The sequence below is a fragment of the Syngnathus typhle genome, linkage group LG16, assembly GCF_033458585.1.
Source record: "Syngnathus typhle isolate RoL2023-S1 ecotype Sweden linkage group LG16, RoL_Styp_1.0, whole genome shotgun sequence".
Taxonomy (NCBI): Eukaryota; Metazoa; Chordata; class Actinopteri; order Syngnathiformes; family Syngnathidae; genus Syngnathus; species Syngnathus typhle.
The window spans coordinates 10424074-10485021 of record NC_083753.1 but is presented as its reverse complement, the minus strand read 5'-3'; the positions used below and the strand labels follow the sequence as shown (position 1 = coordinate 10485021).

General features: G+C 40.4%; 3 protein-coding genes across 4 annotated transcripts; 2 read left to right on the top strand and 1 right to left on the bottom strand.

Moving 5' to 3' along the window:
• Positions 1 to 5682: 5682 nt before the first annotated feature.
• impg1b (interphotoreceptor matrix proteoglycan 1b) lies at positions 5683 to 24752 on the top strand. Its single transcript, XM_061301614.1, has 18 exons — positions 5683 to 6115; positions 9536 to 9748; positions 10995 to 11161; positions 11310 to 11338; positions 11539 to 11588; positions 11674 to 11720; positions 11795 to 11944; positions 12874 to 12932; positions 13082 to 13266; positions 13345 to 13725; positions 13796 to 15102; positions 15933 to 16022; positions 19582 to 19801; positions 20622 to 20832; positions 21800 to 21985; positions 22062 to 22245; positions 23078 to 23161; positions 24326 to 24752. Exons 1-18 carry the CDS (start codon positions 6046 to 6048, stop codon positions 24407 to 24409), a joined length of 3717 nt encoding a protein of 1238 aa, XP_061157598.1. The 5' UTR covers positions 5683 to 6045; the 3' UTR covers positions 24410 to 24752.
• Positions 24753 to 25706: 954 nt separating this feature from the next.
• On the bottom strand, positions 25707 to 52415 carry myo6b (myosin VIb). 2 transcript variants are annotated; one of them, XM_061302069.1, is made up of 32 exons: positions 52342 to 52415; positions 49987 to 50127; positions 48080 to 48149; positions 47923 to 47996; positions 47426 to 47555; positions 47061 to 47166; positions 46922 to 46977; positions 46748 to 46845; positions 46511 to 46675; positions 45686 to 45766; positions 44780 to 44960; positions 44526 to 44670; positions 43299 to 43456; positions 42828 to 42919; positions 42453 to 42525; positions 41236 to 41363; positions 39125 to 39220; positions 38621 to 38791; positions 37684 to 37722; positions 37500 to 37593; positions 36957 to 37087; positions 36789 to 36866; positions 36583 to 36712; positions 35961 to 36051; positions 35302 to 35452; positions 33578 to 33786; positions 33436 to 33514; positions 30839 to 30999; positions 28485 to 28588; positions 27325 to 27459; positions 26518 to 26736; positions 25707 to 26300 (listed from the first exon to the last, which is right to left on the bottom strand). In XM_061302069.1, exons 2-32 carry the CDS (start codon positions 50095 to 50097, stop codon positions 26101 to 26103), a joined length of 3756 nt encoding a protein of 1251 aa, XP_061158053.1. In that variant the 5' UTR covers positions 50098 to 50127; positions 52342 to 52415; the 3' UTR covers positions 25707 to 26100. The 2 variants fall into 2 exon arrangements, with proteins under 2 accessions (XP_061158053.1, XP_061158052.1); XM_061302068.1 differs by having other exon boundaries at positions 52229 to 52409.
• A 1414-nt stretch (positions 52416 to 53829) lies between these two features.
• On the top strand, positions 53830 to 56542 carry colec11 (collectin sub-family member 11). Its single transcript, XM_061302070.1, has 7 exons — positions 53830 to 53945; positions 54273 to 54430; positions 54493 to 54564; positions 55034 to 55105; positions 55310 to 55363; positions 55440 to 55535; positions 55716 to 56542. Exons 2-7 carry the CDS (start codon positions 54298 to 54300, stop codon positions 56105 to 56107), a joined length of 819 nt encoding a protein of 272 aa, XP_061158054.1. The 5' UTR covers positions 53830 to 53945; positions 54273 to 54297; the 3' UTR covers positions 56108 to 56542.
• The last annotated feature ends 4406 nt before the right edge of the window (positions 56543 to 60948 follow it).

Here is a 60948-nt window from a genome sequence, read left to right as displayed (position 1 = left end):
GGGACACAAACCATTTTTTACTCTCAGTAGAGCTGACCAAGGTCAAATACAACCTGTTGACGTTATTCTCATTTTAAAATAATTTCTTTTCATTGGAAATGATGCAGCAAGAAATAATCAATTCCAGGGTGAAATCGTCATAAATGAACAAAATGATTGCTGCATTCCGGTACCTGTGCACATTTTTATTTAAATCCAATTATCGGTTAGTATTTTTTATTGGCTCTTTTTGGGTCATGATCTGTATTTTTGTCAATCTTGTTTTTTATTGGATTTATTCTTTATCATGTTTTCCCATGTGTCCCTTTATTATGATGCCTTGTTAAATTTGTGTGCCCACCTGTTCTCATCAGCCGGGTCCCTTATGTTTACCAATCAGCTCCCTTGATTGTGTCTCGTCAATTTGCTTGTATTTAATCCTCCGCTTTCTTTCTGGAATTGATCCAAAGATCCGATCATTGCGTCTGTTGTGTTGGTTGTCAGTCAGCAACTTCCCGCTCATCAAAATTGTCTCCAGCTTACCTGTGACCCCGAAAAGGATACATGGCATAAAAAAATAGACGAACAGACAAAATCTATACATTTAGATTTGGATGCATGCTTTTTTTGTATTACCCTCAGCAAAATCGTACATCACAGCTCATCGTCACTCCATAATCATCTTCCAATCTTATGGGCTGCCACTCACTTTGACCTCTTTGTCAGCGTCCCGTACTCACTCCACTCAATTACTTTCCACATCCTCCCCTTTACGTTTATGAGACTGTCTCCGTTTCAAAACGTCCTGCTCCTCCACTTTTCCTTCCTCAGTCGGCTCATTGTCCTTCACTTGTTTCTTATCATCGCTGCACACGTCAGCTTTGCTCTACCCCCCGATCTTGCTTGATGAAATGAACTCTGCCCACTGGGGATATTACATACCGGATAGCACGATTCACGGCTCCATTTTGTCACTACCTGCACCCCACCGCCTCCTCCTCCTCTTTGTAGAGAGGACTGGAATCCCTCCAGGGCCGAGACGTGAACATTTCATCCACCTGTGGTCTGTGTTATAAGCGGCGCTGGATATGATTCCCCACGTGAGCCCAATTTCAAGCTCCCATGCGACGCCTCGGGACCACTTATTTCCTCATCATAAAACATCTCGTCACCGTAGCATCTTAATCAGAGCTTCTTCAGGTGAAATTTCCCCCACGTGTTGCAGTTAATGCCATCTCCACAATGACAGCTTCAATCTTTCATCTCATCTATCTGCTTGTATTTGATCAAGTTATCTTGACGTGTGCTTGCATGTTGCTTCTCATTGGTCCAGGAAGCTTGACATACATTACAATGAGCATCTCTCAGATTGATGCCATTTTGATTCGATTTGGTTTTAGAAGCTTGCTGTGTTTCTCTACGCTCGCGGTACGCGCTGTTGACATCATTGTCCATCTGTTTTAATAGTAGTTGCCAGGCAAACAGATCAGTGCCAGCATGCAATCCACCCCAACTGCATGCGTCATCTCATACTCGCTCCTTGTCAGAGGTCGAGTTCTGTCAACGTGCTCGCATAATGATAATTAGGCCAAATTTGAATATTCTTTTATCTCTTCCAATCAAAGTTAGCAAAGACAGGACTGTCAGATGTCTTTCATCATTATTGGAATCTTCATATCTTTTGTGACAGTTTTTGCTTGGTGCAAAGGATGATCTATTTTTATGTAAGTTTTTCCTATTTTATTATCTAAGTCAATTTATTACATTAAGCATTTTTTAGTTAAAGATTTTTTTTGTTTTTATAATTGGATTTGATTGGGTTACTACTATGTAAAGGAGCAGAGAAATCTGATCCATGTAGCCCTGAAACAAGAAACGTATGGTATGTGGTTGCCAGGGGCACGAGGCCATTGGGAATATTGTGAAAATGTCAGATCTCTATGCGAGCAGATTGAACCATGTGTTCTGAAATATTAATGAAAATATTAGATGGAATCCACTTAAATACAAGTATATTATAGGGCTACCCAATTCTTTTAAAGATAGAATATTGTAGCTACCATAAAACATCTCATATGTGCATGTCCACTAGTTTTTCTTAAACCAAATGTTTAGAAATAAATAAAGGTCGATTTAAGGGGATCCTATTTGGAAAGATGGCCAAAAAATATATATATATCATGAGCCACCAATCATGCTGCCACTCAATTGGAGTTTTGTAAACGGAAAAACTCTGGTTTGATATTTGCATAATAGTTTCTTTTCAAACCAAATGGATCGACAGCATGCTGGAACACAACCTTAAGCAAGTCACTCAATCTACTTTGCGTCCTTGTGGCCTTCCAGAAAAGAAGCAGAAGCACACATTTAATTGCCTCCCACTTCCTGATGGTTATCCATTGATACATTCTGCCACTTTTGATGCTTATCATCCACTTAACAGGCTACCGGGCCGGGCCAGGCCGAGCCTTACCACTTGGGGGTCGATTAATCAAACGGCTACTACTCTTATGAGTAGATCTTCATCACAGATTACGGCAGATTAAGACAATCCTCACGTGCAAAGTAAAGCAGCCAAGGTGTCAATGTTGACACGCTGACGCTTCACCTCAAATCATCTGAGATCGACTCCAACACACCTCTGACATATAAAATGGAACACAATTGATCATAAAAATTAATAATCCCAAATGTGCTAGCTGTTCTAGTGCAAGGACAGGAACAGTCTGAGAATAGTCTTGAACCCTGAACCTCAGAACGATGAGGCAGGCCTGATTCCATCATGCATGTAAGATAAATGAAATCAGATTCAATTAACTACACCCGGGTTTAATGTTTCAACATTGTGACTGCAGCAACAAATAAATGAAAGGAAATCAATCACACAAACTACCCCCAAAATGCCCAAAGGCTCCCCGCCATCACTCTTCTTGGCCCGCCATGTGTCTCACTTGTTCTCAGAGTAGAGAAATGCACGCAATAAGTATCGTCTGTTGGGATAAATGAAGTACACCAAATGGAATACAATCCAAATGCAAAGCTACAGATGAGGGATGTAAGCACTTAGAGGACAATAGCTCGCGGAGGCATTTGCAGCAGTGAAATAAGTCCTCTAAACAGATGGCAAGTGCTCCTTTACTCCCTGCTGCATAATTTAAAATGACCTCTGTAATTGCACGATGATTCAAGCCATCATCTGCATGAGAAGGTCAGGCTTGTTGCCATCACATTGTGGTTAAGCATCACACTTGGAACAGTTGATGCTGGTGTTGATATTTTTTCAAATCCGCGCGAATACACGCCAATTAGATTCCGTTTATCCACAGTTGATTTAATCACAAACAGCGATGCAGACCGTCACTGTCACTTTTGCACGTAAAGCCCATGGGCCGGGTCGATTTCGTTAATCCTCATTTTTGACTTCATCTTGACTCGGACCCTAATCCTGATGGATGAGGGGCACTTTATTCCACTAACAGGATGATGCATGCTGAGCCGGGAATGATGCGACATTTGACTTCTAGGGAATAAATATATAGCAAAGCTGGCTCTGCAAGAATTTGGACATCAACACAGTGGATCTGAACTACACAATTAACATTTAAAATTTTAGATTTTCCCCCCAAAATTTACCTCCCTCCAAAAACACATCTTATTTATGAATTTGAATAATTTTATTCAGAAATATTAAATTCTAAGGCATCCAAAGTATGAAAAGTATATATTTTTTTCAGACTGATACAAGCACTCAACAAGGCACTAATACCAAGAATCGATACCACAAGTACTTTTGATCCACAAACATTCCTCCAAAACAAAAAAGAAAAACCTATATATCCCAATTTAGCTATTTCACTTCAAATCGGCTGAACGTATGGCAATTTTCTACTCTTATTTCAAATTATTAGGTCCTGATTGCAAAGAGGCGGCCAATTTGCCTATACCTTGAAAAAAAGCTTGAATCGGTATCATTTCTGATACCAGGTATCAGGGGCTAGTGAATAATCAACACCCTCCAAAACTGATTATACGGTCATTTATATTCCAGTCCAAACTAGCGGCCCTCAATATGCAGCCGATTTGTGTCCCCTGAACTACTATGTCCTTTTCCGAGATGGGTACTCTCAAAGTGGTAATATGTTAGCAAGCCCCACTTCAGTCAATGTCTATGTGGTGGGCACCTGTCACGTGGTAGACGCATTTAAATTGAAAAATGTTTTCCTTCACTATGTGCCTTGTTTGGGTCGACACGTGTATATCGAGACCCGACAGACGCACGCAGACAGCCTGTTACCGGGTCACTGAGTTCACCGCCACTTTCGCTGACATTTTGCCAGGTGGAGGAGTGTAGATTGCACTAAAATGGCACGCTCAGACTTCACTGAATAAAAAGCGGACGGTGAAATTCGACAATTCAAAGCAGAATGGACTGAAAGATTTGCATTCATTCTCCCTCCAACTAGCTGAAGATCAATGTTCTTAATATTCCGGGAGTTTACAGCTGTAAAGATTTCCAATTTGGAATGATATTACGACCTAAAGCATATAATATTTGAAGACGCAGTTATTCAAAATTTAGAGGTAAGAAAGAGAGAAGTGAATGCGTCAAATGTTATTGTCACACAAGACAGTAAGTAGAATCCTTGTCCGATCTATGACACAAGAGCAAAAAGCAGCTGAGTGCTCACTCGGAGTGGCTTTGAAATTTCCCTGATGCAGAAGCAATAGAACAAAGCATGAGTGATGTGATGTGCACAATGGTTGAGGGCAAACAAAAAGAAAAAATGACAGCTACAATTAAGCAAATCTCCCACACGTATTCCACAACAAGCAGACGCACTGAAGTCTTGACTCCTGAGCATCTGCGTGATGCAATAAAAATCCATTTTAGTCCTTTTCTCTCGCACTTTTCTCTCCCGATCGAGAAAATCTTTCAAAAATCTCATTTTTTCCTTCTTACGTTCAAATCCACTCACACCACCAATTAAATATTGCTACACCAAATAACGTGCTGCACCGGAACCCTCGATTCTTCCAAATTGAGATTAGTGTGTCAGAAAAGTGCCAGGAGGGATTAGGCTGCTCCTGAAGAGGCTTATTTACAGCAGCAATTTGTTAGCAACTAACATGAACGGCTAATCCTCTTCACAGGAGGAGATGAGGGCGGAGACTTGCCACGCGGAGACTTCCCGCCCTGATACGTTCCGACGGCAACCGTCGAGGCCGCACGCCAACACGTTTGCGTCACACATTCACGACCGGTGAGTTTATTTGTGATATTCAAAAGAGAACACAAAAAGCAATACAATATGAAACCAATGGTGATACTTGAGAGTGGAGATACGAGAGGTTGCAAAAAGCAGTAATAGACAACAATATGAAGAACTGACTCTTGACCTGTTCCTGTCAGGGGTCGCCACAGCATTGAATGATTTGTTTATATCTGTCTGAAATTGATCTCATCCCGTAGAGGTTGCAGAATTCATTACTTTCGGGCACACACACAGCTTTCCAATCCACACGTTTGCTTGGATAAGGATTGAGACTAAAGCTCATTGTGCACATGCACAAATAGAAGTCTTGTGTGCCATTTTTTCCCATCAGAATCAAGCCGGACCAAAGCAGAGAGGGCGGCGCCATCCAGCAGGTTGTTTGGAAACGGCCCAAATGTGTGCTCAGCTGACAGAGTCCGTTCGTGTCCAGAAGGCGGCTAACGAGATGAAGCCGGGCGTCCACGTGGCGGATTACGAGCCGCGAGAAGAAGGTAAAGGGATTAGACCCTAAACAGAATCCGCTGTCGTAACCTCATCACTGTTGCCGCTCTGACGGGAAGAGACCCGAGGTCCAGCCGGGATTCCGGGAGTGTCCCACCCTCCTCTTTCTCACCCGCTTCGCTCCCTCTGCTCGTCCATCCATGCAGCCGTTTCTACCGGCCACTGGGATCCCACCGAGGCACCCAGGAACTTAGACAACAACTCGGACGGCATTCATTAGGATATTTCTACACACTCTGCAAGAAGAGGCATCCTGGACATCTTGTATCAACACCTTGGAATTTAACGCATCATGCTTTTTAAATTAATACTATTCCTCTTCATTTGGTGTCCGCTGGGCCTCCAAGCAAGTCAAGTTAAAGGTAGGAAAACATCAGAGAGAGCTTGTTTTGGCAGATGGGCAGTAAGTACCTTACACAATCTAATGAGATCCAACACGAGAGCTTTCCACAATTATCATGTTTTGATTGTGGACAGTCACAAACGAGATGGAATTGACGATCGTAATTTTCCAGCAAAGAGCGTCTTAAATTTTGCAGTTTTATCACCATTGGTAACTGCAAGTTGAATGTGAGGCACCAGAACTCGTAAATCAACAAAGAAATCTTATGATTCAGCTCTTATGGTTTATCAAATCAGAAAAATAGTCCTGATATACAGTTGAATAAATTCTAAATTTCTTTCTTTCTTACCATGTATTGTGCTTCTTATTGAGGTTGTAACTTGCAACAGTGTAGAACTTGACTGCATCAAATCAAAAGCTCTTTTTCTTAGTATAAAGCTCTGTTTCAATATCATTAAAAAAAAAGTGCCTTTGGTGTCCTCATCAGAATCATTCAGTCATCCCGAAAATGTAGAGGAATAATAAAACTCGGCCAATCATACAGTACAATCTTAAAATGTTTCCCTTCATTTAATTCATTTTTTTTTTTGTCATTGCGTGATTTTAGCTTGTCTTACACACTGCTTTGCTAACTGAAGTATTTTTGCAATAAAGTGGTTGAGTAGTCATAATATGCTTTTATTTTTCACAACAACATTCTTGAGGGAAACGTCCTTTTATCATGTATTTTCATAATCATATTGAGCATTTTTTTTATGTGTCCACCCTCTCGTTAAGAGTTAACCGCCTCTTTAACACACACTGTGACCTCAGTGACATTAGGGCCAGTTTTTTGTCTTTCTTCAGCTGAGGCTGAAACAGTTGTTTGCATCTCCTGTGCTTGCTTTTGTTTTGTTTCTTCTTCTTTGTCTTCTTCAAAGCTGCGCATAAGGCAGAACAATTGATGATCTGCTTTGTTTGAAGAAAGCGTGCAGATGTACCTATACTACCTAATATTATGATATTCCCAAGGACGTTAAAAGCCCTCCACTGTGGGATGTAATGAGGAACTTTTTATTAGATCCACAAATGCTAGTTGAAACACACAACTTAGTGTTAGCTATGAACAAAACAGGTGGCTGTGTGTGCGTGGATAGTATAATGTGATAACGTCTGGTGTCTTGATCGGTGTGATGTGCCCGCTTGAGCTCATTACGCTGAAGGAAACAAAAGCCATTCTGTTCCCGGCGTCACAGGACGCTAATCTTTTCTGGCTCGTAACTCCGCCGGGCGACCTCCTGCGCCTGCGTCGGCCATCAGGGCCTCCCGTCCCTCCTCCCTGCTCTCATCCCCGTGGCTGTGCATGTGCACAGTAAAACAACACCCCCAAAAAGACCCTCATTTGGAGTTTTTCTTTATCAAAAATGATGTGAAATGAATTTCCGCTTGGAAGTGCGGTCGTCATAAAACGTCCATCCAACCAACTGTTCGATCATCTGTTCGTCCATCCATCAGTCCATCCAAAATTAGAGAAAAATTGGAAGGACAAAAAATATCATAATGTTATGAAAAAATATATATTTTGAAATTGTTTTAATTGAAGGCTGTTGTTTTGAATGTACTTGATTATTTTTTTGTTTTCGTCACATTTTTGATTTTGGGCCACAAAAGATTCCGCCCCACAAATACTGTAAAAATGTGACTAGTTGTCTCTCCTGGCAATGATTTTTCTTTCTTTCACATTCTCAGTCCAAGGCTATTTTACATTTGGATTTCTGAGTGCATATTTGTGCAGGGAAAAGTAATCATATTTCTCTATTCCCTTTCACAAAAGTGTCTTATAATGCAGTACAAAACACTGTGCTCGTGTAATGCTAAGCATGAAAAAAAGCAAGGTTGAGTGAAGAGACATAATGGTTGTCTTAAAAGTTTTGTTCATTGGCCGCTGTTCCCTGGCACGACATGTCAAAGGTGTACTATTCGCTCTCTCAGTGTTGTGCCGCTGCTCTTTAACGTGGAACTCTGACGGACGTGCTTTGGAGTGTCAATGCTCAAGGCTAACGGAGGAGGAAAACACACCTACGCTGCATCCTTTCTCTTAAAGTCACATACTGAACATTTAACATTTTTATCAGCTTCCCTTTTCACTGTTGGAATAGGCAGTACGGTGTGTCGCACTGCGACCTCGACTCCGTCAACGCGTCACATCCGTGCACAAACCTTAAGCAGAATAATTATTTGCTATTGCAGCAATGATGTGAACATGGAATTTTCCTATCATTCAAAAACAAGTTAATCATTAAAGCATAAAATATTTTTCAAACCTAAAAACAACAGTCTATCTGGATTTTAAATACACCTGACAATACCTATGGCTGTATTTGTTAAACCAGATAGTATCATTTAATTTCCTAGAGGTGTGTACAATATATAGTCAAAGCAAGTTTTGTGAGGGATTAAAAAAAAGTCAAACAACAACGTTAGTGTTCATCTCAGATGTTTGCACAAACTGAGGGCTCTGTACCGCACGTTGTTTATCCAGTGTTTGCACAAGAGTTCATCTCGCTTGCCAGAATTGCAAGAGGGTCACGTTGCAGAATTGATCTCTCATGTTGTTTCTCTCCCAAAAAACAACCCCCCCCAAAAATCTTTAGTTTTCTTCAATCTTGTTGATAATCCAGAGGAAGGCCGTTTGTTATTTGGGTCTGACGACTTCCCGTCTGTGTTTGGGGGCTCATAAAACCTGGCTTATTTTCTTAAGAAGCCCTCTGAGGGTTGCCACCTGGCATCACAATGCCGGCTTTTCTTTTCAAACAGCTCTGATGCAATACTGACGAGTGGCGCAATGGTGTGTGCAACAGCCCCGAATTAGTTTCTCCTGCACTGTGTCGCAACTTGTGCCCCACATGGCCGAACGTGTTATTTGTCAAGTTTTCAAATCTTTCTTAGGCGCTAATCCTGCACAAACTAAGCTCTATGCTGTCGAAAGGGTGACATTTGACATTCAACATTATGTGGACTGGCCAGTGAAGAATGAGTGACTTATGTAGTGATTGACATTTAGATTAGCCAATGACGATATATACACATATATATATACCGTATTTTCCGCACTATAAAACGCACCGGATTATAAGGCGCACCTTCAATGAACGGCCCATTTTAGAACTTTGTCCATATATAAGGCGCACCGAATTATAAAGCGCACCTTCAATGAATGGCCCATTTTAAAACTTTATCCATATATAAGATATATACATTTGGCCCGCGGGCCGGACTTTGGACACGCCTTCTGTAGTGGCTCAATATTGGTCCATATATAAGGCGCACCTGATTATAAGGCGCACTGTCGGCTTTTGAGAAAATTGGAGGTTTTTAGGTGCGCCTTATAGTGCGGAAAATACGATACATATAGACGTATATATGAGAAAATATATAAATGTTGTCCTCCTCCTTGCAGACATCCAGCACCACGGTATTTCCGGGCTCCGGGATGTTAAGTATCGGCACTTTCTAGAAGCTTCTAGATTGACAAAATACAACAGTAACAAAGCGAGCGAGGAAGGACATCGGAGGAAGAGGTCGACCATTTTCACCACTGGTGTCAAAGTATGTCCCCAGGAGACCATAAAAGCTGTCATCGGCAGCCATCGAGCATACTATAAACTCCGAGGTAAATGTGCTAATGCATTTTTTTTAACTTGATGTGAATCTAAGTCACACACTGAAATATGTATTTTTTAAAATATATTTTAATAGTATATACGTCATAAGAATAAACTATCTCTAAAAAAATGATGGCCATCTATTCACTGGTGGCTCTTTGGAAAACTTTTAGCAACTAATCATTTTGCAAATTGCTCTCCTCAGCTGTGTCCTTGCCCTGAGAACTTGATTAGTTCCAAGATTGGTGTTCTTACAAGTCAGCCTTGTCTTTTACTTCAATCATTTTGTCTGGATGGGCTTGTACCTTTCACCGAACACTTCTAAAACTTTTCCATTTCAGAAAAATACAGATGCCAGCTGAATCCGTTTATTCCCTCTATCACAGTTCTCATACTTGCTAAATATGATTTGAAAATAAAAAAAGATAAAATATCTAAAGAATTAACATGTCAATAATGATAATAGCAAACGGATATATCATTTTTGGTGAAGACACAAAGAAGCCTTGATAGCCAGTATTTATATGCAAATGTTCTCTGTCCAGAAAATAGATTGCGTTTGATTCAAGCAGTGCATTAAAATGGCCACCTCACTCTTACAATACAGCAGTTGATAAAGTGCATGACTCCAATGTGTCATTTAAAAAATAAAAAGGGCGCAGGATGACTTTGCTGTTGTGGACGTAATCGCTGCATGCAGAAATTAATTTGTCAGAGAATAAAGATGATGTTGGACACGTTGGACCTTGCAGGCACAAGAAGACTCCATTGTGTTTGGGAAATTTATATTCATAAAGATATGCAAATGTGGCAGATTGAAAAACATGAATAAGTTGACCTTTATTGAAGTGGACCAACTAAATTTAGTATTTTATTTATTTATGTTATTGTACTTTATTTGGAATTATGCTCAAACATTATTAGGAAGCGATCCGGTTTACGCTGTGGATTTACATAATTACATTGATACATATATGAATATTTATGAAAACGGAAATATTAATTTAAAGTAATTAATTCCAACGCACTAAAAATAATGTATGCATTTTTGCACATTTTCCATGCTCCAATTTCCCTATGAAGAAAACTGTAAGCTATGAGAGAATTTCATCAGCACATATTTACAGTTGATATTAAATGTAAATAAAGATCAGAAAACAGACCTGTGCAATTAAAAACCAAATATGAATGATAAGGTGCACCGCTTCGTGTCTACTTTATTTAGCAGACTATAATTTGCTTCTTCTTTTCTAGTTTGTCAGGAAGCCATTTGGGAGGCTTTTCGCATTTTCCTGGACCGGGTGCCAAGCACTGAGGAGTACGGATCTTGGGTTTACACCTGTCAACATGAAAACCTCTGTATGGACGATCTGGCTCAGAACTTCAGCAGTTCTCAGGAGCATCTGGACATGGTGGCCCGAGTGAGTCCTAATTTGCTTGTATTTGTCATCTTAATAAAAAACAGTCAAATTGGACTATTTTTCGTAAACATCAACATTATTCCAAAATGCAGCAAGAATAATAAAAATATATTTTTTAAAATTAACTAAAATTTCAACTGCCTTTCAGAGAGTGGCCGAGCAAGCTGAACTTAAAGGGTAGGTACAAGCTCAATAGCTTTCTTTGTATGTGTACGTTTCCTTTTTTGTTATCCAAACTGTTGTAGTACATAACAGTCAAAGATAAATGAATAAAAATTGAACAAATCTTTTCCACTTTGATTGAAATTTGTTACCAAACGTGATTCTTTGCCTAATATACGAAGTCACGTTCTAATGACGACTGTCTCAATTACCAGTGTTGTCGTGGAAACAGCGGCACCAAGGGTGGAATGTGACTTAAAAACAAGTGAGCTGATGATCTACCAATATCATATGTGTTTAACATCGGAAAACAAACAGTATGCTAACGTGCATATTTCATTTGGTCTCAGGCACCAGGACCCCCCCAGTGATTCTCATTCCAACAGAAGCTGAAGAGGTACTAAAACACAATTTCAGCATCTTATTTTACAGGAAAATCATTGCACTGAATAACGCATTTGTATTTGCCAGATGAAAGAAAAGCCGAATATGATAAAAGAAAGCTATGGGGAGTACATTGTAGAATTCAACGCGACCATTGTGGAGCCATCGTACATCGAGTTGCTGCATAACCCCCAGGCAGCTGATGCTGATGACATCACCGGAGAAATAACAGACAAGGTACGATCTCACAATCATATTTGAAGAAGTTTAGTCTATATGTAAAAGTATTTGGATGAGTTGGGTTCTTGAAAGAAGCATCAAAATATCCAAACAGTTGGAGTCTATCCGATATAAACGTCACCTATTCTTTAAGGCTGTGTTGGCCTTTCTTTGTAGACTGTAGCTACTCTATGACCTGGACTGAATCCAAGTGGTTCTTTTCCCTTACAGCCACATTGGGACGGACGGTGGAGTGTGTCCACTTTACTCCTGGCCCAAACACAGTCATGAATCAATGTCCATAGGGGGTCCTATAGCGCGCAACCCAGAAGGTTAGGCGTCGAGCTAATTAGGTGAATAAGTACTCCAGTGTCACCTCATACTCTCAATGGTTAGGGAAGGCTACCATATCTGACGTGATTTATTCCCCTATCAACTCAAATGTTCAGCTTTGGCAGTGCAGCAACTTCTACTGGACTGTAAATTTATTGATGTATTTAGGCCACACATCTCTTGGCAAGCCCAGCATTGCTATGGAAATGGAAGTAATCAATTTGAAGCACTGACACGGTAGTGATAGTTCCACGCTGGGAGTTCGGATTTGGGAAGGCAGGAGAGATTATCGGCATTTCTAAACAGATGTGTTTCTAATTGGGTTTTAAATCAGTTGAGTGGCTGAGAGTTGCAGATGTTGTCTGGGATGGAGTTCGAGAGCGTTGGAGGCGAAATGGCAAAGGTGTCGGGGTGTAACATAGGAGGAAGTCTCTTTGGCTATTAGAGAGGAGAATATATTGTGATGCTGACTGGAATTTGAGGAAAGCTAGGAGAATTTTAGGGCTGTGAGGATAACTTCTTCTACCGCTGCTCACTTTCAAGAAATTATGGTTGTGATGGAAATGAAGTTAACTTTTGTACTTGAGTTTATGCCTCTTTTTTTTTTTCGGTAGATACTTCATGCACTTAAAAAAATTGCAGGATTCAAAGAAATTCGCATGTTGGAATTCAGGTGAGTTACTGTTATTGTTGAAAATTCCACAATTGCACACATTTGTTACCTGAATACTTTTGTGGATTTGTTGTGTTGCTGAGTCGTCAATGTAGTCCATAAACATTACCTTCATGCAGCTTTATGACTTGAATTGTTATGTGAATCAGGTCACAGGATGCCATTCTCCATTATGCTGTGGTCTTTAATGGAGACACGGAACAGAGTGATGAACCGGGACCTCCAGACGGACAGACACATGTGGATGCTCTGAAACTGAGACAAATGATAGTGAAAGCTTTACAAAAGGAGCCATCACTTCCGCTGGACATACAGTATCTCACCTTTGAAGTTGGTAAGCGCAATTTCCATGCTGCAGGAGCAGAGCTGCTGAGGAGAAAGTCAGATTGATTTTTCTTGTGTTTCTTGTCAGTAACTACTGCTTACCCAGATGCCGCTCTCAGCATGTACACCACTGGGAGCGGGGATGCCATCAAGGTCACTGAAGAGAACATCACACCAAAGTTCTTCCCCACAGTGGCAGCGACAGAAAATGCATTTGAAAGTACCACAATTCAACCTCAAATACACATCTCGGTGCCTTCCTTACTGACCATCCTCCCAGAATCCACCTCTGAACCTACAACCACTGATGAGGTGCCAGTGGCAGCAGCAGTGGAGGATGTCTCCGGAGGTGATCCTTCGGGGGAGATGACTGACCTCATCATGGCAGATACAACACCGGAGGCCATCCTAGAACAAGGACAAGAGGCGAGGGTCATTGACACAAGTACAATGGAAGGTAACAGTGGAGGTGAGGCGATGAAGTTATAATTTCTTTTCGGGTAAACATGTCTGAAAGTATTTTTTCTTTCTTTTGCAAGAACCTGAAGGGGCAGACACAAGGGAGAATGATTCGTCATCACCAGACTCCAATCCTGAAATGCTGATCATTGATGAAGCTCACCTCTCTGGCACAGAATCCGAGTTGTTGTCACCTGAGGATGTTAACATAGGCATGGAACCAGAGCCTGACCTGCAGCCTATACCGTCACTTGAGGGCAAAGATGACGCCCCTATCGAGTTTACCAATGAAGTGACAAGCGTTGCCGCCACCAAAGCCTCCATTGATGTTTCCAGTGTAGCAAACTCTTTCAATGAAGTAGTCAGGAATATAGTTAATGAAGTTCCCAGTGAAGCCTCTATCAAAATACCTAATGTTGTCGCCAGTGAAATTCCCAGTGAGGCCTCTATCAAAATTTCTAATGATGTCGCCAGTGAAATTCCCAGTGAGGTTCCAACCAACTTCATACAAGACCCTAGTGACACTTCTAGTGATACCTCCAGTGAAGCTCCAATGGAAGTCCCCAATGATGTGTCCACCAATGTCCCCAGTGAAGCTTCCAGGGAGCTTCCCAACGAAATCTCTACTGAAGCCACCGCTGAAGTATTCAGTTTCCACAATATCCTCATTGAATCCACCACTGAAGCTCCCATGTATGTTCCTAGTGCACCCACCATTGAAGTCATCAGTGAACTCCCAAGTGAAGCCCAAAGTGGGCTCCAAGTCGAAGTCTCCAGCGATGTCTCAACTGAAGCTGCCAGCATGACCCACAATGAAGCTCCGAGTGAAGTCTTCAGTGAAGCACCCAGTGAGACCCACAGTGAAACTGCCAGCATTGCTCCCACTGAAGTCCCCAATGAAGTCTCCAGTGAAGGTTCTGTGGAGGTCCCCAGTGAAGCTCCTAAACCAGTCCCCACGGAACCACTTAGTGTCTCCAGTGAAATACCAAGTGAGACCCCTGGGGAATCTCCAAGCGAACCCCCTACCCCAGTCCCAAGCGAAATACACGAAGTCGAGTCAAGTGGAATGATCCCAGCTTTGGTGGAGCTTCCTTCAGAAAACTCTAACGTCCAGGACGATGTAGAGTCAAACCAGGGTGGGACAGAAATGACCGAGCCACTGGAAGAGGACATCAGTAGTGTTAGATACCCTTCCGAGACTGACCAGCGGTCCACAGCCGCTCCAGCCTCAAGACAAGCCAGCACTCCTGTGCTGGCCGCGATACGGCAGAGCAGAGAGTTAGTAGTTTTCTTTAGCTTGAGAGTGACGAACATGATGTTTTCTGACGACCTGTTCAACAAGACCTCCCCAGAATATAAATCACTGGAGAACACCTTTCTGGAGCTGGTAGGTACACAAGCTTTTATGCTGGATGTAATGTTGATGCATTCTATTTTGGGGTATTTTCTTTTATGACTTCATCAGTGTGATGAAAATGTTTGACAAGGTGATTGGCGCGTAATATGGACTTTGTGAGGCTGCACTTTGTAGCTAGCCTTATTCTCACAACTGCCAATTGAGCCAAACATAACGGATTTCAATTTTTTTCCTTGACTTATATATATATTTTATATTTGTTCAGAAGTTTAATGTGGTGATAAACAAAAGCCAACTTTCAATTTAAGCGTGCTCTTGCCAGCAAATAGTAACTATTGAGCACTGTACCATATTAGGTTAGGAGTAGAAACTACACAATAATCAGAAAGTAACTTTTCAATTTTATTTTTTTACTTGGTGGCTGCCCCAGGAGTTGTTAAATTTATTTATTTTTTCTGCTGTGTTGAAATGCAAAATGACTAAGTGACAATCATTCATTTGCTAACTGACAAAGACCCGAGCCAAAGTTAAAAAAACATAAAGAAGCCAAGCCAATGAATGTATGTGCTAAACACTAACAAAACTTACATGGAAATTTTCTGATCATGTCATCATACATATTAAAGTTTATACATGTACACAGTGACTTTGGCACTGACACTAGCTCTGAATAGCAGCTGTGTCCTGGATGGTCTTGAATATGTTCGCTTGGTAATTTTGGGTCACTTTTGTTTTGTCTTCTTATTACAAACTGACATTCCAGCACATTGACTTTTCATTTTAAGGTCAAACGATTACTTATAGTCAAGTGTCAAAAAAGGGGAATGAAAAAGTTCTACCAATAATTGTGTTTCACTCAGACTCAACACTCTGGGCCCAGAAAGCCGCCAAATCCTGGAGCATCCAGTAAATCTGGGCCTAGGAGACAGACGACTTTAGCCTCCATACCGGTATTTTTTTCCATATTGGAACTCACTTGTGTGACATCTCAGAGAGAGCGCAAACTTTTCTTACCTAACTACTTTTGAATGCATCTTTCCTAACTCAGTATGACAAACTGAAGCCAGACTAACACACTTTTCACTTTTAGACGTCACTATAACTGCCTTTATATTTAGCTTTGGTTGTTTTTGCCTTAAACTGTGTGTTACATATAGTTGGCTGTGAGGGAAACATTACTAAAATGTTTTTAAATTTAAATCACCGCTATTGCTCATTGATTTGCATGCTGTATTGTGAATTTCTTTTAACCACTGTAAAAATGACAAACAAGGACATTTAATTCACGTTTCAGATTTATAGGGGGCAGCACACGTTATTGTACGACAAAATATTAAGAAGTAAATGCGGAATTGGTTTCGAAATCAAAACAATTATTTGGGGTGAGACTACCTAAAGAACATGTAGGCCACTTTTTACATGATATATAAAAATAATATGTTTAGGCTAAACATAGATAACCTGGTTTTCATTTAACTGTGAGCTCGAATAAACGGATTTTGGACTTTGTTGATATTCTTAAGCCACAATCTTTTGCGTGGAATAAAGCTAAATTTTATAAATGTGGTGCAGTGCATTGTAGTTTGTCTTTTTTTGTGAGGGAAACATAACATGGATGTGTTGGGGCTTTATGTTCCTGCAACAATTTAGTAAAATCTCATACAAATTGTAATTAGTAGACAACTAATGGTGTTGCAATAATTCTTAACCACGTAACCATTTTCAAATGATTAAATATTATAGCTCATCCGAAATTTGGAATTGCATATTGCTACTCACATAAAGAGTGATTGTCCCTCCAAGACAGCGATGGGCAATTGGAGTCCTCCTCCACCTATCTTAATATCTGACCATTTGAACCAAATGTGTTGCAACAGGGAAACTCCATAATATTCTTTTTTTTTTTTTTAAATCCATAGATGCATAAACATGGAAAAACAGTATTTATAATGAATAGGTGGTTTTAAAAAAAAGGAGCTTGAGTATTAAATTCTCGTAAAAAACAATGTTAGCATATGATTATTAGAATAATCCTTAGGAGTGAGGTGGCCCATTTTTCATTTGTTTTGGGGTGCTACAGGTGTGTTGTTTGTTGCTGTTTGGGGTTGCTAACCCGGCCCACGCATTGTAGTCTGAATCATGAGACCTTGGTCCGCCTTAGTCATTGTGGAGGTTTGTCATTTGTGTATGCTAAGAAGCTTTCTGTTATTCAGGTCAGTTCCTGCCCTACACACACACACACTCACACACATACACACACATGCTATTAAGGGTTTCAAGCTGCTTTGCGCCCTGTGTGGGCATCTGCAAGCATCTACCTTGCGTGTACTTGTTCAGATATGAAAACAACTGAAATGTACGTTCTAATGTGAATAAAAGTGAACAATTGCTACTGGTTGAGGTTTTGTTAAATCCCTCTCGTGGGTGAACGTATCTACCGTAGTTACTATAACTAGCACTACCGCCAAGCTTAAACCACAAAGGGCTTCCATTGTAATCTGGTTGGGAAAAGCGGGACGATTGTGTACAATAATTGAAGACGATTGGGAAATGTGGCAACTTCTGGCTGGAAGGAAATCAGCGGGCTCAGGGACAAGATGGATTTTCGTGTTTTTGTGAATTCACAAATACTGTGGGAGTTCAGCTTGCAGGCAAGGTTACTCAAAATTCAGCTAATACTCAAATGGTACGTCTTCAGGCGCTTTGGACTATTGAGATTGCACTGTTTGTAGGGTTCAACATTTTGTCATGTGCGAATGCAAAGGAGCAGACCTAACATGTAACTGAAGTAGTTTTTTTAGCCCGAGGCGAGCCCGCAGGCCAGGGAGCTGATTACTTCCCAATACACTGTCAGTTCACGTATCATTGGAATGAACTGTTCCTGCTGACGATGCTGATTTATTTCCCCACAGAGAAGTTCTCCTGTCTGTCTGATATCACATTATCAAATGAAAATGTATTAATTAACAAATGTGGATTAAAAAAAAAAAAACAAAGCCTCTCCATCTCCAATCTTTAATGGTTGCCCAAACAAAGGTTTGCGCAGTTCTCATCATTCCTTGTTTATAACTTTCTGGAAGCACAAACAATAATGTGGTCAGACGTTTGAGATGGTAAGTATTTACTTACTACCTTTAATCAATGATAGTCTGCTAGAATAGTCCTTTAAATGGGCTATTTGAAAAAAAAAGAATGTGACGTAAAAGAGCCCATTTAAATGGTTTTGCCAGACCCCCATTAGTGATGCTGCACACCCAGTCTGACATGTATACATGAAACTTGCCCTTGTTGAACTCCTCCTTTAATGTACCTACTGGTTTGTGAAGCAACCACTAAAAACTGGACATGGAGGTTGGAATTACTCACAATGATGCAATTTTTGAAAATCGGGTTTCTATTCGCTGTGACGTTTGGCCTTGTGACACCAGAGAAAGAATGTTTCACTGGGAACCAGTAGATACAACTAGCAGTAGTTTCTCCTGCCTAGATGGGATGCGACTGTTGTGCGGTTTTGCGATAAAACCACCACTCTGACCTTCCGCGTGCGAGGTAGCCGAGGCACTGATTGGTCTCGAATCGATTGTTTACGGATAATTTGCCATCGACACTTGGAGAAGAACGGTCAGGAATGGTGGATAACAACCTGCCAGAGACTATTAGCCTAAGGGAAGTAGCTGTCACTAACGCGTCGGTGGACGAGATGTGAAGTAACCCCATCAGAGGCGAGCTCCTTAAGGCCTTCTTATCTCCCGCTTCTCAGCCCCGTCCAGCTAAGGCCTAATCTCCTTCGCTTGGTGTTTACCTTCGTTTGCAGCACATCATGAAGCGGCTGTGGGTTGGGAGTGCAATCGATGCCCATTGATGCGGGGCCATTACTTGAACCGGTTGAATTCTTGCTCCGTCTCTATAGTCTTTTTTTCCCGTCTTCCTCGTCTGAAATAAAAAGCAGCGTTTATGGTCTGCAGTGTTGGCTTGTTGTTGCTTTTGCATGCAAGGCCTCGCTTGTTACGCTTGTCTTTTGCTAAGCGGCTGATCCCTCTCACTCTATTTCGTGACTACAATTACCACGTTCTCTGACATACGGAAACCCTAATTTCTCTTCTTGATCTCATTATGGCATGTGCCGTCATGGCGGGATTTCATGCTCGCATTAAAAATTAAACGGCAAACTATTCATAGTGATCGCACAGTAAAATATGACCCGAATAGCTTCTGGATTGGACGATGCCATGCCAACCTCACCAGCGAAACGATTCAAAGTAGATCCTGTGGTCTTCTTCTCAGGGGGATGTAGATGTTGAATGCGTCTTATCTCCCCAGGATCAAGACACGATTCCTGCTTGCTCTGATCTTACCTTCAAACCCTGATTTAAAAGCCCCTTTTTCCACCTTCTCTTGAATACTAACCAAGCTTGTAACCACACATAGAGCTAAGAAAATCAAATCACGCTTCTACTTTTGTCAGGACAAACTTATCAAAAATGAATATGCTTCTCTCTTACTTTTTAGCTTTTACCCTACCTTGAGTCCAATCTGACCGGATTCAAGCAACTGGAAATCCTCAACTTCCGCAATGGCAGCGTGGTGGTGAACAGCAGACTGAAGCTGGAGAAAGAAGTGCCGTACAACGTGACTGAGGCGGTGCATTGTGTTCTGGAAGACTTCTGTAGCGCCGCAGCCAAACGTCTTGACATTGAGATCGATAGCCGCTCGCTGGAGATAGAACAAGGTGAGATGTCCTTGCTGATAGAATCTCGACTACACTCCTTGAAAAGAAGTTGTTTTTTTTATTATTTCTCTGTTTTTTCAATTGTTCAACCACAAAAGGTAGTCTCTAAGTAAAAGAAAAAGTCTGACAACCCTCAGTGGGATCACAATGCTGAAATGTGAGGAATTAGTTGTTTTGATGTCATATAATAGTCTCGCATGGTGCACAAGTCCACCCAATTGTGTAAAACTGTAAAACTGATGTGTGAGGCTAATTTATTCTGTCTCCAAAGGACCCGACTGGGCAAAAATGGCAATTCATGTGGCTGAAGAATTAGTTAAGAATTAATTAATTTTAATGTTATTTTCACAAGTTTGATTAATGCTTAATTGGATGCTTAGTAGACACATCATGGTAAAAGATGTGCTAACAATTAGGTGATGGGTGTTTCAACTGAGAAAAGTTACAGCTCTCAGTACATTCTTCCATTGACTTCACATTCGATGACGTGGTCATGAATAGTAATATAAAACTTATAGAGCTTGACTCGTTCTTCTCTCATGAAGTTTATTGACTTCTGGACTCAAGTCGTATGCTTATTCATGCCCCAAGGTCAAAGTCCCCAGTTGTCCCTCCTTCTCGCACCGCAGCATACACGCGATGCATCTTGTTAGCACCCACGAGTTCCCGACTGTATATCTTATTAAAAGTCGACGCTTCACTTCTCATCAATCAAAGTGCCCTTTCATTCATCCTCTGATCCTGGAGATGGCGGTCGGTCGGTCGGCCGACTATGCACGCCGCGTCCACGATAATGTCACACGGCTGCTTTTTTCTGCAGACGACGAAGCGGACCCGTGCAAGTTCCTGACCTGTAATGAGTTTTCACGCTGCGTGGCGGACATTTGGAACAACGAGGCCGAGTGTCTGTGCGACCCGGGCTACAGCTCTGTGAATGGCCTTCCGTGTCAGAGCGCATGCGACCTGCAGCCAGACTACTGCCTCAATGGAGGCTCGTGTGAAATTATCCCCGGCCATGGAGCCACATGCAGGTATAGTACAAGGAAAACAGCACGAAACAATTATATGAAAGACAATAGACAAACTTTTTTAACTGCAGGTTCAAACCAAACTGAGATAGGGTTTTTACTTTTTGGACCTGGATTTTGCAGTAAAAAAAATGTCTGAGCTTCATCTTTGTATAAGGGTTGCAAAAATGGAAAGAAAAGGCATAATGATTGTTTTCGTAATTGCTGAAACTCATTATTGGGAAAACAGTAATCGGGGAGGTGGCAGACAGTGCCCCACCACATAAGATAAGGTTTTGACCCACACGGGGAAATTCTAGGACAGGGCCCTTTTCCTTTTTTTCCCCGAGATATATTTTATACAGTAAATATTACAGACCAGTGATTAGTTGAAAAATCAATTTCCCTTGGCTGTCTTTCTGACTTTCAGTTCCTGCTGACGCTCTGTTCCTTTTTCTGCACAGCATCGACAGCCATTAGTTTGCAACTCAAACAACACAATTCAAACAGCCAATAACCAAAACAAGATTCCGAGCCATTTTGTTGACTGTTTCTGCGTTTGTAAAAACATGTATCGTATTTTCCGGTCTATAAGGCGCACCGGACTATAAGGCGCACCTTCAACGAATGGCCCATTTTAAAACTTTGTCCTTATATAAGGCGCACCGGACTATAAGGCGCACTGTCGGCTTTTAAGAAAATTTCAGGTTTTAAGGTGCACCTTATAGTCTGGAAGATATGGTACCCATTTGTTTAGTTTATTGACTTTGAAGATAAATTTGTATTGAATACATATATAATATCATACATAATTTCTTCCTAGATTTTAGCACACAAGCTAGTATGTAGATATTCATTAACATGGCAACCTCTGCATTTACTACATGGCAGTGGGGTGACATATTCACTAAAATGACTGCAAAATATTCACAAAGTAGTTAGTTTTATTTACGCCTGGGTCTAGCTAACCTAGATAATTTCCATGTTCTAGATGCCCTGTAGGCAAATACTGGCACTACCATGGGGAGCGCTGCAAAGAGCTGGTTTCGGTACCATTCGACCCGTCGCTAATTGTAACCTGCCTCGTTGGGAGCCTCTGCCTCATTTGCGCCATCATCGGTATCCTGGTGTTCGTTAACAAGAAGTACACAGCAACGAGGAAGGCGGTGACTTTGGTGTAAGTTGGAAACGCTTTGGCGTTATTTTGGTCATGTGAGGCTTTTTCAAAATGTCTTCCCTCCTTCCCCCACTAGGCACAGCCTTGCTCCCTATCCTTTTGAAAATACTTTGAGGGTCAACCCAGTATTTGAGAATGACGATGGCATCTTAAGCCAAGTGTCCACACTGCCGTATCCCACCAGTTTGGCCTCGTCTGGCTCTCATCATTCTGAGCAGGAAGTGTATGCCTCAGTTGAAAACATACATCTCAGTATCGAGGTACATAGTGCTGAGCGGTACAAGCACTTGGACTAACAATCACGCTACTAACCGCTCAAGTAGATGACTCACTGCTCTAACACACTCTTCAGTCATTTGTGGCATCAGAAACTCTAACCTTCCACGCAATTGATTTGGAAATAGATTTACCCGTAGGATGGAACGGAAATAGGAATAATGCGTTTTGGGTGGGGTTTTTTTCCCCTTGGAGCGGTGGGGCCATGGAGGGGCCAGAAATATCTCAGGTGGTCAGCAAAACGCTAGATAAATAAATGAATGAATAAACAAATAAGTAAATAAATTGATTGAACATTTCTTATTGATAAATAAATACATAAATAAATAAAGATTTTATGAGTCAAGGATTCCAGCAACAAGTGGAACTGTCATAGCATTAAATTCCAATGCATGGTGAGATCTTTAATTCACAAGCTTTTATAAAAAAAAAAAAAAGAAAGTTCCAAATATGTTTAAGGGCTCTGATTAAAATTTGATGTTAACCTGAGTATTTTGGAAAAACAGTAATACTGGTTCTACTGTGCTTGCATCAACTGTGTATGGATCTTCTCTGCGGGCACGAAACACAGATGAGGCTCCCTACAACGTCGCAAAACTTCCAAAGCTGCTGTTCAAAACCCTCCATAGATGACATCTGCTGTGTAGTTATAGCTTCAGGTCAAAATGCTTGTTGCACTGTAGCGCCCGTCACTTTTTATTTACTCTCCATCTGCTTACGTGCTCTCTAGGCGCCACTGCAGGCATAAGAAATTAATGAAGCGTGCTGTAAACACAGTGGGTGTCCACCTTTTGGGCGTGTGTGTCTTTCCCGCAGATCCCCAGACAACTCTACACCACAAGATCCGAAAAGTTAATATCGGAGTTGGTGGACTTCCATCAATGCATTCCGCACAATGAGGTGAGAAAAGTACACTCTGTCAAATGACACTCGTGGCTAGTAGGATAGAGTAGGAGTGAGAATGAGATGGATTCATGATTAAAAAATGCTTTGCTCCCTTCAGGTTAAATATGCACTTCATCTTCAAGTATGCTGTGAATATTTTATCACGTTTGCGTGAAATATTGTATAGCTCTGAGACACAGGAAAAGGAAAATGTGTTTATGAACCAGACCCAATCATTCAACAACAACATTGCTAAATGTGCATTAGCAATATGCTAGATTAAGCTCTGATTTTGATGAACCACTTTATGGATGTTTTGAGCAATTTTAGTCTGACTTGGACATCATTCCACCCCATGAACCGGACTTATAAAAATATAGGCGATTGTTGTCACGTGTAGGACTCAGCCAGTACTTGACAGAAATTCCTGCTTTATGATACTGTTGAACTTTTTGTAGGCTTTTTAACCAAGTTTCTATAATCCACAATTAGAATATTTCGTCTAAAAAAAAAAAAAAAGCTGAACCAGAAAGAAAATTGAATGATACTTCATAAACCAAAACAAAGTTGGCTGAAAATCTTATTGGCAAACCAAGGTTCAACTTTACCCTCCAATCATGCATATAAATAGTCAAGTGTTGCAGATAAAGATACAAATGATGGTTTCAGCAGATAAGTTTTATCAGAGTTCTGCAAAAAGCCATAAAAATGATCAAAAATGATTCTTTTGATTCTGTTAGTAGAAGACAGGTAATACCTCCCAGAAATTCTCGCTGCTCCTTCAGCTGTCAGCCTCCTCGAAGCCTCCCCGTTGAGTTTTTTTCACCCCTTTTAATCAATTCTGTGGAAAAGTCAAGTTCTTAGTAAAGCCGCCACAGTGTTCCATGGTATATTTAATACCTTAGAAATTCCTTGGTACCTGTCTGCTGATTCATATCTTTTTAAAAATACAATCTCTCTGATGCTTTGGAAACTCTCCGTGGACCCGATGGCTTTTGGAAATGAAAATGTCAGGAAAATCCCACGCCAACAGCGGAACTTTGTCTCGGGTTAATCAGAGGCTATGCATCGTGCACAGTTACATAAAACGTGAAAACACTTTTAAAATGATGACATTTCAAGAAGAGTGTGTGGACTTTTTTTTTTTGTATCTATTGTATCTCCTCTTACATCTCTCAGACGTGGAGGCTGCCAAATGAATACAGATCGTGTTTTCTTCTGTGGACATCAGACGGCGAAGGCAGTGAGGCCACCATGGTGTGATGGCGCGTCCCTGGGTCACCGTTGCTACGGCAACATAGCGAGCAAAGGATCTCCCCAAAGTCCCCGTAAAGTATTAGATGATGAATTGTTCATAGTGATGAATGTGTCTTGTTAGACAGCGCTATGGATATTCCAATGTGTGCGGATTGCCGTTGTTTTCACGTGGAATCGAATATTTATTACATAAAATGAATGGTAGGAAAATTGCCTGTATGGCTATTCTTCCCTCACAATGAGGTATTTATTATTTATAGTGACACACTTGGTGGTATTTTATTTTAGACGTTCTTTTTATGCGCAATTGTTCCGCCTCCAAAATTACAGAAAAAATTATATCTTAAAAAAGAAAGGTTTAGGTGTTTTACAAGTTCTCTGTCTGATCATCTTTTTTTTTGTACACATTTTACTATTAAAATAAATAACCAATAAAATGTTTTTTGTTCAATAAGAGCTTTTTTTTTTGTGGCAGCTAAATATTTTCCCCATTCATTTTTTTGTTTTCCTTATCGAAAAAATCTTTTCTGTTAATTGAGGCCATACATAAATTTCAGGATGTGTTGTCCACAGAAATAAACGCTTCAACTCAAATAAAACTTTTTTTTTCCTATGAGGGGATGTGCTGAAAGATGCCTTGCCTCAAATAATCAAAAAACACAATTTTGTCTCCCAATGAGGGAAAAATATCCACTCAAAAATGTCATACCGCAAATAATTGTTGGGTATCCTCCAATAGGTAAATATTTATACTCATATAATTGTCTTCTTTTTTAATTTCAAGACAAAAAATATTTCTGTAACCACAGCCATGCCTCAATTAATTGTCATCCACTGAAACAAACGCATAAAAAAAGACATCAGGATTTGATTCCCGCAATTTTAGCTGCCTTTCTTCATATAACGGCAGGAAAATAACAATTCCCCTTTGATAAATAACCAGACGGCACACATTTGGCAATTCGTTAATTGAGACGAATGACTGTTTTGATGAGATAATTTACCGTGTTTATCTCGTTCGAGCACGCTTAAACGTGCAAGCTGAAGAACCAATTCCTTCGGTGAACGTTTAATCTGCTTTAACTGATCACTTTGTGAGCGTGCGAGCCTCGGATGAACATGGGCCACTCATTTCCCTCCGTTTAAAATTATCTGTACGTTAATCTCGTTTGCCGCAATGCCAATTAGGACGTCAAGTCCAGTTAAGATTTAGTCGTGCGTAACTGCTGCGCGACTCACAATTCTTTGACCTTGATGAGTGCGGGCGCTACAGGACGAAGAATAAAACGTACGATCAAAAATATCGGGATAATATATTTTATTCTCTAAAGTGTTGAAGGGCAAATACAAACAGAACGCAAAGATGAAAGACGATGTGTGAGCGTTTTGAAGAAGCAAACAAACACAGCAAACGTGACAAGGAAAAAGGTCCTCCTGCATATCACATGAGCATAAATACAAAAAAAGATTAAAGATTGAGATGAAACGATGATCGTAGAACCAACGCTTACACGCATGATTAAAACAACAATAATTAATGCACCGCTCATTAAGGTCTCAGGTTGGACTTTTTGGTGAGGTGCAAATTTAAGGCCTCTGAACACAACTTCTACAAACACAGCATTAAAGAAGACTGGAAAGACTGCATCATCTAGCTCATCCCGCTCACCTTCTGACAAGTGTTGACTTAGACAAGTTTACTTGAGGAGATTCTGCAGCATGGCGGTGGCGTACGTGGGCCGGGCCTGCTTGTTCTCGATGGCTTTCTTCAGGTAATGGATCCCGTCACAGCGCTCCCAGATTTCCTCGAACTGCCTGGGTAGGATCTCGGCACCCCTCTTCCTGGTCAGACCGGTCTCTTCTAGACTTAGCTCGCACATCTCCATATCATCCTTCCCTGAGGCGGGACACAATTTCACATGGAGAAAATTGCCAATCCCTCAACAAGCTAAGCGTGAAAATGGAAGATGGAGGAATTTGAACACAAGAAAGGAATTGAGGACTGTAGTGCTAGACATAGCAGATAATGGGAAAATAACATGACCACCAGGCTCGAGGATTGGACCCACCACCTTCAAGGTGGAGCCATGCTTTGAAAGCGTATTTGGACTCACCTGCCACCAACACAATGGGCCGTTTATCCGGGTGCAGCTCCATCTGTCGGGCAATCCAGGGCCCATCAAAGTGGGCGTACCACCAGCCCTTCTTCTTGTTTTGCGGATCCTTATATTGGTCGGCGGGCCGAATGAAAGGTATGCGGAAGTAGCGCTGCTGCCGGTTCATAGCCACTTCCTGGTGCTGGGCCATCATGGTGGGGGTAGGGTTCTGTTGCGCTGTCGAGGGAACACAAGGCCCAATTTCCAAGAAAATTTAATATTTTTGTCCAGCTTTAGCAAATGTTTCATGATAGTTTGAAGTAATCACTGGTTAGACCATGTTTGGCAACAATGTCTTTTTAATGGGCAACGACCATCAAAGGATCAAACATCTCTCCTCTATTAGTTATCAAATTCCACAATCCATTTTTTTGTGTGTAAAATGCCGAGATGCAGGTCATCACAGTGTGCTTTCATGCATCTAATCAATGTGTGTGTGTGTGTGTGTGTGTTTGTGGCACAAAGCAAAGCAGTGAGCTGTCACATTAGCGTCTGCTGAATTTGACAAAGCCTGACCGGCATTTACTTGTTAATTAGAATAAATATTTTTCAGCACATAGGAGGCGGCTGAAATTTCAGGCCTCTACATTTTGTCGCCTAATTGAATTTTGTCAAGCACAGGCAGTTTATTTACAGGCAGGTCATTAATCCCTGACGATGAATGTGAGGGATGGGAGAGAAGCGGAGGAAATAAAACAAAACCATGCCCACAAAGTATGCAAATGCATTGGAATGAGGATGGAGAAAAATATTTCCCCAACTCACCGTAGTCAGTGATGGATTTGGGAGCCCTCTGATCGCTTCCGTCGTCATTGCGTTTTCTATTCTTGGACTTCCACGCATGATAGACCTTGAGGCGCCGGTGGAACTCTTCTCTGCAGGCCGCCAACAGGTCGATGTCTGTCCAAGCAGAACATGCCGTTATATTGTACAAAATAAATAAAACAATTTGCTGAGATTCCTTAACTCATTCACTGCCATTGACGGATATAGACGTCAAATATCCATTTTAACCGGCAGTGAACGAGATACTAATTACAAGAATTAGAATATTCATCTAAGCAGACACTGGTCATATTAATGCTTTGTCACGATAATTGTCGACAGTGATGTAATCATTATGATATGAGGAGCTTAATTGTTTACTGTGCAAATGTTTTGGCCCGCCGCTAGTTTTGTTGTTTTGCTGACCCGTTACGCAACAGTCACTTTGAAGTAGTTAAACAACAAATAAAAAGATGGCGGTTTGCTAGCAGAATAAAAGAGCCTGCCAATTAACAAACAGATGGACCAATGGACATAAACATGACATTTGTTAACAGTGAATGGGTCTGCAGTCCACTGAGTGCAGTGACATTTGAAGTCGATGTGGTCATTAAAGAATTGCTAAAGCAGCAAATGTAATGGAGCATCTCATCTAATAGACTTTTGCACAGCACTCTATTATATACCATAAAAGTTGTTGAATGGATTAGTCCAATGAAAACTAACTTTATTCAACTCTTGAAAAGTTGGATGAGAAAATATGAATTGGCCTTCAAAAACAGATTCATGTAAGCAGCAGCGTTACATGAAACGGCTTTCCCAGATTATCCAGATGTCCTTGGGATCCCGTAGGAAGTATCTGAGATGCTTGAGTTAACACTGTCCGCCATAAGGACATAAGCCAGGCAGCCAGTGGAAAATCATCTGATCGGAGAAGATGGCACAGAATGAGATGGAAGGGAGAGGTCCATCATCTAACATAATGGTGATAACGTCCTTTCTGTGCCACTTAAAAAGTCAGCAGCTGTGGGAGCTGATCCGTCTTTTCATTTGATGGGCATAAGATCACGTGCAAACTCAGCTTTTTTTTGTTCTGAAAATGGCTGAGACAAATCCACCAAAATGTAATTGATACAAACAAGTGAGCTGGGTTTCCTCACCACATGAGGTGTTGATAACATCTCGCAGTTCAGCGTACTTCCACTTGCTGAGGTCATACTTTTTAACGCCAGCAGCGGCTTTGGTTGCCTGCACCTGAGGGCCCCTGTGGGTGAAGAGCAGGTAATAATGGCTGTGTGTGTGACGCATACAGAGGAAGACGATGACAATGCACAAAAGTTTCACAGTCCACCAATGCTGAGATGATTCTGTAGATCATATTTTACCTTCCATTCTTAAAGAACAGCACATACACCATTGCCTCAATGATTTTAGTAGTAGCACTTAGAGGTATAATTAAGGATTCATTCAGCCATTAAGTGGCAGTACCATTTTTAGACAAAAGCACAATGGAAAGAGGGAAAGTAATATCATTATAAATCAATTGTGACAAGACACTTATGCTAATAGGAAGCAATTGTTTCCTCCATTTTTAAAGCTTCTATTATTTGGGTTTTAATTAAATTGTGAAGTTTTATCTGTTTACAGTTTTTAAAAAAAAAACAAGTGTTCTTTTTCTAGTCCCTGACTCGTCCCTGACAGTCTTTTTCCTCATTGGCCACTTTCCAGAAGTCTGCAGGACACCAGCCTCCCTGTGACTCCAGTCAATGAAAACATAGACTTCCCGTAAAGTGTGAGCTAATGTCTCATGTGTTACCTAACAGGCACATTTTACCCAAGCTTAATGTTTGCTCCAACAACAAAATCCTCATAATGGGTCCCATTAAAAAAAAAAAGAAAAGACAGAGAGGCTTCTCCCTGGCTTCACTCCACATTACAAGCACGTCAGCAGCACTTTGCCCCCTACCTTCGTTGCCGACTGTTTCAGTGTGTTCACAACCAACTTGACGACAACATACATCTGCAGGCATTTAGCTCCCTAGATTAATTGAGGAATTTTAACGGGCGGAGCAGACCTTCAGACTATTAACAGCGGGTCTGCTCGAGCCTTCCTGCAGAGTCGCGGCAGGTAATTCAATAATACTGAGGAGTTAAGTCCTCTATTTACAGCTGCTAATGTCTAAGAGAGGATGATGGTTGATCTAATCATGCAGATTACATTTGAGAATTGATGCTGACTAAAAGATTGAAGGGCGGCACAGTGGGACGTTGGTTGCCACGTTGCCTTACAGTTCAGAGGTGCAGGATTCGATTCCGGCTCCGGTGTGTGTGTGGAGTTTGCATGTTCCCCCCGTGCCTGCATGGGTTGTACTCTGGTTTCAAAGGAGGCCTGGAATCTTATATTTTCGTATTAGCGCCATGTTAGCAGAGGTGTAGCTAGCTTTTGGCTACCAGCTGATGAGCGGCCAGCTTGACAGCGAAAAGCAGCATGATGGATGATTCAAGTCGGATTTAGACAAGAAGGGGGGGCTCTTTGTGGGTTAATCCAGGACAAAACAGGGTGGTAACTTTCTCAAAATGAAACAGAGGAAGGAAGATATGAGGAGGGTGAAAAAAAAAGAAAAGATTTATCAGAGTGGGTATTTTTTTTTATAGGTTTTAAGCGACTACCTACACACCAGCGTCAGGGCATGTCTGTAAATCAAACGTTACGACAAAACGATTGCAGATTTGCCCGACAGCAGTAATAGTTTACCGTCTGTCCCTCACGTGAACATCTCCAGTAATGGCAATGATGCCTTGTAAAAAGTTTGCCAATCGAAAAGCCTCAATAGGGAGCCGGTTTGCTGTGGAAAATGTACTAGCTGCCCTGTTGCTGTGTCGCAATATCCAAAAAGAACAGCATGTCCTTTTTGAATGCAATCAACACGGATTCATGCGAAATTATGATGCAAATCAATTGTTATAAAAAATGAAACCGGCTTTTATATTGAGTAGCTCCAATCCATCTTCAGAGGACGCCTAGACATCAATGTGTGTGCAAAACAGCAAACTGAGCAAACACAGAAAGCAAATAGCTTGCTGTGCGCCTTTGATCAAACACAAATATCCTCGAGACGGAACATCCAGTGATTGTGTCGAATCAAAACCTCTATTGTTGCATTCGATACGTGATCGTGGGTTTGATGGAATGAAACGTTGCTTTACTGATCTACTCAAAGCAGTTCAGAGATGGATGGAACTACAATGGGGGTTTTGGCACTAAAGTGTGAGGACAAATGACAGATGATTTTTATGCTACTCTATAATTGGGCTGAGTTCTTACATGGCTCTGGCTGAGGATGCAGAGATAGGAAGATCCGCAAAAGCCTCATCACTATGACAGGACAGAGTAATAGAAGAAGAGCATTACTTTCATACAAAACAGCCAGACAGAAGATGCCCATTCACTTCTTTGTGAAAATAATGCAACCATGTGCATTTTTATCTCTGTATTTTTTTTTACGACTAATACCTGCGTAGACTGGGGTCCAGCTGACCATCTTCGGTGATCAGCTCGGCTTCACTCTGAGCAATCCTCATGGCTAGCTCCCTGTCACGTCTCTCTTGCTCCAGCATGGCAGTGCGTTGGACCTGTTCCTCACGCTCCAGAGCAAACTGGATTTTAAACTCCGCCTGTTAAATCACACACATACAAAGCGCATATTGGCTTAACACGGATGGGTTCCTCTTTGCTAGAATCTATGCCACAATTCTGGTGTCTGCTTGAGCCTGATTAAGGCTAATAATCCACTATTAAGAAAGATTTATTGGTCATGTGTCTAGACAATCACAGCAATGCAGTTGGAGTTTTCGCTAGTCTAGACGGGTTCACTGGGAGGGTCATCAAGGAGTGTGTACGTTGGGTCTTCAATAACAATCATCCCACCATCCCTGAAGTAAGCTACAGTCATCCCACTGCCCAAATAGATCATCAGCAGCAGTCTCAATGACTGACACCAATTGCCATCAAGAGTTTTGACAATCATGTCCTGCCTCCAATCTTTATTCAGCGATATACTGCTGGTTTGTGCAGCCAAAAATGGCCCACAGGTATAAAATCACCCAAAGGTTTGGGATGAAATATATTTTGAACTGTGAAATATTTCTGTCATTTCTACAGTCATTGATGAAGTCCTCGTAGGGTCATTTCTTTTTAAGAGCTTTAAATTGGAATAACCTCCCAGCTAGCGATGTATTATTCATGCTGGCGGATGGTCAGATCAGTAGCAATGACACACAACCAGAGTGAAACATGGGGCGATCTGAGGATTGAGCTGCTCTACAGTCACAAGAAATGTTTTTATGGTTCCCAACAAAGCCGAGCGTGGCCCTCGGAAGAGCTATTCCACAGGTTTTGTAATTCTAAAGCGAAGCTAAATCACAAAGCCTCTCTCTTGCAGTCCTTCCCTGATGACACCACAAAACAAAAATTTAAGGACTGTAGGGGCCAAGATATCATGACGAGTCCTTGATGCAGCAGAAAATATATCTGAGGGAAGTAACTTTTTGCTTGGAAACTTTGCAAAGTTTGGTGAAAAAGTTGGATGGGACAAACAAATGGGACAAAGACTTGAGTCAGCTAGAACAGACAAAATGAATGGATTTAACGAAAACCACACAAAAGGAGAGCAGATAACATGACAAATGAGAGAACACAATAGGGCTAAACTAGACAATTCTCAGGGAACTGGATCATCAATCAAGACCACATAGGAAGCCTTCTGGGAATTGGTTCAAGGTCAGGACCAGGGCAGTTCAAGTCACAATCTTCCAATGACGGGATATCAAACTATCGGGAAGCAATAAACTTCTTTTGGAATCCATTTTATGTTGTGAAAATGATACAACAGGTGGGATGTCCCAAATTTTATAAAAGATAAAAGAACGATCTTGCACGGGGTGGTTTCTGGAGCCCACATGAAATGATTATGACTCCTAACACACTACAAAACAGCTAGTAAGAAACCAAAGCAAACAGGTCAAAACATCAAGAGAGGTCGAGAGCCCTCAAGGGGCAAAATTAACCCAGCAGCAAACGCAACTATCCGCTTCTTGCTCCAGTACCTTCGTGAGAGAAAAAGTTCAAGAGCCCTACAAATTGACCTCTAACAAGCCACTCTTGCATATTACTGCTCAAACTGTCAAAAACAAAAATGTCCACCATCGGGGCTTGTCCTCACTGCTCAGCATCATGTAGCTAAGCAACACAAATAATTGGCAGATTCACCGTTGAAGTTGAGAGTCTGGAGAAGTTGAAGAGTTTATGAACGGTTGTGTGGAGGGGATTTGGGGAAATACAACCAAACAAAACTCCAGTGTGACATCATTACATTATTTCATTCTCAACTAATTATACTTGCTATTGAAGACCAGTTTAAAATAGAAGACTTGGACTGCATTCTTGGATGGAAGGAGCAAACTTTTGCTGATCAACGAAAGCTAAAACATTTTTATTAGCCTTCTAATGTGACTATAAGATGTAATTCTTCTCCGTGTACAGTGTTCAAATTGATTTTTTTCCTCCAAAGTGATTATCTTTACTGTACCGCACAGTTGGATTATGTCCGCTGGGTAAACTTCAGCAAGTACCGTTGTCCAAATAAAAAGTTATGAGAGCAATGGGAGTGAACCAAATATAGTTCACTTGTTGCACCGGTTTCAAGCCAGACAGAATTCCCTGGTACACTTTTAATGTAATATATTATATACGCAGGATCCCTCGAAGGGGAAATTCAATTAGCAATTTTATTTGAGTTGAAAATCAAATGGAGAGATAGCAAATGAGTTGGCTAAAGCTTGAACGAGATGAGTTTTCCCCTAAAATCTCGACAACCTCAAATCCAGGTGCAGTCGCTAACGACTACAGCGGCTATTAAGCACAAAAAATATATTTATTTTTGAAGGGAATGATGATAGTGGTCTTCCAAAGAGACATGAGTGCAGTCCAGATGAACTTTTTTGACTCAAAAACACTTTTGTGGGCTTTTTTTTCAGTCGTGCAGTTGCCAACATAAATATGTTGAATACCAATCTGAAAAAACATAAATAACATATGAGCGCTTCCCAGACCTGCAGGACCTTCTCCTCTTGCTCTCTCTTTTTTCTATCCTCCTCTTCCTGCTTCCGCTTCAGCTCCATCTCTGATTTCCTAGAAAGTCAATCCAGATTCAAACCAAACCCTAAAGACAATCGGGAAAGATTTTTCACATACAGTCTTCGTTCCTCTTCCTCTTGCTCACGTCGTTGTTCTTCCATCTCCCGCCGCTTCCTTTCTTTCTCCATCTCCTCCTCAATGCGCTTCAGCCTCTCAGATTCCTCCTCTTGCTGTTTCTTCTTCTGCATGGAGGACAGCAGCTGCTCTGAACGTTTCACCAACACCTGGTACTCGGTGTCAATCTCCTTCCGGGTCATTAGGGAACTCTGTTGGACATGAGGTCAACAGATTGGTTAGCAAGATGGCTGTATTCGGTTTAGCTCAATTACAATTAATTCTAATCTGGTTGCTCGGTTTGTTCAGTTCATTTGGTCAAATGAACTTTATTACTTGAACTGTGGTTCCATTTTTCTGCACAGGAGCCGGGTTTACAGACGCTCATCCCACATATCTGCAGAGCCCGCTATCCGTATATGAGCTGTATATGTCTATCATGATCTTATCAAATTCACTAGAATCACATTAGATTAAGATTCCATCGAATTTCTGCCAGTAAATTGTCACTCCGCCAGGCTCGTCTCCAGCAACACTCCCACTGCTGAGCCAGCACATCTACCTTGGCGGAAGGAAATCAGTCGCCCTGAACTGGTCGCCAGCCAATTGTACCCAATGATTTCCTATTGGGATATTTTTTTTTTAAATCTGGCCAGTGTATCAGTGTAGGTGGCAAATGTGCAGAATGATCAATGGAGACAAATAATTGCACAGGAAAAAAAAACAAAAACAACAACCATCAAACATGACCTTTTCAGTGGTAATAAAATCTGAATAATGATTTTAATTTTCTTATTTAACATAAAGGTTTGCTCCAACTTTGAATAACGAAATGACGGTATGACCTTTCGTTTGTCGCCATCATTTTGTCATGCAGCAATAAAAAGGTTAAAAACAAAAAAAAAGACATTTACTGGCTGCTGAATTTGTCAGATTATTAATGAGTAGAGTAGAGGTCAGTAAGATTCATTAGAGTGAGTTACTAACAGGAACACAAAGACGGAAGGTGACAAGGTCTTGTCTGCAAAGTATTGAAGCCTGAATGACAGGCATTGGCATCCCATGAATTATTCAATCGGTGCTCAGAGCCTTGCGAGTGTTGTCATAGGGCTGCTAATAGGCTAACAAAAAGAAAAAGGAGGTTGAGAGGCTGACCGAGATAGGATGGAAATCACCGCTGTGTCACTGTCAGCCAGGATGCCTCAGGCATCATCACCTCTCATTTATCGTGGCTGCTAATGGTGCATGAGGAGCAACAGTTTGTAGAAAAGAAAAGACTTGTGTGCACTGGATGGGTTGTAAATTGGCTGGTGATTTGCTGGCCTACAAAAATGTGTTTATTGCACGGGGGCGGATTGGGATTCTGCAAATCAAATTTGATCATTTAAGGACATCATTGAAGAGAGCATTACATCCATATGAGCTGATTAAAAATATCGATTGTGAGAGAAAACACGAGGATTGGGAACTTTGCAAAGACCTTTGTGTGCATAGGTATAAATGTATACAGGTTGGCGTAAACACCAAACCTTCCTCTAGCCTGCACAAGATTTAAATCGTACCACGTGCCAAACTTGCCCTGGACACCAAAATAGAGTCCATAAAGTTCAACACTTAGAGTACACTTGAAGCGAACTCAATCAGCAGACTTAAGCAGCTTTAACGAAGTCAGTCTTTAAAACTGGACAATAATCCTTAGATGGCGTGAGAGTGTTTGTGATGCTCACCTTTATCTTGACTGCTAGAGAATCTATACACATTGCCAGCTCCTGAACCAGCTTGGCCATCTCCTGTTTGCCCTCCTTCAGCTCGTTGACCACCTCGTTGAAACGTTCCATGTGCTTCTTCAGGTTTTTCACCTTTACCATACCATCGATGCTGAAATGATACAAAACATTTTTTTTTTGAGTGGCTGCCTTTATAATGGCTATCTTTTTATAATCAAACGCAAATTATATGATTTTGTTTTCTTCAGAAAAAAACGAGTGTTTTGTGAACCTCAGTGGCGCCACAGTATATTATTCCAGTATACTCCCTTTCCTTTATTTATTTTTATAGCGTATTCTTAAATTAAATCCTCTCAAATTTTTTATTCTTGATTTTGTATGCATTATATTCTGTATTTTTTCCCTTTTTTATACTCTATGTTCTTTGTTTTTTACTCCTTTTTATGTAAAGCACATTGAGTTGCCTTGTGTGTGAAATGCGCTATATAAATAAATCTGCCTTGCCTTGCCTTATATCTTAAATATAGTCTGAATGGAACTGGCCAAGTAAAAATGTCCCCGGTCTGTATAACCGTGTTGTTTCTGCTCATCGTAGAACAATAAACATTGCGTATCCCGAATAACTAAGGTGATTGTAAGATCCAGAGCAAGAGACTCACCGCGGTTTGTGCTTCCGCTTACATAACCACATGCGCACCGTCTTCTGAATCTTAATGCAGGCCAAAGCCCTGTAGCTCATCTTGTTCCTGACTGGTGACAGTAGAAAAAGAGAAACACTTTGAATAAATGTGTAACCTAAGCAAATGTTATGTTCTATCACGTAGAAATGTGATACCATCAAACATGCTGTAATGGGATTCAGCACAAGGCTTCGAAAAGCAAATCTTAACCCGGTGGGGAATCCTGTTTCTCTTACATATACCAAAAGAAAACCCTGGAATGAATGCAGACTGAAATGCAATACAGTTCCTGTATGGTCTGTTATGCAGGAAGTGCCTCATCAAGCAGGCAATTTTCTTCCATAATTTAATTGAATGCTTTCAAAACAAAGAGTAGAATGCATGCTGTTAAATGTTAAGACTCCACAAGCGAGCACAGCGTCAAGTGTTGTGGTGCGAAATGAGAGTAGGCTACAGTTTTCAAATTGCTTCAAGCTGCTTTCCATATTACGAATAAATTCAAGGGTGTGAAGTGTGACTTTAGTAACGGCATCAGGGGCAGAATAATTTACTGAAGGGAGGGGTGAATATATAATTGTTTTGCACGGTCGACTGGACCCACGTTTGATCACAGACAGGCTACACCACTGGACCTTCTTCCAATGGCTGCACAACAGCCACTTGTTGACTTTCTTCAACAGCTCTGCCAGGTGGTCAGGATCCGACTTCATGATCTGGTCAAACTCAGCAAACTGACAGACAATTGAGTTATTTTTAAATGGACTATTTTAGGGCATAGTTGTGTTTTGCATGGGATTTTTCGGATACCTTTCCAGGTCGGAAGAATACTCTGGTTAACCCGAATTTAAAGTCATTGTCATTCAGCCCCAGCGCTTTGAACAAAGCCTACGGATTAAAATGTGGAAAAGAGTTAACATCAAATTCATAGTCAACAAGTGGGCAGCAGAGCAGTGAGGGGGAAAGAATGCATTGCACCTTGCAGAATAGTCTCGGATTCAGTCGGGTTAGCTTATCAGGCATGTACTGTTTATACATGTTGTAAAGCTCATGGAAAGGGGCTCTGGAGGGGAAGCCGCCCTGCATCAGGTCCAGCACGGACACCATTCCTGAATTTAAAAAATGATAAGAAAAACTATCTTGAACGACAAAATTTTGTAGTATTTTATGATCACTATTAAATATTTGAAAACGCATAAATCATTCTGTGCATCATCACATCTCAGGTATACTACATACTTGAGTCTGAGTATCAACTGCAATAATAATTTTTCCACTCAAAACCTTTTTTAAAAATTTGGCTGGTTCAATTCAATTCTTGTCAATTGCTCCCGCTGTTTTTACGCTTTCCTCAAGTCTGACAAGCGTTGCTATCTTTGTAGTCTTTTATTCCAACGAGTCAATTTGCCTGCACCATATTGGCTATTAAATGACTCATAGAATCAATTTTGGCTGTTTGTTTAAGTCTGGCTGATTATGTTTCAACACAGCAGTCGGCAGATACACTTCAAAACATGTTACCCGAGCACTGCAGCTGTGAGAGAATCAGAGCGCCTTCAAATTGGTGGCTGACCATTTTCAGGTTGGGTTTGACACAACGGATAAAACTGGAGCCCTGCACAAAACGAGGACCATTAAAAAAAAAACTTATCTGCCAGTAGAAATTTGGATTTGAGTCTACTATGCCATGGTGATTAGAACTCACAGTGCTGCGAAGCTTTTCCAGCAGTAAGTTGAGCTGCGTCTGTGAACAGAAGAGGACAAGAGTTTTTGTTTGAGGAGGGTGAGATGAAGTGAGATGGCAACATGAGCTGTGGGCGCCCCCCCCCCCCACACACACACACACACCCGCAACTCTCTCTGGCCATCAGAACCTTATTGAACGGCATTATCTTTGTGCGAGAGTCCGTGTCTGTTGCATTAGTGATGAAAGCCCTGCAGCAGTCTCAGCAGTGATAAAGTCTGTTGAAAAACACAGCGCGTACCTGACAGGGGGGGATGGGGGGGGGCTTTCCTCTTCTTGACACAAACAGAAGACATGAACGCTTTGGGTTTGTGGTTCAACAAACACTTTTGTGAGTGTGTCATTTCAGGTGTTTGTTTCCAGCCGTCTTTTCAGTTTTTGCCAGCACTGCTTTGTAATAATTGAAGCTGACTTCACTCATCTTTATTCTCTTCCAAACAAAAGAGGCTGAGATGTCGAGAAATCAAAGATTATATTCGTCTGAAGATGCATGAGAAAAAAGTATCCAGGACTGGAATACAAAAGTGGAACTGCTAAAGTCAAATATAATTTGTTCTATAACACAGATTTTTAGTTTTCTAATTTAATAAGGGACTATTGGAGGGTGTGGCGGTTCATCCGTTAAAGTCGATTGGCCTTTATATTAAAGTATTCTATTTAAAAAGACTCACAACGGTACACGATTGTTATTTTGTGCTATTGCAATGCCCCAAAAATATCTAGTAAAAAGATACACAATTATTGTGAATCAATATTTTTTTTAAAAGCATTTTTTTCCATTATGCATTTCAGCATTCACACTCTCATTCCCCAGAAATTTCAAACGTGTAATATTTTGATATAATTAATAACATAACACTTGTCAACGCTGTATTACAAACTCTGATTCGTCTCTGACCTTGAATTTATTTCCAACGCTGATGAAGCCGAGTTTCCCCGCCTTGTGTTTAGAGTCCTTGTTAGTTGCGGAGGTCTCAAACAGCTCCCGAACAAAGTTGTCCTTAGATTCGCACACTAAGCTCTCCAAAGACATATGAAGAGCATCGTTGTTCTTCTCCACAAATCGAGTCTGTTGGCACAAACACGTACAATTGGTATTTGACTTTCTTTTTTCATTTAGTGCTGCTCATAAATAAACACATGCTTTTTTATTTTTTACAATAGCCATTTATTCCATGATGACAGATGATTTTTTTTAAAGTCGAGGCGAAAATGAGAAGCTGCAAATTTGACACCCATTTAGCACCTGCTGTAATATTTCATCAAAAACACCGAGCTGCGTCGCTCACTGTTAATTTCCCGTTGTAGTTTTCACTGACACCGTCATCATTTGTTTACATAGACCTTGCATATTTACGACGACATTACTGCTCCATACATTACAGACTGCGGGACAAATTACCGTTTCATAACAAACAGCTCCGGCAAAGTGCCTGATGATAAATCCTTCATCATCCCGGAGATTCCGATGAACCGCCAATTTGGATTTCCTAGGAACCTGAGAGGCACAGCGAGAGAGAGACATCAAATTTTGTGGATTAAAATTGTCGAACCACAAATGTAATGATTTGAATTATCCATCCCTGTCAATGCAGAAGAACATTTTTAATCATCTTTATGCTTCCACAGTATTGATTGTGGAAGTCTTGTTTGGCTCAATTGGACTGAAATCAGACAAAAATACTTTTAATTGTGCATTGGATAGCATATTATTAAAAAAAAAGGCTAATTTGCATTCATTTGACTGCTTGGCAGCTCACATGAATCATGCACATGCATTGCAAGGTACACTTGAAGTGCATTATTCATGTATATAATTATCCAATATGAACATACATAATCACTACTTATAAAAATGGAATACATTTGACTCAGCTAGCTGTGGCTGGCTTTCAAACCACAGGTTGTTGCTTTAAATCCCGAGAAAAAATATCGAGCCCCAAGACGTTCTCTCCTTGGCAACATATGCCACCATCATTATTCAGTGGGTCAACGAGGTGACATTAAAAGTGCTTCAAGTACCTTGAAGGCAGAGAAGCAGTAGAAAAGTGAAGCCCATTTCCGAGGCGATGAACCATATTTGGTAACTTAAGTGGGTATTAAAAATCGACTCTTAAAGACTAAATATGCGGTGGAGAAATGCAGGATTTCGCCCAGCTAATTCATAATGAAAAATTTAAAATAAAATATTTTAATGATATATCATAGCAGTGAAGGAAATATCTTGCCTTATAGTGAAGGGATGCTTATTTACTGCAGGAAAGGACCAAATGTATATTGAGGGTAAGGCCTTTATTTAAAATGATGAGTCATCATCATCATGAGAGTGAGCAGCACCAGGTTCCTGGGGGTGCACATCAGTGAGGATTTCTCCAACACCGCATCACTGGCGAAAAAGGCTCAGCGCCGCCTGTACTTCCTGCGGAAACTCAGGCGAGCGAGCGCTCCTCCGGCCGTCATGACTACATTCTACCGTGGCACCATTGAGAGCGTCCTCTCCAGCTGTATCGCTGTTTGGGGTGGTAGCTGCACTGAATACAACATGAAGGCCCTGCAGCGCATAGTGAACACGGCTGGTAAGATTATTGGTGCTTCACTCCCCTCCCTGAAAGACATTTACACCTCCCATCTCAGCCGCAAGGCGACCACGATTGTGAGTGACGTGAGTCACCCAGCTCACTCTTTGTTTGATCTTCTGCCCTCTGGGAAGAGGTAGAGGAGCCTGCGCTCCCGCACCACCAGACTCACCAACAGCTTCATACTCCAGGCTGTTAGGATCCTAAACTCTCTCCCCCCTTCTGCGTAGCACCCTGTACTTTTGCACTATATTCTGACTGCACACTTGCTCCATTTTTGCTCCTCTTATTTATTATGTTATTTGTTTATTTATTATTTATTCATCACTCTTATTTATTCATTGTTTGTCTTCTTGTTTTTATTTTTTTGTGTTGTTTACTTGTATGTATATTGTGTACTATGTCTTGTCACCGTGGGATAGTGGGAACGTAATTTCGATTTCTTTGTGAGTCTTGGCATGTGAAGAAATTGACAATAAAGCAGACTTTGACTTGACTTTGATCTATGACCATAAAAATAACTGGAAGGATATCACTTTTCATCAACCATAATAGCGTCATTTAAAAGACCTGAATGGCACCCGGTGCGATTTTCAATTCCTCTGAGAGGCTTTTTATGTATCTGGTACAATAGTGTTTTGATTCTCCATCCACGAATATCGGTAACTTTTTTAAAGTGAGTATTTCATTAAATTGATTTGTTGTCAAAAGTAAGTGAAAGTTGTCAAGGATACCATGTCAAAGTCAAGTTTGCAAGGTGATGGCTGAGGCAAACGAGAGTAACAAAGGCAGAGGGATAAACCCTCAGTCACCTAACGGTTGTAGCACAGTAGAAATGACCATAAAGATGAAACTAGTCGATCTGTTTGCTCACACAAAGGCAGAGAATGATGGTGGGAGACGGTGTGTGTGTGTGCAAGTAGTTAAGATGTCAAACCGTAAGTCTGAAATGGTCTTTATGCTTGCTATGAACAGCCAGAGCAAAGTGTTGATCGCTGGGCTGAGGTAGACGATTCTCTTCGTCCAGAATATCCAGCACACCCACCAGTTTTGCTTCAACCAGGTCTGCAAATAAATCAAGACATCACAAACGTGATATAATCCGATGAATCCATTCTTCGAAATGTCCACTCTATTATGAATATTCAAAGCACAAAAGGTGTTCATCATGATGCTTATTCAATACCATGGCTGAATTATTCATATGGCATCCTGTGTTTGGAATATAATCTAATAGCCAAGGACCTCCCGGAAATATTTGCATGAACAAGCACCTGAGCATGAATCCTGAAGACTGATGAGTGAATTAATGCGTAGCCCAAATGGTCATTTGCAAGTCATAAATGTTATTCATGGCTGTCAGTTAACCTCGCACCGGAATAATCCCAGGCTTTGAAATACAAATCAAAATGCTTCACCTTGATACGATGACTACTTTTATCCTAATATAATCGGGGATTTATTTGACATATGGGACAACAAGAACTGAGTGGGTATCATTTCTCCCCGCCTTCATGTGTCACTGAAGAATCCACAAAAGCCACAAAGATTCATTATATGGCCTCCATTCAGACACACGCTTGTCAGATAATGAGAAAATCTGATTTCGCAGCAGAGACAGGCACACTTTTGACACTCGGACAAACACCTGAGGAAGAAGAGCCACGCCTGGGTGAAATTATGACATAATTTAAATCTCTGCGGCGTGTGGAGTTCCTCTCCAGACATTCTTCCTGTCTGTGCGTGGCACTTTGCATATCTTAGGCCTCATAAGCATACCTTCATCTTAATGGCGTCCTCGAATGTTGCCCGAGTGTCTTATTTTAATGTCAGAAGACCACTAAAGGTTCGTGTCATGTACTTAATCCTGTAAGCATGACTGCCATTTATGGCATAAAAAAAAAAAAACAGCACTGCTCTGGACTAGACGTGAACTTTAAACGATTATATATTTATTGGACAGAATTTTGGTTTTGCAACATAATTGAAAGTTTTAAGAATTCTGACTAGTTCATATATGAAAATATAATCTTAAAAATTAAATCCAATCAACTTCCTGCCACATAATTGCAGTGATCATTACAGTCCAGCATCTATTATCTAAAGATAGATCCTTTGTTGGATTTGTCTCCCATGTACCGAAAGTGAACCTACCAATGCAGTCCTGGTTGTCAACATAATGCACTTCGTTCACTCCCAATCCTTCCTTTTGATAGAGTTCTTGTTCCTGCACAAAAAGTTACAAAGTGCTCTGAAATGCATATTAGAAAATGTTGAAAGTGCTTGAAGTAACTGTACTTCTTTAATTGGAGCCCTTAGAAGAAAATAACATTAAGAGATCACAAGAGAGAAACAAGTTTCCTCACATCCCTTGGGAAATTAGCATTCTAATTTCATCGGGAACACGAGGAGACAACTACAGAACAGGAAGGATGTCATCTGCAGTGTCCTGCCGCAAATAAGTTGCTACTTTGTGACATGACAGAGGAGGTTTTTCTGAGGATGACTTAATACATGCTGCTTATTTACCTCTTTCAGGATGCGCTCGTTAAAGAACTGCTGTAATTTCTCATTGCAGTAATTGATGCAGAACTGCTCAAAGCTGTTGTGTTCAAAGTATTCTGAAAACAAGAAATGCCACAGGACAAATAAACTTCCAGAGGACGTCCTTGTCGCAATTTATTGCATTTATGGGATTCTATAGACATTTTAATGAATTCGATATCAAATATGGCACCCTGATGAGAATTATTATTCTAATCGATATTATACAGAAGTGAAAAATTTTGTCTGCTTTCACATTAGCTGAGTGTTCCTGGAGAGTTAATGAAGACTTTCTGAAGGTGACACTTTTATTCCCTTTACATTACCTATACTTCCTGTGGGAAATTTGTATTGAAATTAAAAACTCTCCGAAGTCAACCATGTGTCACGGAACAGACTGTGTTTAAATTTGGAGGTTCCATTGAAGTAAAAAATTGCCAGAAATATTTGACTCACCAAAGCCAGCAATGTCCAGCACCCCGATGAAGCTTGAGGAGGACTTGAAAGGAAAACATTGGTTGACTCGTTTGACCACATGATCGAAGAGGCGGCTGTACACGGCCTTGGCAAGGGCATCGCGGGCGTTGTTAGCTTGTTCCACCTTTAGAGGCACCCTAGAGGAGCACGTGTGACAGACAAATTTCTCAGCCAAAGATGAATAGAAACTGCAGTGTGAACCTTGACCTTCTCTTGACTTTTTAATGGCACATTTTTAAAAATTCATTATTTATCAGGGTTGACTAGGAGGACAAAGTGCATGCCCACAGCGACCTCAAGTTCAACTTGGATATTCCAGTTGGGAGAACTGGGGTGGATTTAATATTAATATATGTGCCTTTTAGCAATCATGGATGTTTATACATTTTCCCACTTTTTAAAAATTCTAAATATTCAGTCCATGGTAAAAAAATCAAATAAATAGGCACCCTGCCAATTGTTCACTTTCTCCATTTTAGTATAAATGCTGCAGGTCCTATAAAACACATCCGATGTTAGAGAGATCTGACAAGCGCTTTTATCCATGGCAATGTTTCACATCCCCTCTGGAGAGAGACTCAGCCATGAGTGATACAATAACAGCATCCACAGCTTTATACTGCAGTCAAAGTCCCCAAGGCAGCGTGAATCAGTCGGGGCCTTTATGACAAAGGCACGCCCCGCCTCCACTGTCCAGACAGTGGGGACCTTTTTTTTTTTTTCTTTTTTATGGCGATGAAGCCACATTTGCCTTCCTCCTTAGATACCTGCTGCATAATTCATATGGGGGAAACACTTCCAGGCCAGGCCAGCATCTGGCCCTCTTCAAATATTAATCGACCAAGCCCGGTTCGATCACTCAAACAGCACATTTCCACTGCATATACATGGGGAGCAATGCCAGTATGGCCTGTAACGTATTCTGCACTGAATAAGTGATACATGGATAGACAAGCACAAGCAAAACATCTACACCAGTATGCAATATTTCACGAGTACTCGTGCACTTATATATGTAAGAAATTCACAAATAGTACTACCTATCGAACAGATTCGATCTTTTTGACAGTACTTAAAAGCATTTAAGAAAAAAAATACAAATTCCTCGACTTCACTCATGAATCTACAATTCTTTCTAACTTTTATTGGCTCTATAATGGACTGACTGCCAAATCCATATATCAAGCACATTGCGTCAGTTCTTACTTGATAACTGTTCCTTTAGCGCCCCCTGCTGTCGTAAGCATGACCCTTGTTGTGAGGCTGACCTTCAAATCATCCTGGTCCAGACCCAGCAGATCAGCACAATACTCCAGAGTCTGTCTGGATTGATTCTTCAAAACACAGCCCCCTATAAGTAATGGACAAACCCACCAATTATCATCTAATTAATTCATAATTGAATCAAAAATATTTATATTTGGACCCATTTAATGGAAAAAGAACTCAATCAATCTAACCTGAGCTACTTCCCGTTTCCTCAAAGTCAATGTTGCCGAGGTGCAGAACCCCAGCGACCACCCTGAACAAGTCCAGCTTCTCCACGTCATCCAAGCCAATCTTCTTCATGGCCACGCACATCCTATTAAAGTCGCCTTGGTCATCGAGAAGAGGGTCCTTCAGCGCGCCCACTTTCACATGCTGCGGACAGAAGTGGAGGAGAAACTGATTAAAAACGTGGTCTTATTATTATTTCAATGATTTCTTCAGCATCCAAAAGCTAATTAGCACAGCAAACACACTCCTAAATAGACATACTGCTCTGAGCTTAAAGTTCACGTAAGAATAATAAAAAAAGCATGCAGTGTGAAATGTGAAGACTTAATCACATAATTACAATTAAGAAGGTCTGCTCTTTGGAGTTAAGTAATCGTAAGGAACAAAAGGTGCATGTTCCCAAATTGATGATGTAAATATATGATAAAACCAGAAAAAGCTGAATAAGCACCACCCGGCATGCAATTCTTCTCACGAACGCTTATTCAACTTTGACAAAAAAAACAATAAATACAAAAACAAGACATCACCTTATTGTCCTTTATGTCACAAACATGATGCGGCATGAAGAAATAAAAATCAGCCAACTTTATAAGCAATGGATTTGATCATATGCCCATTTTTAAAAGAGCAGATGAGGTTTGAATCATTTCACATTTCATCACTAGACAGGAATGGAATATTTCTTGGCTCACTATTATAATGTAACTCTCTGTATCATGAAATAAAATGCCCCATCTGGATTTTCCAACTGGGACACTGTCACATTTTCAATTGCTGGTTAAACATTTTTGAAAGGAAAGTGGACATTGAGAAAACTTTGAAAAAAAAAAAAAGTGAATAGACTCAAGCAGTGAAATCGACTTTACCTCGGGACTCTTGCGGTTCTGCATGATTTGCTTATCGGAGTTTGGGCTGGCAAAGTATCTGGTGCAGCCTCGGTTCAAATACTGCAACGTAGATAGAAAATAATTGCAAACATTCCAACACAATTATCTGTGCTTAATTAAATCTCAACTTAGGTTGAGCGCATTTCACCCTTGTGGGAGAACCTGAGGGAGATATTCCTATTGATTGTGACCATGTGAAAGATTTTCCTTGGCGTCTGTTAATATTCCCTCTCACAGTTGACTGGAGGGCAATAGTGGGAAGTAATTGCCTCCGTTGATGTTTGTGCCACCTTGGGACTCCATTTAATGACAAATATCTCAACTAAGAGAATTCGCTACTTGCTGCTGTTGCTCTTGTTTATTTTAGCATTCAGAACAACATGTCGCGGCAGGGATGAGCGTGTTTAATTTACAAATCATGTTTTGATCCAAATTGGGCTTGGGTTAAATTGTGTATCTCTATGTCTGTGCATTGAGTCTGTAATAATGCAATTAATTCAAATATCACAATATGTACCACTCTGCCATCTAGTGGGTTTTTACAGAATTGACGGACACTCCCCTGCAAACAGTCCATTGTTAAATAACAATAAGGACATTACTAAATAGTATTAAGGACACAAAATGGGAAAACATTTCAGAATAACATCCAAACTATACATGCTCATCACTTTAAATACTTTATATTTATTACGGTCCTGGAGGGTATGCTCCTGATCATTTGAATCAGGTGTGTTGCCCTCCAGGACCAGAACTGCCCAAACTTGGACTGAAGGATAAAGTGACACAAGGGAATATACTAACTCTGAAGCTGTCTGGTGAGTCGAGATGCAGTTTCTTCTTAATGTCCTCAGATGCTCCGGCACAAAGCCTGTAGAAAATGTGGTAGTTCCTCTCATCGTTACTTTGCATGCAAATCCTCGATTTCTCCAGCAAATAATGGGAGACAAATCCACCCACAACTGCATTCTGGCAATGAGAGAGGAAAATAATGCAGATTTTATTTTCGGGCTACACGCAGTAAGAGTAAGATCTCATCACCTTCTCATTGAAATGGATTTCAACAAACTTTCCAAAGCGACTGCTGTTATTATTACGGACACTCTTGGCGTTTCCGAATGCCTCCAGAAGGGGATTTGCTAAAGGGTGAAGAAAATACCGTTTTGATCACAATGAGGTTCTGCAGTACATCGAGTTCTTTAAAAAAATTTTTACCTTCAACAATTCTCTCATCAATATCTTGACCACTTCCATAAGTTGTGGTCAAATATCTACAGAATGAAGATACAGTTAAGATGACGAAAATCAAAACACAGTAGGAACGGTAACCGTGTCTTCTCCTTAAAAATCATACCTGAGAACGAACTTGGTGTTTTCAGTTTTGCCGGCACCCGATTCACCGGAAACGATAATGGACTGACTCATTTTCAGAACCTTCATGTCTCGGTAGGCTTTGTCGGCTAAAGCAAGTGAGAAAAACACATAAGTAAAGTAAGTTAGTCTTACGCAGTGCGCCTTATAATCAGGTGCGCCTTATATATGGACCAATATTGAGCCACTACAGCAGGTGTGTCCAAAGTCCGGCCCGCGGGCCAAATGCATATATTTTATATATGGACAAAGTTTTAAAATGGGCCATTCATTGAAGGTGCGCCTTATAATCCGGTGCACCATATAGTGCGGAAAATACGGTATATTTTTTAAGGTGTGAGCTCTCACCAATTGCATAAACATGGGGTGGCTGCGTCCCCAAAGATTTCCCCTTGTATGACTTGATAGCTTCAGGGCCGTACAGTTTAGGGATGTCATAGTAAGGATTGACAGCTATCAATATATTGGCCACATAAGTCTGTGAAAGAAAACAACAAAAAGCAGATTAGAATATTTGATAGAATCTTTGAGAGACAACACTGTTAGAGAAGCCACTTTGACTTGTTTTCTTGCCTTTCCTTTCCTTTCCCATTTACGACCTGACCCTCATTGCTAAGTGAGTGATATTTATCAGTACTCACTTTGACAGTTACTCTTGACAGTTTGACCGTTACTAACCGGCCTTTCCCCCGTGGACGTTTTTTTTTCTCCTTAGTCAACGTTAGAAATCGTTTTCCTAGCTCTTCCTCCAAACCGGCAATGCGCTCTTGTAATGCAAAAGTTAAAGTGACATATGCTCCTATGACGGTAATGTTAGAAAGTTTAAAAGCGGAAAGAATACGTACATAGATATGTTCCTTAGTGTATCGCACTTTGACGTTGTTGAGTAGAGTGGCTTCATTCAGATACATGAGGGAGCCTGAAAACAAAACAAAAAAAAAGACCCAATTGTTTTTATTTGTATGAAATCAGGTCGAGCACTGGATATCGAGTTTATCTTACAGTTGTCTTCCACATGTTTGTTGACGTCGTCTTCTGCTGGAAACACTTGGCTCATCGGCGCAAGGAACGTCTGTAATGAGACGGGTATCAGAATTGATCAATTCACCGTTAAGAATTCCGTCTATTTATTTATTTATTTATTTATTTATTTATTTATTTATTTATTTATTTATTTATTTATTTATTTATTTATTTATTTATTTATTTATTTATTTATTTATTTATTTATTTATTTATTTATTTATTTATTTATTTATTTATTTATATGATGTTACTATGTCTGTATACAATTGTCCCTCCCTGCCCACCTTTGGACATTCATTTTGTGTTTTACAGGAGCAAAAAAAGTTTGTAAATTAGAAAATTGTGTTAGACTTGGATTCAACTTTGGAGGTTCCACCGTAATTGACAATGATAAATTTCCCGAAATAAATTCCGGGATTTCTAGACGAATAAATCCATCTCTAGTCTGAAACACGGGCAGTTTACAATTTTATTCCATCTTGTCTTGTTTGGTTTGGTTTATAAATAAGAAAAATTGCTCTTCAGTTCTTAGAGTCGCTAATGACAAACATTCATGAGTGCTGGAAAATGTATCAACATTAAATATCATCAAAATCTACGACAGGTATGCATAATCATGAATCATTCATCGTGCTTTAATATCACGATAACGGCATCTGGAGGAATACGTTAACGGGCATGTGATAATCTCACTCTATTGTGAAGCGTTAATGAAAACAACCTCAATAGATGAAGGCAGCTGTGAGAGGAACAAGGGCAGACATGGCACCACCATAAATAATTTGGTGCAAAGTGCAACAAGATCCGAACACCTGACTGACTGACTGAGTGAGCAAATGGCGACTACATTCTGTGCTAATTCAGTGGGAACCAATAAAACCCCTGAATTATTAAGATAAGATGGAATCCAAACAATTACGCAATGGGAACCAATAAAATTGATGCATTATTAAGATAAAATGGAATCCAAACAATTATGCAGTTGGAGTAGCATAGGTCGTAAAATGGTACCTTATACATTTAATGACTGATAGTTTAGTCACCGGAACAGATTAATCCTAATTGAATTGATCTCAATGGGAAAGGTTGTTTTGAACGTTGTGTTGGACCTTGAAGGCAACAAGATTGCAGAGTAACAACAAACGAAAGTCACTCCACGTAGCTCTTGGCGCAATGTCCACCGATGCACAATTTATTAATCACAAAACAGATTGGAAGAATACACAGAACTATAACTCGGCTCCAATCAACCACTATAAAAACCACATGACAGATGTCTGCACAATAAAATTGACAAAGAAGCGGCATCCAAGCTCAGCTCAGCCACTAATGAGCTCAGCACTGTAATAAAGAAAAGTGTGGGGGAGAGAAATACTCAATGGGCCTTTTATTCCCCAACTGAATGGAACAAAGTTGACACTTTTGCACCAAAGCATAAACTGATGATCGTTCATGGCTCCCTCAATTCAATGCATCCCAGCTCGTTAAAGAAACTTCTAATTTCAGTCGAGACAGAGCCATTCATGCTTTAACATTATGTAAGGTTTTTTTTTTCGTCTGCGATTGAGATGTCCTGTTTTGTCAAATGTTGTTGTAAACACGCAAGACACGTGAGGGCTCAGGTGTAACAGGTTGGCCTCTTGTCTAATGAGCGGCTCGCTTTATAAGCAACACTATCACACACCTGCTGCCTCCGCCTTTACTTATTCATGTCGGTGAAAATTTGCTCTTGCTCGTGTTTCATTTATTAACATGGTTTTGTTGCCACAATATGACTTTATATAATTAATTTACACGATTTGATTAGGATTATTCAATGGGTTGATTTTCCAATAGCATCACATTTATTCCTATTTCTTTTTTGTATGTGTGCGATGACCCACCTTGCCCTTCAACGGTTCTATAGTGAGCGTATCGGCTCCGATGTCGACGATGGTGCCCAGTTGGAACCCGTCTGTGGGGTGAGGGGCCCACACTGGCTTCCCATCCTCCATGGCTTCGCTGCAGTCAGCACGGCCTTGTCACTGAGGGCAAAGACGCAAAGTATTCCAATCAATACATTTCAATAATACATCACATGACCCTACAATTGGGTAATACGCGTCGAAAGTCTCACCGTCCGTACTGCTAGTGTGAAAGCTTTACATCAACTTCATTAACAACTCTCGAGTGTTAATCCTAAAGCAACAACATCACTAGTACTTAGACCTGACATACTGGAGTATCCAATTAGGTGTGAGATTGTGGTCAAATGTCAAAGGCGATCGCTGTTAGAAAGTGCTGACACAGCCTTCAAACAGAAATTAATTGAGTCGCTTAACTTACTCAGCAGATTCAGCAGTAGTCTATGTCCCCGAAACATTTTGTTCCTTCTTGGAGACCCACTGCAATCGGATTTATAGTCGATCCACATTTATTTTGCCCTTTCTGTTGGACATTTTGCCTATAGCCTTTAATGGTCTTCTCTCCAGTAAAACTAAATGATTGCCTTTGTGGGATTTTGTATCTGGACAAATGGACTACACACCCCGGAGTTGTTTCTGGTTCTGTCTAAATTAGTTTTATGTCTGTTTAACTTATATATTAACGATAAGATGCCTAATAGGCGAATCTTTTGCAAGTTGAACTAATTTAAATGCAGAACAGATTTTTAATTGCTTAACTTTGTTTTATAAAAATGTAGCTGCACGTCAGACCTGATTTCTGCAGATCTAATACAAACCCAATGCATATTATTATTATTTCAATGATCTTCACATTTGTCTTAAGAAGTGACATGCCAGCAGAATCAATAGAACTACAGTGAAGGTCAGTGACCCTTCCAAAATTTCCTCTGGAAAAGAGATTACAATCAGATGAAGGGAATTTGTCATAAATAAAACCTTTGTGTTATCAGAACACCATTATCTGCAAAGTCATGCAGTATGAGCAAGGGCATAAACAAAACAATGTACTAGAACAAGATAACAGTTTTTTTTCTTCAGTATGTTATTTTCAACCCAAGTTTGATCAAGGCTGGTCTTTCAGATTTTCCACAGTTCTCTACTTCAAATGCTAAAGTCGATTAGAAAGTAAAATGTTTATTTGGTGCAGGTCGTTCCTTTGTCTTCATTTCTACAATAAATGCTGCTGTGTTACTTTTATGTTAAAATAGGAGTGGAATGTGTAAATAACTTAACTTAAATAACACCACATGTTAGTTTCTAATAGTGACTTATTTTTTTTTCTTGGTTGATATCAATAATGCAGAGCTCATGCTAAGAAACATGCAAATAAAGTCGAGTGACCATCGGCAATTGAACTCAATTACTTAGATGAAATGTGGGCGTAACTAGTAGCGACCAAGTGGCACCACTTGTTTTTCCTAAGTAGAAAAAAGGAAGCATAGTAACATGCTATATTAAAAGGAAGCCGTCAAACAATGTGCTATGACTTTAAGGAAGGCCTTATCCCTAAAAGTGGCATCTTGAACCAAATGCGTCGGCACTCCGCACACGCCTTAAATCCTCTTAGTATCTGACCCTAATCCTGACAATGGAGGCGAGATAGGGGGTGCTTTAAACCTCACAAATAAAATCTCCAATGATTATTTGAGTAAATGCAAATTGGTGTCTGGTGCTGTGATGAAGAGTGGGAAATATGGGATTGGATATAGTGTATGACAGGAAGACACACTCTTGTTTCCTGCCTCCTGCTTCCTGTTCCCTGCTGGGCATGGACACATGGTAAATGAATCAGAATGAAGAGACGTGCACTTTTGTGAGGTGTACATTTTTAAAGTAGAGAAGAGTCCATGCAAGGCAGAATATTTTAAAAAAAGTTAATGTTGAATATTTTTTTTTATAATTAAATGTATGGCACTTTTAGAGCACATCTGTGGGTTTCAAAACATTGTTTTTAATGTGACAGATTTAAGGGCACCCCTTATAAGTCCCTCAAATCTTTAGCCGCACCCCTGCGTCGTTCTGACGTCATCCTAGTTCAAAAGTAGTAGTTTGCGTCAAATCCCAGACTAAGAGCATGAATTAATTAATCGAGATAATTCGTTTTTTTATGCAAGCAATCCGGGTAGTTTCAATAAAGAGCATTTGTAAAGTAACTGAGTTTAGAAGAACTGCAGCCTACCTGTTGCTGTCACTATGCTCCAAAGAGTCAATGTGCGATGTGTATCCTCTAAATAGTGGAAATTACGTTTGCAGCGCGCTGATGATTGCAAGTTGTTGCATGCACTCATTCACCTGCAAAAGAGTGTTTTTCGCCGGGTCCCCCAGGACTGGCCAAGTCCGGCCTGAAGGCTCAAAGGATGTCAAACAGACAGTGGCGCAGAGAGGAGGAGAGATAGCGGTGCGTTTAAGTGCGGCTCGGAATATTTTCAATCGGGTTGTGTGGAGCATGTATGTTTTTTTTTTTTATTTTGCTCCAATTAAAATGTTAATTTTGTTCCGCCGGGACATAGATAGCAACCTTATTGTTGTTGCCACATCTGTTATCTTTAAAATGATCATAATTAATGTTTTTCTAGATTCAAAGACTTTTTTTTTCTTGGTGCAAGCAACATGAAACAATGAAAACAATATGGTAATATTATATTCATTTTCAGATATGTGAAATGCCTCTTTTTTATTTAATGACATATAATATTTGTATTTGTTGTTTTGCAACATGATACGATTGCTATTAAGAGGTTGATTAGCTTCACTTAAGTCCTCAGGCCCAAACTCACTGTCTGCCACTGGTTCATACTCACATTTGGGGGTGTGATGATTTTTGTTGTTGTTGCTTTCACTATCTGAGGTTCAAATATTAACTTAGGGGTGTACATATCAATAAGATTTTCCTTGTTGTTTTTATTAGTCTAGATTTTTTTTCCATTACAAGGTTTAACCATTTTCTTATAGAACTATCTTGACTATCCCATTTGCCTCATGTAACTTCAAATTTATAATCTCTTCTGTAAAAGACAAACTGGGAGCAAAATTGAAGCCCAATTGCAATGAAAAGATGGCAAATGTTGCCTTGAGAGTCATGAATACTTTAATGGTATGTCACCTAAAACCTTCAGGAGGATTTTTGAAGGAGACACTCAATCCACCTTTTGAAAGCCACCACTGGGTTTGTGGATCTAATTCGGATATGTGATACGCCAGGTTTGGCCCGTATCTCATTACTGTGACTGGACAACAGCATGGAGGCACTAGCTTGACCATTTTCAGTTTTAAATTCCACTTTAAATGTTGTAAAACATTATGAGAACAAAAGTATTGTGACAGCATTCAAGTTCCAAATACAGTATTAATAGTCACACAAATTCAAATGTATTTTTTCCCTACATTATTATGTTACATTATATATATCTTTTTATCAAGTCAATCAATCATAAATTGCAATATTAGAATACACACAATTGTGTTACTTAAATAGCATATAAAGTGAAAAATTCAAGACAACGTTTAATTTTTCAGGACCCACTTATGTTTACGTGGACAATACCTCCATCAGGTGGGCAAACTCATGACCCTGAGGGAGTTACATAGCTAAAAGTACTATTGAATCCTTGATATTCTGAGAAATCCACTTCTTTGGACCGACTAAGTTTTGAGGTTCAGTGACCATATAGTCAACCCCCCCCCCCCCCCCCCCCAACACTCTTCTTGTCAATCACTCGGCAACTTTCCCAGCCAATTATCTGCGGAGTCCAACGTTATCTGTGTTTATGAATGTCCAAACCCCAACATTCCTTTACGCTGGTGTTAGGAACTTCTTCACATCTTTTCAAGCTGACCAATACGCTGCCAAGCTGCTTGTACGCTCTACATTGGACTGGAAAAAAATACATCTAAAGGTGAGCCATTTTATAATTCTCAACAATTATAGTATATGGTAGTAGTGAAAGTTTTAATATTGGAAATATTTTAGCATATTTTTTAAATAGCTTAAAATGATGAGATCTACAATCGGGGTTCACTCGTCACAAAATTAGCTACACCAGCGGAATCGGGTAATCATATAGTTGTGTTCCATTGTATTATTATAATGTATTTTCTTGAAGACAGTTGGATTTTATGGTACATAATCTCTATGACTTAAAGTGCATCATGTTATCTTATTTTCCGTCTATTAAAAATGTAATAATTTCTGTTTGAATAATTAATACTTCCTACCTTAACAGCCTACTACATCGTCCATGTACAATTATGAAAGGACAGAAGCACGTACAATCATTCCTTGCCATGTATGTAGTGACTTTATTGACGTTACAAACATCAGAAGGACAACAGCTACCAGACGAGACGTGCACCATTCAGATCCTCGTCCCTGGCCTCAAAGGTAAAATGTAAAACCCTTGACACATTTTAGTTTCCTTTGTATTATGTTGTTTTTCTCAACAGGAGAACCGGGAGAGAAAGGACCAAAGGGAGCCCCTGGGAGACCAGGAAGAGTGGGCCCACCGGGGCAAATTGGTATAATTTTGCCATTCTAGGAAATATATACTTAGTCATTTTGTGCAAACACACAAAAATGGGCTAAAGATCACATTGCTCGGGTTGTTGATGTGTTGTGTGTCAAGCTAATCAGAGCTGGTCAAGTGTTTACATTTGGATGAGAAATGACCTGCACAATCCAAAGCAGTAGACATGTTTACTGAAGGCTTTAATGAGAAGTGGACCATGCTCAAGCTCATTACACACGTACAAAATTTGTTTGCTTCCATTCCAGGTAGGAATCGACATTGGGGGCGAATGACAGCTAAAAGAAAACGAGATGCGATATATTGTAGCGGTTAGGACGTCTTGCCTGTGTAGGCTTTCTCCGAGTACTCAGATAGGCTTGAGCCCACTCGGGATCCGAATGAGTTTGTTCTATAGAAGTGTGCATCGTGCAAATGTTTGTAATGAACTAATACATTTTTCTATGACCCCTCAATTTCAGGTCAACCCGGGCTTAAAGGACAGAAAGGTATTATGGGACATTACGGAAAAGTGGGACCTAGTGGAATAAAAGGTCAGTAATTCTTACTTCACAAAGTTTATTTCTACTTGAGCCCACTGTGTGTACTTTGACAGTGACAGCGCCACTGACAGCTACTGTAGTGGATGTGGAATTTCACTTTATTCTTGTACGGCCTCCATGAAAAAATATTACCATGCCTCCACCTTTATTTTAGAAAGACTGCTTTAGACAAATAATGTTGACATATTTTTGCAGGCATAAAGGGAGACATGGGGGATCCAGGACCGAAAGGCCCAGATGGAGAGCCAGGTATCAAATAGTAATTGCCACAGGGTTGGGATTTTAAAACCAAATGTTGATAATATATGATAATTGGGCTCATTAGGCATCCCATGTGAATGCTCACCAATAAGAAAGATGATTGGCGAAATGGACATCGTTGTGGCTCAGCTATCTTCAGACTTGAAGTTCATCAAAAATGGTAAGATATTGTGTTTTCCTGACCTTGAGTTTTGTGTGTATATGTGCTTTTGTGTATATGCACCGTATTTACCGTTGATCCTAAAAGGTTTCATTCACTAGTCAACAAATGTAGGCCATGTCAAATGTGAAATTTATAGAAATACAAGTGCTCATTTTTCAGCACTGCCCTCCCCCGCAGCTGTCGCTGGCATAAAAGAGACAGACAGTAAGGTGTATCTGCTGGTGAAGGAGGAGAAACGTTACTCGGATGCCGAACGCTATTGCCAGATGAGGGGAGGGCATCTAGCCATGCCCAAGGATGAGAGCGCCAACACGGCCTTGGCGGGCTACATCACTGAAGCGGGTCTAAGCAGAGTCTACATTGGCGTCCACGACCTGGACGTGGAAGGAGTGTTCACCTACGTGGACCGCTCTCCCATGTCCACCTTCAGTAAATGGAGAAAAGGTGAACCCAATAATGCTTATGACGATGAGGATTGCGTTGAAATGGTGGCTTCTGGAGAGTGGACGGATGTTGCGTGCCACCCGACAATGTTTTTTGTATGTGAATTTGACAAGGATGTTATTTGAGTTGCTATTGGAAAAAATGGACTACAAGACTTGCATTGTTAAAATGATGCAAAAAAAAATAGTACCACTTTATAATACGGATAAACTTTTGAACGGTATTATAAATTCATTATTTAGTAGTTGGTTTACACATGGTTGATATTTTTTTTCCCATAGAAAATTAAGGAAATAGAAATAACCCATTCTAATGTCAAACCATTTTGTTAACACAAGGACATTGTTAATAATACTTCTTCACTCATAGGAAATAATTTTCCCATAATAAAAACTTGATATACTGTACAGAAAATGCATACAAGTGTAAAAATAAATTATCTGCTTCTTATTTAAAAGCAAAATGTTGTGACAAACAATCAGAAAAGAGTAGCTGTTAATATTGAAGAATAAAATGAGATTGTTTGCTCCTTTACATAACATACAAACATATATTTACTCTGTGATAATTAAAGTCGTATTGAAAAATATTGTACCAAGTTTTCTAAATATCAATTACCTTTTTAAGCTTAGAAAGTATTTATTTTTCCCGATTCTTTTTGGTTTTAAATGATAATAACAACATGAAGAATTTAAATATACTAACAATTTGACTGTATATTAATTGCAGAGTGACAAAAACAAGAGGTCACACGCTTTGGTGTGTGTGGGATTTCCTGTTTTAAAAGATATTTTGTTTAGTTGTCTCATTAATAATAATTCATAATACTTTGCATCTCCGCTGCTGCTGTTTTTTTTAGCGTGGATGTCCCTGCTGAGGTATCCTACTGACCCCTCTAAGAAAAAAACGAATTTGAATATGCATGATGCAGTCCTAATAAAGCACAGCTTCACTCCCTTAAGAAATGAATAATTAATGCTAAGATGAATTATGCATTTAATTGACCAAGAACTGTTTGACACAAACTAATTAAAAGCCATTGATTGTACAATCTCCTGTTGCCTTTAGAATAAGTATATGTACTGTTTAAAAACGTATAAATTGTGACCAAAACAAAAAGAGCCATTATTGTAAGGTAAAGTAGCAATGACCACTTTTAAAGTTCACGCTGTTTCTGGACAAGAAGAGCAAAAAGTTGTGTTTTGATTTACATTCCAAATCATTTGCCACAATGAAAATGCCAAGAAGAAGACATAACAGACAATTTTGTTATATTTGTTGTTGTTGGGAATGTTATCACATGAGAACTGGGTGTCAAACTCGACTTAAGCATAATTCAGGTTCTCGTGACGTAACTTTTTTGCTTGTGTGATACGTGACAAGCGTCTCTAGTGTGTCTACCCAGTATTTCGATTAACATTTCCGCACGTGTGGTACATATGGACGAGTGCAATTGCAATCCATCACTGTCTGTGGGAGGCACTGAGTTACAGTTAGGTTCCACTTTGATGGGTAATCCCAAGAGAGTCACGTTGGCCCACTTGATCAAATGCGGCGGGACTCGTGCACAGATCAATTGCACCCAAAGCACAACTCCTCAGTGTGAAAAAAAAAAATTGCATTCATATTATGATTAAGTACACAATGGACAATTTGGAATCCATATGAGGTTTGTATGGCGACGAGAACATGCACACTCAGCAGATCTGGGTGTCGCTTGACGTGTGATGGTTCTAACTTGTAACCGTGAAAGATGACTATGCTGACGCACATGCCAATTTCTCACCCGGAGAAAATCGAGGCATGCATCAATTGACACCTTTTATAATCACATAGATTTGCAATACGGTTCATGAATATTATGAAAACATTTTGGCTGCTTTGCTTGAGTTCATTATTTTAGTTGAACCCATACAAACATGCATTTATCAAGCCAATACACAGAAATATACAACCACTGTTGGGAGAGTAGCCATACAGCAGCAGGTATAATAAATCAAATCAAATAAAATCTGTACCATCATTTTTAATTTGCATGTGTAATAAATAATGTTGAGATTTTACAAAAATGTTTTTACCCTTTTTACAGTCATTTGAACAATAACTGAAGAAAATGTTACTTCTGATTTCAAAACTAGTCATCCATCTATTTGTTGTTTATATGCATTAATACATTTATTTGGTCAAAGTGGCATGTGATAAAAATGAGTTTCACACCCCTGACTTAGATCAATCAACATTTTCTGTCATACTAAGTAATAATAAATACAATTAATCAAAACATAAAGTACAAACAATATATAATTGAGGGCATAGCTCAACCCTCAATATTATATATCATAAAATATTCTGCAATCAAGTACAGTATTTCAAAGCGGGTTAAGTAGTTTTGTGCAAATAGAAATGAAAGTCTTGCTCTCTCCTGTAGTACCACTAGGTGAAGACAAAGACAACGATATAGCTGCGGTAAGCCACCACCCGCATAACTCATCCAGCAGACTTGATGGTGCCACATGTGAATCCCCTCAATGATCCCTTATGAATATCTGTAAACATGATGTGACCACTTAACAAGACCCTCAGAGGTGGCTAAAAAAGATCACGGCCCTCCCCGTTTGGATCTCTCACCTGTTATATCGTCCGTTAACGGGGTCGTCTCCATCATTAATTTCAGTTTGACCTCGCAAAGCAAAAGCAGTCTGCTTGGAAATGCCTATAAAAAGATGCTTTAAAATGTGCCCACATAGGATGTGTAAAATCTAACCTTGCCTGCAGCGTGTGTGTGTGGGGGGGGGGAGTGCATGTGAGCTGCTCAATTGGACATCTGCAGCAGAGCCGTTACGGGACTGCTCGGTGCAATGATGACATCATCCAGCACACAATGTTCCCTCTGAGCGTACAATGCTGACTTAGTTCTTTCCTGTAATGCACAAATTAAGTATATCTTTTGATAAAGCTCTTTGGCTTCAGTTCTTATCCTTAATCTAACGGATTGCCTCACAATGCAGATGCACTGGAAAAAAATTCACTGTGTGTTTTAAGTTAAAAATGAGTCTCATCTTTCAGTCTGGTAGAGAATTGGCCTGCCATTCAGTCACTGAGCATTAAGGTTAATTAGAAATAGGAGCGAAGTTCATGATGTGGCTCTGCTAAACAGCGATAAGTGCTGTGCGGCATTAGCGAAACGGCGACTCTTTGCTGATTAAAACGAGTTACTGCGGAAGTTGAATGATTGTGCATCATAATTTGTAAGAATGAAGAGTGGCTTGCCAAATATTTCTTCATAATCGGGCAACATGTTTTATTTAGTATTGCCGTACAGCAAGGGAATGCAACATATGAGCAAATTAGAATTCTGCAAATCAAAAACACGATCGAGTGATTGAATCGGATTCAGTTGGACAATCTTATGAGATGTATAAAAATAATCGTATAACAACAGCCGGTAAAGCAATAACTTAACAATGCTGGTACTAGTAACGCCCTGCGGAAAACTTCATCTCCCACTGCTGCCATTGCATTTGCTCCCCAAGGAGCACCGGGCCAAGGAGTGGCTCATGCTGATACCGCAGCTTGCAAGCTAGCTGGAGGCTGCTGGGCCCACTCGGTCTGGACAACCCACACACACACCAGCTCCAGGCCTCTAGGCTATCATATCACAGTGTCCGCTCGTTGACTCCTCTCCTGTGACGCTAGAAAGGACGAGAGATTACTTGCTACTCAGTCCACCCCTCCAGTATCTCCAGTGTTGCACTTTCTCCCTAATGCTTGGGGGCCTCTTGATGCACAATGCTCCCACGGGATATCATACAGTAGATGTGGATGACCTCAACTTCTCCGTTGCTGCTGTTTCCATCCTGATGGATGCCGTTTGGAATGTAATCTCATCCTGTCCCATGAAGAGAAGACCTAGCAGTAGTTGTGCTAGATAAGTTTCATAAGTAGTTGTTGCAACACACCCAAAGCGAAACGTAAACATGGAGAAGTTTTTTTTTTTTTTTGGTGCTTGTGAAGGGAGATTTTGATTCCACTCATGAATTGAGGTTATGAAATCGAATTATCCCTTTGCACCGCTGTGACAGTGCCACTTACTCTTCTCGTCTTTCATCTCGCCTGCTTATGGACACAGCCGATCATACAAGCGTGAACTCTATTTCAACCCATCCTTTTCGTCAACGTGCCAAGCAAACTTCACTCCCTTGTTTTCACCCCCCCTGCTGCTCCTCGGCCCACCAGCGGTTGCGTGGAATTCAAAAGAATATCAACAGCGTTGTACATTAAAGAGAGCAAACAAGTGAGTAGTGACTATGCTTCCCCCCCCCCCCTCCCCCAAGACTGCGTTAGTGAGTTTGCAAACACTCACTGCCACAAGTGCAGTGCGGTGGAAGCTTGAGATCAATACACCACACATGCCCACCATGCCCCCCCCCCCGAGTCTGCAAGGGGACGACAGTAAAGAGCGATGCGGCTGCAAAGACATTAAGTCTATGTGTGCTTCTCATTCTCTGTAAGGCAGCTCACCTTTCTACCTACAAGAGAGAGGATGAGGAGAAAATTGCCTTTTCAGGGAAGCTTTAATTCAGATGTGTGCCTTGCTGTCTGAACATCAGTCAGAAAACACACAACACACACACACACACACACACACCACCGTCTGCTTCCTTAAAGCTTGTTTGGATTTTCATTGTTTCATCTGCCTTGGAAAATAAGACAAATGCAGTTAGGAATTCATAGATGACCCCCCCCCCTCTCCACCCCCATTTCATCAATAAATGATTAGTTTGCCACACTCCCCGGTGATTGATAGGTTCTGCATATAGGACGTATTGGAAGCAGATGAATTCGATAGAGCAGGAGTCACAGGGGAACCACAAAGCGCATGAAAAATGGAGGTCAGTGGAGAATGTTAAAAAGAGTGTTGGAACAACTTGTGTTTTGTCTTTTTTTTTTTTTATTACCAGCAACA

Bases quoted from the DNA above. Each gene is read 5' to 3' on its own strand.
- impg1b (XM_061301614.1), top strand. From the start codon at position 6,046: ATGCTTTTTAAATTAATACTATTCCTCTTCATTTGGTGTCCGCTGGGC. The intron at 13,267-13,344 runs GTAAGCGCAATT...GTTTCTTGTCAG, and splicing joins GTATCTCACCTTTGAAGTTG to TAACTACTGCTTACCCAGAT. The intron at 21,986-22,061 runs GTAAGTTGGAAA...TTCCCCCACTAG, and splicing joins AGGAAGGCGGTGACTTTGGT to GCACAGCCTTGCTCCCTATC.
- myo6b (XM_061302069.1), bottom strand. From the start codon at position 50,097: ATGGAGGATGGGAAGCCAGTGTGGGCCCCTCACCCCACAGACGGGTTC. The intron at 47,556-47,922 runs GTACGTATTCTT...TTTCTTTCACAG, and splicing joins ACACTAAGGAACATATCTAT to ACTTATGTGGCCAATATATT. The intron at 26,301-26,517 runs GTGAGTCCAAAT...GTCCCGCCTCAG, and splicing joins GCCCATTGTGTTGGTGGCAG to GGAAGGATGATATGGAGATG.
- colec11 (XM_061302070.1), top strand. From the start codon at position 54,298: ATGAAAGGACAGAAGCACGTACAATCATTCCTTGCCATGTATGTAGTG. The intron at 54,431-54,492 runs GTAAAATGTAAA...TTTTCTCAACAG, and splicing joins CCTCGTCCCTGGCCTCAAAG to GAGAACCGGGAGAGAAAGGA. The intron at 54,565-55,033 runs GTATAATTTTGC...CCTCAATTTCAG, and splicing joins GGGCCCACCGGGGCAAATTG to GTCAACCCGGGCTTAAAGGA.